The sequence below is a fragment of the Triticum urartu genome, chromosome 4 (genome assembly GCF_003073215.2).
Source record: "Triticum urartu cultivar G1812 chromosome 4, Tu2.1, whole genome shotgun sequence".
Lineage (NCBI taxonomy): Eukaryota > Viridiplantae > Streptophyta > Magnoliopsida > Poales > Poaceae > Triticum > Triticum urartu.
The window spans coordinates 604,713,741-604,785,829 of NC_053025.1; the positions used below are offsets into that span (position 1 = coordinate 604,713,741).

Consider the following 72,089-nt stretch of genomic DNA (forward strand, 5'->3'; position numbering starts at 1 on the left):
GAGGAGGTCGACAGTGGATGAACAGTAGCTCATGGAGGCTAGAGGGGGAAGACGGTGGATATGAACAGTATCCCGTGGAGTCCCGTTTTGCGGTACGCCACACCCCTCCCGATGAACAGGACCCCCGTTTCGACTGTAGCACTCCAACACAAGTCCGTTTCATCCGTTTTGCGGTACGCCACACCCCTCCCGATCAACAGGACCCCCGTTTCGACCGTAGGAGGTCTGTTTCCTCCGTTTTGCGGTACGCCAGACCCCTCCCGATGAACAGGATCCCGTTTCGAACGTGGCCGGTCGAACAAAAGGCTGTTTCCTCTGTTCTGCGGTATGCTAGGCCTCGTTTCCATCATCTGTTCCGTCCAAGCCCTCCCGATGAACACGACGCATTTCGTTGCCTCCCCATGAACATGACGCATTCCGTTGCCTCCCCATGAAAACGACGACGACGCCGTTTCTCCGTTCCGACCCAGCCATGTACACGAGCCCTGGCCGTATGTATGCGCGAGTAGGCATTCGAGACCCCACCCGTATGTACACATACGTGGCCGTATTTTCTTTCTTGCACCCTGACCACCTCTACTACGACACGTGCGCGCCTCTACATCCACCAGTATATATGTACATACACGTTCGTGACCAGAATGACAACGCTATGTACCCTTCGACCAGGTGGGTCCCGACTGTCAGGCACTTCCTTGCGTGCGAAGATGTAGCTGGTGGGTCCCAGCAGTCAGGGGCAAACGTTTTTTTTGCGAAATACGGTGACCCGTCCGGTGGGTCCCCGCTGTCAGGTGGAGGAATAATTATTTTGTGCATAATAAGGAGGCACTTCCTTGCTGCGACCGTGGACCCAGCTGTCAGCGTCTCCACGCACAGTACTCTTCCGATGGAAGTCGGTCGTTGACCACATTGACCACGCCGCGCCGAGAGCACCACGGCGGTGGACGACGGCGAGGCCTATGATAACCCACAAGTATAGGGGATCGCAACAGCTTTCAAGGGTAGATATTCAATCCAAATTTATTGATTCGACACAAGGGGAGCCAAAGAATATTCTCAAGTATTAGCAGTTGAGTTGTCAATTCAACCACACCAGGAAACTTAGTATCTGCAGCAAAGTGTTTAGTAGCAAAGTAATATGATAGTGGTGGAAGTGGCAACAAAAGTAAAGACAGCAAAAGTAATATATTTTGTATTTTGTAGTGATTGTCACAGTAGCAACGGAAAAGTAAATAAGCGTAAACCAGTATATGGAAAATTCGTAGGCACCGGATCAGTGATGGATAATTATGCCGGATGCGGTTCATCATGTAATAGTCATAACATAGGGTGACACAGAACTAGCTCCAGTTCGTCAATGTAATGTAGGCATGTATTCCGTATATAGTCATACGTGCTTATGGAAAAGAACTTGCATGACATCTTTTGTCCTACCCTCCCGTGGCAGCGGGGTCCTATTGGAAACTAAGGGATATTAAGGCCTCCTTTTAATAGAGAACTGGAACAAAGCATTATCACATAGTGAATACATGAACTCCTCAAACTACAGTCATCACCGGTAAGTATCCTGATTATTGTCACTTCGGGGTTAACGGATCATAACACATAATAGGTGACTATAGACTTGCAAGATAGGATCTAGAACTCTCATATATTCATGAAAACATAATAGGTTCAGATATGAAATCATGGCACTCTGGCCCTAGTGACAAGCATTAAGCATTTCAAAATCATAGCAACATCAATCTCAGAACATAGTGGATACTAGGGATCAAACCCTAACAAAACTAACTCGATTACATGATAAATCTCATCCAACCCATCACCGTCCAGCAAGCCTACGATGGAATTAGTCACACACGGCGGTGAGCATCATGAAATTGGTGATGGAGGATCGTTGATGATGACGACGGCGACGAATCCCCCTCTCCGGAGCCCCGAACGAACTCCAGATCATCCCTCCGGAGAGGTTTTAGGGCTTGGCCGTGGCTCCGTATCGTAAAACGCGATGATTTCTTCTCTCTGATTTTTTCTCTCTGAAAGCAAATATATAGAGTTGGAGTTGGCGTCAGAGGGTCTCCAGGGGGCCCATGAGGTAGGGGCGCGCCCTAGGGGGGGCGCGCCCCCCACCCTCATGAGAAGGGTCTAGACCCCCTGGTCTTCATATTTGGCGAGGATTTTTTATTATTTTTTCTAAGACCTCCCGTGGAGTTTCAGGTCATTCCAAGAATATTTGTTTTCTGCACATAAAACAACATCATGGTAATTCTGCTGAAAACAGCGTCAGTCCGGGTTAGTTCCATTCAAATCATACAAGATAGAGTCCAAAACAAGGGCAAAAGTGTTTGTAAAAGTAGATACGACGGAGACGTATCAACTCCCCCAAGCTTAAACCCTTACTTGTCCTCAAGCAATTCAGTTGACAAACTAAAAGAAAGAAAAACTTTTACAAACTCTGTTTGCTCTTTCTGTTGTAACTATGTCAAGACAGCATTCAAGTTTTCAGCATAGATCATAACTAACTACATTTGCAATAATTCTCAGGTCTCACAATTACTTGATTCAATAGCATAATCAACTAGCAAGTCATAATAATAAATCTCGGATGACAACACTTTCTCAAAATCATCATAATATGATATAACAAGATGGTATCTCGCTAGCCCTTTCTGAGACCGCAAAACATAAATGCAGAGCACCTTTAAGGATCAAGGACTGACTAGACATTGTAATTCATGGTAAAAGAGATCCAATCATAGTCATACCCAATATAAATTAACAGTGATGAATGCAAATGACGGATGTGCTCTCCAGCTAGTGCTTTTTAATAAGAAGGTGATTACTCAACATAAAAGTAAATGGATAGGCCCTTCACAGAGGGAAGTAGGGATTTGTAGAGGTGCCAGAGCTCGTTTTGAAATAGAGATAAATTGTATTTTGAGCTATATACTTCCATTTTCAACGTAACAACTAAGAGATGGCGATATCTTCACTGCTAAACACATTATAGGCGGTTCCCAAACAGAATGGTAAAGTTTATACTCCCCCTCCACCAACAAGCATCAATCCATGGCTTGCTCGAAACAAAGAGTGCCTCCAACATATATTAGGTCCCAGGGGGAGTTTTGTTTGCGATTAATTTTGATTTAATTTGCATAAAGCATGGGACTGGGCATCCCGGTGACCAGCCATTTTCTCGTGAGTGAGGAGCGGAGTCCACTCCTCTTGAGAATAACCCGCCTAACATGGAAGATAAGGACAGCCTTTGTTGATACATGAGCTATTCGAGCATACAAAACAGAAGGTTTATTTGAAGGTTTAGAGTTTGGCACATACAAATTTACTTGGAACGGCAGGTAGATACAGCATATAGGAAGGTATGGTGGACTCATCTAGAATAACATTGGGGTTTAAGGGTTTGGATGCACAAGCAGTATTCTCGCTTAGTACAAGTGAAGGCTAGCAAAAGACTGGGAAGCGACCAACTAGAGAGCGACAACAGCCATGTACATGCACTAAAATTAACAAACATTGGATGCAAGCATGAGTAGGATATAATCCACCATGAACATAAATATCGTGAAGGCTATGTTGATTTTGTTTCAACTACATGCGTGAACATGCGCCAAGTTAAGTCACTTAAATCACTCAGAGGAGGATACCACCCCATCATACCACATCATAACCATCTCAATAGCATGTTGGCACACGAGGTAAATCATTATAACTCTAGCTAATCAAGCATGGCACAAGCAACTATGATCTCTAATTGTCATTACAAACATGTTTATTCATAATAAGCTGAATCAAGAACGAGGGACTCATCATATTTACAAAAACAAAAGAGGTCGAGTTCATACCAGCTTTTCTCATCTCAGTCATATATCATCATAATTGCCTTTCACTTGCACGACCGAACGGTGTGAATAATAATAAGAGTGCACGTGCATTGGACTAAGCTGGAATCTGCGAGCATTCAATAAACAGGAGAAGACAAGGCAATATGGGCTCTGGGTTAAATCAACAATAATGCATATAATAGCCACTTCAACAATTTAATTATGGTCTTCTCCTGTTGACCCCCAAATAAAAGAAATAAAACTATTTACACGGGAAAGCTCCCAACAAGCAGAAGAAGAACGGGAAATATTTTTGGGTTTTCTTTTTAATTATTACTACTGCAGCAGAAAAATAAACTACTACTATTTTTTTTGGTTTTTCTTAAGGTTTACTAAACACACAAGGAGAAAGCAGGAAAAAGAAAATAAACTAGCATGGATATTACAGTGAAAAAGTATGAGCACCGGCATCTAACAATAAGTGTGTGTGAACATAAATGTAATGTCGGTGAGAAATACGTACTCCCCCAAGCTTAGGATTTTGGCCTAAGTTGGTCTATGGCCACGGCTGGCCTGGCGGATATCCATAATAATAGTTGTTGGGGTCATACTGTGATGAGGAAGGATAGTTGGGATCATACTGATGTGCAGCGGTTATCGCCTGCTGAGCTGCAGCATGGAGTCAAGCTGCCTCCGCTCTCCTCTCGTACTCTTCTGCCTCCTCTCTGGTAATAACATATCTTCCTTTTGTCTGTGAATCAAAGAAGGCAGGAGCAGGGAGAGTAATACAGAAAACATGTCGTTTATCAAAAATTAAGCGATATAAGAGAGGTGATTCAGGCCTCTCGACAAACTGGTGCGATGCCATAGAGTTATAATCTAAATATGCAGGAGGCAACTCCATATCACCCTCACGAATGTCTATTTCAAGAAAATGAGCCAAGTGGGTTGTGTAAATTCCTCCAAATAAATCTCCATTATGTCTATTATGATGCAACCTACGAGCTACAATGGCTCCCATATGAGAAGATTGGTCTCCTAACACAGCACTCCTAAGAATGCTAAGATCAGGGACACACATGTGACATGCTTCATCCTTAGCATTTATGCATCTACCAATGAAAGGAGCAAAATAATGTATAGCAGGAAAGTGAATGCTCCCTATGGTAGCCTGCGTTATATCTCTAGATTCTCCCACAGTTATAGTAGCAAGAAAGTTTCTAAATTCAGATTTAGGGGGATCCCTAACACTACCCCATGATGGAAGTTCGCAAGCAGAAGTGAAATCCTCTAAGTCCATGGTATAAGATTTGTCATAAAGATCAAACATGACTGAAGGAGAATTACGCGAAGATGAATACTCAAACCTCCTCACAAATGAACTTGTGAGATCATGATACTGGGGGCATTTGTTAGCCTCAAAATCCTCAAGACCGGCATTGCGCAAATATGATTTGAATTCTTCTTTAATTCCCGCACGGTCCATAAAATTTTCCGACGGCCATTCACAGGGCCGTACCGGAGCGTCTCTTGGTGGATCCTCGTCAGCATCGCGCATAACAATCCTGGGTCCTTAATTCTTCGAGGAACCACCTTGGAACATCTTCCTAAACATATTGTTTTTCTCTGAAAAATTCTGAAATTTTTAGTAACTTCAACATAAAAGTAAACCAAACTTAATAAAACTGATAGTAACTACTCCTACAAGTGCCTAGAGCCTATATCAAGCATTAGAACTACTTAGAACCATAAAAATTTGACATGCAAACTCAAGAACATGGTCACCTATGCAGCACAAATTTGCAAAGAATAAAGCACTAGAATAAAAACTAATTGGACCAACGGAGGAGTCACATACCAAGGAGCAATCTCCCCAAGCAGTTTGCGAGGGGTGCTTTGAGCAAGGAGATCGAAAATCACAGCAAAAGTGGCTGGAACTCGTGCTTTAGTTGGTTTTTCGGGTTTGTGTGAGATAGAGGAAGAAGATGGGTGCTGGGATAAGTGGAGGAGGGCCACTGTGGGCCCACGAGGCAGGGGGGCGCGCCCTATAGGGGGGGGGTGCCCACCACCCTCGTGGCCAGGTGGCAGCTCCTCCCGCGGTAATTTTTGCACAGTAAATCCTCAAATATTCCCGAAAAAATCATATTAAATTGGCATGTCATTCTGAGGACTTTTATTTTCGGGATATTTTTATATTGCATAGATAAGTCAGGAAACAGACAGAAGAATACTATTTTTACTTTATTTAATATAAATAACAGAAAGTAAAAGTGGGGTACAGAAGTTTGTGCTTCTAGTTTCATCCATCTCATGCTCATCAAAAAGAATCCACTAACAAGGTTGATCAAGTCTTGTTAACAAACTCATTCTGATAATCATGAAACCGGAGAAATTTTGAATAACACTAAGTTACCTCAACGGGGATATGCACATCCTCAATAATAAGAATATCATATTTCTTCTTGACAGTAGGAAGAGGAAATTCAAAACCTCCAAATATAATTGATGGAAATTTTCCAATAGAGTTGATACTATGAACTTGAGGTTGTTTCCTCAGAAAGTGTACCGTATGCTCATTACCATTAACATGAAAAGTGACATTGCCTTTGTTGCAATCAATAACAGCCCCTGCAGTATTAATAAAAGGTCTTCCAAGAATAATAGACATACTATCATCCTCGGGAAATATCAAGAATAACAAAGTTCGTTAAAATAGTAACCTTTGCAACCACAACAGGCACATCCTCACAAATACCGACAGGTATAGCAGTTGATTTATCATCCATTTGCATAGATATTTCGGTAGGTGTCAGCTTATTCAAGTCAAGTCTACGATCTAAAGAGAGAGGCATAACACTAACACCGGCTCCAAGATCACATAAAGCAGTTTTAATATAATTTCTTTTAATGGAGCAAGGTATAGTAGGTACTCCGGGGTCTCCAAGTTTCTTTGGTATTCCACCCTTAAAAGTATAATTAGCAAGCATGGTGGAAATCTCAGCTTCTGGTATCTTTCTTTTATTAGTAATGATATCTTTCATATATTTAGCATAAGGGTTCGTTTTGAGCACATCAGTTAATCTCATACGCAAAAAGATAGGCCTAATCATTTCAGCAAAGCGCTCAAAATCCTCATCATCCTTTTTCTTGGATGGTTTTGGAGGAAAAGGCATGGGTTTCTGAACCCAAGGTTCTCCTTCTTTACCATGTTTCCTAGCAACAAAGTCTCTTTTATCATAACGTTGATTCTTTGATTATGGGTTATCAAGATCAACATCAGGTTCAATTTCTACATCATTGTCATTACTAGGTTGAGCATCATCATGAACATTATCATTAATATTTTTACTAGGTTCATGTTCATTACCAGATTGTGTTTCAGCATCAGACATAGAGATATCATTTGGATTATCAGGTGGTTCAGCAATAGGCTCACTAGAAGTTTGCACAGTTCTATCATTTTTCTTTTTCTTCTTTTTAGAAGAACTAGGAACATCAATATTAATTCTCTGAGAATCTTGCTCGATTCTCTTAGGGTGGCCTTCAGGATACAAAGGTTCCTGAGTCATTCTACCAATTCTAGTAGACACTCTAACAGCATAATCATTTTTCTTACTATTCATTTCATTAAGCACTTCTTTTTGAGCCTTAAGTACTTGTTCTACTTGAGTGGTAACCACAGAAGCATGTTTGCTAATAAGTTTAAGTTCACCTTTAATATCAGCCATATAATCACCCAAGCATCTAATCATATAAGCATTTTCTTTTAATTGTCAACCTAAATAAGCATTGAAGTCGTCTTGCTTAAACATAAAGTTATCAAACTCATCCGAGCATTGACTAGCAATTTTAGTAGGAGGGACTTCAGCTTTATCATATCTATACAGAGAATTTACCTTTACTACCTGTGTCGAGATATCGGGATTAGGAGGTTCTTCAGTAAATAAATAATTGAGATCATATTTTTCTTCAACATGTGGTGAATTAAGACCATGTATTTCTTCAATAGGAGGTAAATTCTTAACGTCTTCAGCTTTAATACCTTTTTCTTTCATAGATTTCTTTGCCTCTTGCATATCTTCGGGACTGAGAAATAGAATACCTCTCTTCTTCTGTAGCGACCAGACCTCAAACGGTCCAATCTTTGTGCTCCGGTGTCATCCCTGGATCAGTAATGCTGACACCACACAGTACTTTGAAGGATTTATAATAGAGTAGCAATCACACACTTATTACATCGAGTGTCTCAAAAGAGAACTTATTACAATAAGTATGGCTTAAGGCCATCTAATAACGATAACATCGGAAGGCTTGGAAGATAAGTGAGTCTGTGACCTAAAACTCCTTAATCGTGTATAGAACCACGACCTAAAACTCCTTAATCGTAGTCTGAAAAGTCTGCAACATTAACGTTGCAGCCCGAAAACGGGTCAGCACATGGAATATGCTAGCAATGTAACACATAGAGAGTAATGGAATGAAACAGCTATTCTATATGCATATTTGGCTGGTGGAAAGCTCTATGGTTACAGTTTTGCGAAAAGCCAATTTTTCCCTACTGCAAAGGAAATAAATTTATTTAACTATCATGGTGGTTGTTAAACATTGAGAATGGTTGACAGCATTCTCAATCCCAATTAAACATCATTAAACAAAACCCAACCGAATTAAATTAGGGTAACAGGTTGAGATTCACATGATAATCCAGGTACTAGATACTCAAGATGTCCATAACCGGGGACACGACTAACCATGATTAGTTTATACACTCTGCAGAGGTTTGCGCACTTTTCCCCACAAGACTCGATCGCCTCCGTTTGGTTTCTCGCACTACATGGTGTTTGAGAAGACGGATGACCGAGACATAGTCTTTCAGAAGCGCTAGCACCTTACGAATGGGTAGACCGTACCAACCTACATCCCCTACATCTGCTAGTCTACCACAGTAAGAGTTTGCACGACTTAGTCAACTATGCTAGAGCCCATAATAGCTTGTGGCTGCACACGGAAGTTTCTAGCATGAATAATCTCATGATCCCTTTGAGCCTGGGTGGCGGTCCAAAAGAAAACAGGCAATCCTGGAATACCCAGGTACCTCAATCCACCCAGATGTGTGTTTAAGTTGCCACCTTAGATAAACCATTAATTAACAATACTCACATCTGTCATGGATATCACTCACCCAATCCGCGTCTACTATTATAGCATTTTAGTATGTATAAAGTCACATTTTAGTATTAGATACATCCGTATCTAGACAAATCTAAGACAAGAAATTTGGGACAGAGGGAGTAGTTGAAAGTAATCTATAAGAGATCAGTGTCAACCTCTCGCATGTTTTGGTCAAAAGAGGAATTTAGAACCGTCATTTGGCACACAAAAATCACATGCAAGATCACCCAGAAAGTTGTACTACTAGTACTAGTACTACGTGTTAGATGAAAAAACACGATTAAGATCAAAGAAAAAGATTGTCAAGAAGAGATATTACCTGGACTTGCTTAATGAGGTATCCCGGAGTGGGGTGCTTGGATAGGGCAATGGCTTTGAGCTTGTCTGCGGTAGTCTCGGTGGGGTGCTTGCCCTTCTTCGTACCATGAGCCTCGACAGTTTTGGCCGGAGCCATAGACATCACTTCGGCCGGCGCTCCAGCGTCCATCAAGAAACTGTCAAATAGAAATAAAAGAAAAGAAACCATAATCACAAACCCAAAAGAAGAAAAGAGAGGGAGTTATAGGATCAGTCTCGGGGTTGCAAGACCGGGCCTTGGCCAGAATCAACACCATTGATGCGCTCACCTTTCCTTCTTTGGGAGAGAAGAACAATGGCAGAAGAAGGTCGGGGTTTTCTTGAAGAAATGAGGAACAAGATGAGGCAGAAACGAGGGTTGGGTAGAGAGGAAGCTGAGAGAGAAGAGTGAAATGATGGTTGCTTCGTTCGTCCAACTTACTGCTGGAAAGGAGGGAGTTTTGTGATTTGACGGCTCATTGGGCATTACTGCAGCGGTTCGATCGAGGTAGTCTACCGTCACTCTACTACGGAGTAATTTAGTGCATGGCTGGTGGACCCCGATGCTGGCTGTCCCACACGTCGGCGAAAGTGAGTAATTTAGTGCATGGCTGGAGGAGGATCTGCATGGTAGAGCGTGTCAACTGTTTTTCAGAACAAAAAAATGATTACAGCAAGCATTTCCACTCTTACGATGGAGGAGTGCGAAACACGGCAGCCACTTGAACATACAAAGTGCTCCTACTACTAAGCATGTGCAGTGGTTCATACGCCAGTACTACACAATCTTGTGCGCATGTCAACTACTCCTATATGTAACATAGTACCGCTTTTTCGACTGTCCGGTCGAGAATGGATGGTGAGATCAATGTTAACAGAACTAGGTCCACAACGCACGGAGAGTACGGTGCTACAGTACTCCACGAAACATGAACCATATGAAGCACGAATAGTGTTAGGCAGGGTGTATGAAGGGTGCATGGGATGGGAGCAAAAGTTTCCTTCTCGACCCACTTTTGGGTGTTTGGCAGAGTGCATGAAGGGTGCATGAGTCCACACTAGTAGGTTGACAAAAATACACGAAGAGGAAACAACTATATTGAGATGAGAATGCAACCAAACACACCCACACACTTTGTGCTACAGTGACTGATCTGCGCCGTCTGAGTTTGATCCAACGGTCATGTTGCACCGAGACATGGACATGCCCATGCAGAGGGCGCCTAAACACCACCGAAGTCCCTATGCTTCTCGAGGCGCACGACGTTGGTGATGCAGGGTGCAACCGCCCGCAGAGCCCGCTCCCGATCAACGGGAGCTAGCTCGTCAAAGACGGCGTCCAATGGCACGAATGGATTCCGGTGACGGAGCACTGAAAGGATTCGCCCGACAACGGCGACGGCAGCCCGCAGCCCTTCCTTGTCCAGCTCAGCCCCCACCATCGCGCGGAGACGGCCCAGCTCCTTGGAGATATAGGTGAAGAAGGAGACCAGGTCAGGAAGCCGCAGCTCATTGAAGTTGACCGGGTGGTCGAACGGGTTTAGCCCGACGGCCAGCATAGTCACGCTGGCACAACGGTAGGCATTGCACAGCCACAACACGTGCATGGCAACTTGGTTCACCAAGTGGCTGAGGCGATCCTGGACCTCATCACGATCGGCCCGCTCGCGCTCCAGTCGGCTCCCCTGACGGCCTATCGTATCTCCCGCTTTCTGCAAAAACGCCGCCTACGCCTCGAGCATCTTTGTGGTGGACGCCTGCTGCTTTTGAAGCTCCGTGAACTCCTGCACATAACGGAGGAGGATGGCACTCCTCTCCTCCTTGAGCCCACGGAGCTCCACGTCCTTGACCCTGAGCTCCGCATCCTTGGCATGGAGCTCCTGTGTCAGGAGCGTCACCTCGGACTCCGTGATCCGCTGGGCCGCCATGGCACCAGGTAGAAGCAATGGGGAGAGGAAGCAAAGGGGGCGAAACGGCTGAAAGGCAATGCAATCTACGGGAAGGCGGAGGGAGCGGGAAATCTTTTGGTTTTCACCACGGTAAAACATCAGTCGACGACTTCTCACATCAGGGAGCAGTGGGTACAGGCGGAGTCATGATGACTAATTGCTGCCGTGCCTACTCCCGTCAATCAAAAAATTAAAAATCTAGCCGCGCCTTCTCCCATCAATCAAAAAATTAAAAATCATGTCGCACCCAAACACCAAAGCAACACCACGGTGGATATTTAAATTTACCTGCCGGCAAGTAGATAAAAAAGGGGTGAAAAAACAAATGTGGCGGCGGCCTAGCTAATCGGTCGAACAAGCCCAACTAGCTAGCCACCGTGCTTCACTGATGTACTCGGCGGGAAAGGCGGTCTTTCGTGATTTGACGACTCATTTACTTGCTTCGGCGCTACGACCGAGGAGGACCCAAAAAACGTGCGATAGGGCGTCCCACGTCAGGAAGAATATACGCGTGCACCACCCGGGAGGACCCCAAAACCGCGCGGTAGGGTGTGCCATGTCTCGGCACGGAGAAAAAATGTGCGTGTAAAAATATACTATATCAGACGTAGTACCTATGGTTCGACCTCGGGACCCAGCCAGTCGGTTGAAAACAACCCACTAGCCACACAGCTTCATCATGCAAACGTGGCACGGAGGATAGATGTGGTTAGCTCCGTCTCGACTAGCCACAACGTCTCTTGTTCTAGGCGATTATTCTATTTTCCAATTTTTTTAGTTGTAATAACACTATGGCAAGCTAGCGCTGCTCTTCGTGTGTGCCCGTGCAAAGGTTAGACGATGGAGAGAAGAGAGATTGAGATCGCAGACCTGGGACCCACCAGTAAGTGAGATAACGGTCATGCACGAGTTGACGAGGCACTCCCTCTACTCTACTCAACGCAAGTACTGTATAAATCAAGTTATGGGACAAAGAAAACAACCGTTCGTTTTTCAGGCTATCGACTTACGCTTTGTAGTCCAGGTTGCCAGTTCGAATCTCGTCTTTCAGATTTGTTAGTTTTAGGTCCAAATTTGATTAATGACAAGTGGGACCCCCGTGTGTTGTTCTGATATTTCAGTGTAGGATGGATTTTTTGAACAAACACTTTGCGCGGTTAGACAAGTAACGACACAAGTTACACGTTTTTTTCAAGTTTACGAACAAAAATGACAGCGGCATAGAATATCACATCCACCCCGCAGCTTAGATACTATGCTGATACGAGTTTTTATACCGTTGGGAGTGAGATCCAATGGCTTGGGAGTAGTCTTTGTAATTATGCGCAATTTCCAAACTCTCCAAAGGTCTTTTTTGCAAGTAAACATTTAGGCCTCGTGTGTGCCGCTGCATCTTCGATCCAACGGCTCCCCGGTGCTCATATTAGGTGCTCCCCGTAGCTTAATTACCCGCTACGGTGATTGGAGTAGTTGTGGGCCGAATGCTATGAAAATATAACCTAAACCGACCGGAATAAATGCCTACACAAATTAATCCAAGGTTGGAGTGCCCCTCGCAATGTAAATAGCTCCGGCTTTGCGAGGGATGGAGAGGTAGTAGCTTCAACGCGTGGAAGATACAGTGTGAGAAAGCGAGGTCAATCGAGAGACATATAGATAGAGAGACAAAGTGAGTGTGGTCAGACATTCATTGAACAAATATATGTGCTCTGGAGAGATATTGTCCGATTGAGCTTTTTGGCAAGGGTGAGGGCTGTAAGATAGAGCTTGAGAGATGATCCAGTCAGATATGTGTAGATATATTTTGTGCGTGGGAGGAAGCAAGGTCAACCGATCACATAGGGTCGCCGTGCGATCGAAAGAGTGAGACGGGTTGGAGAGAGTGACCTAGATAGACAATGTGCGTGAGAGAGTATACAATGTGAATAGGTCGAATTGGGCTCAAACATGGTGATATATCGTTTTTGTCCGAGAAAGAGCGAGGTCAATCGAGACATACAGAGAGAGAGATTGAGTGAGTGTGGCCCACCATGAGGTCGAAAGAATGGTGGAGGCTTGGATGGACTGACCTAGATAGACAATCTGCGTGAGAGAGTATAGAGTGTGTCGATCGAGGCCCGAATAGGGAGATATATCATTTGTGTGTGCAAGAAAACGAGGTTAAATAAGACTCAGATAAAGAGAGCGAGATTGAGCGAGTGTGGCCCGCCGTGCGGAAGAAAGAGTGAGACAATCTCGAGGGAGTGACCTAGATATACAACGTGCGTGCGTGCGCATGCACGAGAGGTTGGGGGGCTAGATAGGCAATGCATGTATTTAGTGCGAGAGGGTTAGATGGAGAGGGGGGAGAGAGAGAGACCTCGGCATGGGGTGCAATGGCGGGTGTGTGAGGTAAATACATTTGGTAACAGAGTGGAAAAAGCGGTTGTGTAGTTGAGAGACTTAGAGATCGAAACATGGAGAGAAAGAATGAATGTGTGTTGGAAACCGATAGCTTCCTAAGGTGGTTAGGAGAGGAAGATTGACCGATACAGGAAGTATGTAGTGTTTGTGCGGGGGGGGGGGGGGGGGGCTAAAAACAACATTTGAATGTACATAGTACGAGACTTAATATAGATGTTTCAATTCGGTGTACATTGTAAGATTTGAATCAAGGACCAGGCATACGGGTAATTATTTTGAATTTGTGCCATACTAAGTTTCGAAAAGTTGACATTGACTCAGGTTGTTGTGCTATTTTGTAGGTCATATGTTTGAATCCATCCAAAAGTTTTCTCACTACCATGGTGTTCATCATATACATATGAATTTGTATTAAAAAAGTAGCGTGGATACAGTGAAATGCGAAATCCACGTTAGAATTGGAGATCGCTACATGACACACACTCTAATTCAAATAACTAACTACGTGGCACACACTCTAATTCAAATAACTAATTATGTGACACACACTCTAATCCACGTTGGTGTGGGTACCGTTTCGATTTTTTTTCAAATAACTCCTCATTAATTAATTTATAGTACTCCCTCTGTTCACTTTTATAAGACCATGAAGACATTTCAGACAATGTGTAAAACAGTTCATTTTAAGTTGTCTGAAACGACTTACAAAAGTGAATGGATGGAGTATCTCGTTTCGAATGACTAATTATTTCAAGGAAAACACGGGCATGGTAATACATACAGATTCGTTTGCAATTGAAAGAAGATTCGTTTGCATTCTCAAATGTAGGTGCACCAGGCAAACCAGGGTCATGTCTGGGTGGACGCTGCTTCGGTGCCTTAAAGGCAACTGCCTTTGGGTCACTGACATGTGGGCCAGCCACCTGTCGGGGTGGTCGCGTGTGTCGTACGGACGCGTAGCACCCAGCCACCGACCCCTCCCCCCCAAAGGACGACGACAATATAAGTTCGCGCTTCCACGTTTCGGATTGAAATATCTGGCGGCCCCAATTCCAGCCCTGCAAAATCTCTCTTCTCCACCGTCCCCTTCCGCGCCCAGATTGCTCAAATCCCTAATTCGCCGCCAACCCTCGAATCGCCCCTCGTCTCGTCTCTTTCCCCACCGTTCCCCACCTCTGTGCCGGACGACGATGACGAAGACGACGGTCGCGCTTCACCACCGCACCGGAGCTACCTCATCTACGCCCTCGTCCACCGCACCGGGTGGTCCACCAACAACGTTTGCCGCCGCAACCGACGTGCCTCACAGACACCGAGTTCCACCGCATCAGGTGCGCTTCACCAACGCCGTCTCCCAGCGCACCGGGGCTACTTCACCAAGCACATCATCACACCTCCGCCCCCCAAGGCCGTTGGGGCTTCACCAACGGTCTCGTCCACCGCATCGTAACGCTCCGCTGCCACTCAAGATCTGCATCCGTGCGCGGCCAGCCAACGCCAGCACATCACCCTTAACGGCTCTGAAGTGACCCGCACTCTAGCTAGGCGAGCATGCCCAAACGCCGGCCCAAACTAGGTATCCACACATCACTCCCTTGTGCCCTGTTCCGATGATGTTTGGATATCCTTTAACTGCTCTCTTAGCTTACACGCCTATGCAACTCTGACCTTAACTCTTATTTCTTCTGGAGATATCATCTGAAATAAGCAAATCCATATTTTAGCGAAGCATGACGGCGCTACGGGATCTGGTACACATCCTGCACACCCGTATAACCTTGTAAGTATATGTCCTCCGGAACAACATCAAGGTTGATTCCTCTTATTTGATCAACCATTCGCCGTGTCCAAAATGCAGAGGGGGATGCAAGGAGCACAAGGCCTGCACATCCAAGCAAGTGGTAACATGGACATGTACATGGAACATCCCAAGCGCAAGCAGAGCTGCAGTGAGCCTCTACAACAAGCTAGCGTAAGTCCCTGCATTTCATTTAATTCATACTGGCATTCGTGTATGATTTGTGTGAAGTGGCTGATCCACGAATTCAAGTTACCAGGGGCGAACATTTAACTTAAAAAATACGAAGGCACATGCACTCCGAAAATCATCTTAACTTGAGAAATGTGAAGCTACACGCACTTTGAAAACTAGCTAATGATCCAAAGTAGTTCAGATTATAAACACTAAATGATGCAAGCACCAAAAAATACAAAATGCAACATGGTTTACAAGGACTACAAACATGGTTTGTACCTGCTTGAATTGTTTGTTCTCTGGCTGAAAATATCGAAGTGTAAATGCACGTATAACCAGTGCGCAAACTGCATATCAATATATCTATCCTGCACAAGTATGCCAATAGTTTCAAACAACAGATTAGAAAAGTATTTATGCTATGTTGTCATGATACGGGGACTTCCTGGTAGATGGCCTCGACGTTTCCTCAAGCTATGAAAATGCACTATAGTTTGCTTGTCATCAATGCCTGCAAATCTCTGTCTCTCTCAACATAGTAGATCATCATTAGACACTAAATCCTTCAATGAGCTTGCAAAATGCTTGCATTAGATCCCTCATTAGACACTATATGTTCATCACCAGGAGCATGTAAAATGTTTGCATCAAATCCTTCATTAGCATTCTGTTCATTAGACACTTGAGGCTCAAGAACAACATGAGCTTGTATGTTTGCACTGGAAACTTGATTAGATACATCAGATTCGGTCAGTTCAGTATTGATTGGGGGAGTTATAAAATAAGTAGAAATTGGTTTCATTTTCTCATAGATTCCCTACATACAAGCAGTTTTACAACACCGTCAGGTTTAACTATTACTAGAAATTGAAGAGTTGCATTAGATATAATCAGGGATGTGATATACCTGCTCGTTGCGCATGCTACTCTTGCAAGCTGTGACTGTCCATTTGCGCAAGCTCGATGCCATGCCCGTGTTGCCACCGCTGCCTCCCACGCAGGCTACACCCAGGGTTGGATCTTCATCTTCTTGTCCTTCCGTTCGCTTGAAGCCCGGCTACCGCCCTCCAACGAGGGCGCGAGGAAGTGCTGTGTCGGTCTGTCCAGCGGCGGCTAGGTTAGGAGCGAACCAGACTGGAGGCTGGAGCGAATAAATTGGGATTTTTACCGGTGTGGATCGATATGGGAGGCGCTCGTTTGGGCCGCGAGCCTGCTATAGGGCCTGCCTTGCACTTATGTTATTGGCCCATCCAAATTGAAACACTTTTCTTCATTTTTTACATTGCCTGCTCGTGCGTTAGGACGAACAAAACTAGCGTGGGCCAACCTGGATGACTCAAACTAGGTGCACACTTTCTAGCCACCTGAGGTGGCCGCAAATACCAGCCCCTATGGTGGCGTCGCCCCTTTTTGCATGTATGATTGGATAGTGAAAGATATTCCAGTGGCGCTTTTGATTTACCCATAGAATGGTTGAATTGCTTGTTTCTATGAATGAGTTCGCCAGTAATGTGAAGGATGCCAGTCTTTTCATCCTATTGTAGATTGCTTAGATCTCGATATGCCAAAAGTAATCGCATGAAATATACAGTAAAAGCCAGTGTGATGTGTTTGGCTACAACTAGTCTGACTACACGTCCTCATATAACATATCAAGGACGCACCATCTTACCAGATTAACCATTCGACTTACCCATGCAGTGTGGGAAGAAAGAAGTATTGGGACTGCGTATCCAAGCAATTTATGCCATGGACTCCTTCGTACAACCTTGTAAACGAAAAAGAAGTTGCAGTGTGCCTGTACAAAGAACTAGCGTAAGTTCAGTTACCTGCTTCTCGGAATTTTAGTTAGCCACTTATTGCAAAATTGTTCAATTACGTTGCTTGGCTTAATTTAGTTTGCTACTGATTACATAATGGCACAGTCTGTTAATCATATTGTAGACTGCGCCTATCTATGTGTTTGATACTTACTGTTAAGAATTACCTGTTTGCCTTAACTTAAATATCTACTTGTTTGTTTAACTAGTTTGTTGCTACAACAGCGGGTTACAATGATGTTAATAACTACTTTTCAGCATCCAATTGAAACTCTTTAATTCCTTGTTTGTTTAACTGGTTTGCTGTTATAACTCCCAGTTGAGATGTTTTGCTAACTTCAACTTTTCTGAATCCAATCGAAACTTTAATGGAAAAACAGGTTAGCCCAAGATCAAAGAGCGAGGTCCCCATGGACGTTGCATCATCCCACAATAGTGGCACCGGCCCAATCGTGCATTATGAATTGCCAACTGCTAATGCTCTAGAGGCTAAACTAGTGGTAGAAAGAGATTCTGCTTCTGCACTTAGAGATGAAGTTGACATGTTGAGGAAGCAAACAACACAATCACAAGCAGTACTCAAGACAACCATTAAATATTTGGTGGATTTCGAAACGAAGCAAGCTGAGACTGACCAGATTGTTAAGGTGCTGAAGGAAAAAAGAAAATTAAATTCCTACTTGGTAAATCATAGGTGAAATGTTCTTTCCATAGTTGAATAACCTTTGTGTTGTCCGTTCATGTAATCAATCAAACCATTTGTTTTAGAGATCATGTAATAATTGTTTTTTTTTGTTTTTTTGTTTGTAATTTTATTTGAGCACAAGTCTGTATTAATTGATAAGACTCGCAGACATTTCATTTGGGTTGCTGTGCCAGACCTACAAATATGCCAATCGGGCTGAATGTGCATTCAGCAATAGTAGTATAGATGGACCATAAGTGGCACGCATCGGAAAGGGCCAAGTTGCTGGCTAAAAAAAGGATGCTGTTGTAGCCAAAAAAAAGTACAGCGGCCTGGCTTATGTATGTTAGTTGATATTATTGATCCATATACTCTATAAGTGTTTATATGTCTGTTAGTTCCGTACATTCTTGGTTGATTGACTCGGTATTTGAATCTTGATACATCGCTTGTGTACATATCTAAATGGGAGTACACATTATGCTGCGTGTGACATTTGAGTTGGACATGAAGTGTTCCAAATATTCGAATTCTCCTTAAACTGGATTCTAGTTTCTGAATTTGAGTATCGGCATTTGTAAACCATATTCATATATGACAGTGGAATACATCTTTGTTGTCCTTTTGAAGATATATAAAAACACATAGAATGATTTATAAAGATTCATATAGGAATACAAAATGGATTCAAATTTAGTTGCCAGGGTAAATGTGGATGCTTATTGTCCCAAAATTCGAAAGAAACAACAAAATGCCCACTCCCACATCGGCTGCCCGAAGCCAAGTGTTTGGGAGATGGAAATTACTGTCTACCCATTACACGGACAATCCATCGGCCCAATTTCCACTGTCTAAATAGGGGTAGGTTAGTAACTTCAATTAGACATGACACGACTGCCTCTGAGCCCATTCCGACACGGTGGGCGTCAAACATGGGCGGCAAAACTCATTTGATTCAAGCTCGTCCGAAAGACCTCTGTTTCTCCCTCCATTCCCCATTCATACACGGTGGGAGGCAAAACACCCTCTCCTCGTCCGAAATAGATGTAGGCTAATATTTTAAATAGGGGCAGATGTGTAACTTCCATCAGACGTGACACAACCACCCTACCTGTCAGCCCTGTTCATACACCGTGGGCGCCAACCGTGGGTGGCAAAACACCCTCTCCTCGCCCGAAATAGTTACCGGCAAATATTTGGGAGATGCGAGATTACCGTCCTATCCCCAACCGACGAGACGTCCAAATTTGAAACGGGGGATAAGTTCTTAACTTTCCCATATTTCAGACAGGCACGTCCCAAAAACATGGGTCCCCGTACCTCTCCCTCCATTTTCCCATTCATACACCGTCCCCGCTAGAACACCCCATTCCCACACCAGCCTCCGTCCGCCACCCCATCCATCGCCGCCGTCCTCCACCACATCCATCGTCACCGTCCTCCACCATGCCGGAGCGCCTACCAAGCCCGCGTCGTCCACTGCTAGAGATGGACGTTTCTCATCCACGACGACGGACCAATAGCCTTGCATCGCGTCCTCTCGCTTCATCGGCGCCGTCGTCCTCTTTGCCGGGGCCGCTCACACGACCTTCTCTTCCACCGCTACGGGACTTATCCCCCGATGCACCCATCTATCGTCGCAGATCTGCTTCAACGCCACCGACAGCCATCGCACCCCGATGCCTACACGGCACCGCAAGAGAGGTGGTACTTCATATCTCCTCAACTTTTTGATCTCAACCAGAAAATAGATCTTAACTTGGTTACTCTACTTTCTTTTCAGCTCTTAGAATTTAGTTCTTAGTTCGAAGCAAACAATGGATGCTAAATATCAATTCTCCGGTTTGCAGCTTCAAATCTGCCATGGCACAGCCATAATACAGTTTAATTGATCATGCTTAGGGTTTAATTGATCATGTTGGTTCTGTGGTGGTTTCTTTAATAGAAATCAGAGGGGAAACCCTCTTTTGCTAAAAATATATGCTTAGAGTTTCCCCCTTTTATGATCACTATACGATCAGAATACATGCTTCGTGTCATAATAACACTGCTCCACCCATCAAGCTAAACAAGCTTAGTTGTTCAAATATGAATCTGATATTATTAAAACAGAGTTGTTTAATTTGTCAGCTAAATGATCCTAAATTAGTTTCGAAAATGCATGTTCGCCGCTCGGGTGTGTATCTCTATGTGTGGTCTGGTTAACACGGTTGGGGAGGTGAACTTTGCATATGCAGGGGTTTATAGGGAGACACTCTCCGAGTTGAAATCGCAATGCATTTCATAGATAATCTGACTACTTTTTATGTTTTCATGAATCTTAGATTCTGAACAGCATCATAATGATTATGAGCTTGCGCGCATGAAAATAATAAAGCAGAACAATGCCATGGCTGTCAAACTTGGCATTAAGGGACTGAAATCAAGTCTGGATGCAATGCAATGCAAACACTCTCCACCTACAGATTCATGCTCAGAATATGATCCTAACAGTGATTCTGAGCTAGAGGGAGACCTAAGTCAATGTAGCTCCCTAGTGGAGGAGTCAGAGGAAGATGCCCTATCTTATTCACCCATCAAGGTACTTGCTCTAACTTTCCAAGGTTACATTTCTCGCACATATCTTGCAACTGATGCTTTGCCTTGCTTCTCCTTTGTTGAACTGCCATTAGCTTAGTTTACACATCGTGTCTGTGAATACGCCCTGCCTATCCATTTTCAGTACATATTCCATCTGTCATCATACCATATTTATCCATTCAAATGTTGTTCTTGTGTATCAGACGTTCAAAAGGAAGAGGGCGATTGCTGATCGTGGAGGAGCATAAGCAAAGTATTTGGAAAATGTAGTGGCCTCTAATAAATCAAATAGCCCATTAGGTGTAGTTGCAATATCACCTGACCCACAAAATACCCCAACTCTAGCAGACTCTAGCCCTACTACACTGGTCATTTCTGATGCCTCAACTCAGCAGACCCCAACTGCAGCAAACAGTATGATTATGCCAGTTGACATAGCACCAGCTGTACGATGCAAAACCCCCATTCCAGCAAAGAGTACACCAAATCCAGTTGCCAAATCCCATTTCGAACCAGAGAGAGCCCCAATTGCAGCAAATAGGACCCCTGTTCCATTTCTTCCCGGTTTAGAAGATGAAGCTTATGTTGTTGTCAAGAGCTTTGTGCGCATCTTTCCTTCATGGAAAGATTATACCACAGACACAGAACAATTTCCAGTCTTCCTCCGCAACTTACACGTAAGTAATGTAGTAATGTTATTCATGGTCATTACTGCATATGTTTCTGCTGACAGAAGACACAAGATTTCATTCTTTTAAATAGGCGAGGCGCAAACTGGATTGTGATGATGAGCAAGGGTTGGTTGCGCTTTTCAACCACTTGTTGATGAAGTATCGTTCCTACCTGAGGCAAGCGCACTTCAATGGCAAGCCTCTGAACGAAATTTCTGTAAAGTCTCCGGTGCTACATTTATCCGACGGTGACTGGAATAATCTTGTTACACATTGGTCTCGGCTGCAGCGTAAGGTACTGTCTATGATAGCACATCACAATTTGAACTACATTTGTGCATTGGCCTTAATGTCTCACTTGTACGAAAACTGTTAGCAGAAGAACATTCATCCTCAAGGGACCACATAATCTCGCAACTATACTGCACACTGCATTGCTCTTGTGAGTACCTCAATGTTTTGTATAGTACACCAATGTTCAAAACACTCTTGTATTATGGGAAGAGGGATTGGTTCATTTTGTAGCATTCTGCATCTTATCTCCCTTGCCCACCATTTACTAAAAAGATCAGATCTATATTTAATCTTACCAACAAGTAGAATACACAGACAATGCCAGTGCAGAAGTGTAGCCCATTGCTCTTGTCAGTACATTTTGTCCTGTAACGCTTGTACTTCCAGGGATTGGTAGTTGATTATGTAGCATCAATCTGCATCTTATCTTCATTATCCTCTGTCCTTTCCAGTATTATCATATCTATAATTACTCTCTACAAAATGTAGAGTACAGGCAATGCTTATGAAGAAGATTCTGTGCTGAAATTCTTGAGTTATGCTTCCCTTGCCACGGAGAAGGGCATTATAAAGCCGGTGTTAACTGTTAATGTAAGTCAGTCCTTCTAAAGCCTTTATCCTCAACCGCTGTTTAATTTGCTCATACTCCCTATCGTTTATTGCTGTTTAGTTTGCTGTTTCTACCAAAATGCATGTTCGTAAGAACCGTAAGTTCTAAGTTTTACTTGTAAAACCAAATTCCTTATTCATACCATGCACATTACTTAATACTCCCTATATGTATGATTGTTTTTGTGGCTCTATAATCCAGTGTGTGGTGTAGCAGCCCACATTTGCACCTTGTCATCTCCTGTTTTATCTTACTGATGTGGCTGATGATATGAACAACATGCCATGCACATTATCCAAAATAGATACAATGATTTTCTTTGCTCTTCATCTATGCTTGTTATGTTGACATGGTAATACAGTAGTGTGGTGAAGCTCCCCGCATTATGAACAATGCCAAATTATGCTATTGATATTTTGAACATACTCTTTATTTCTAATTTGAAATTGGATAGAATTGACAAAACAGTTATCATCTTTGTTTATACACGTGCAAAACCTGTAATCTCTCTGCTTTGTTTCAGGGTGATATGCCTGATGGCATGCACAAGTCTGCTGAAGGCTGTGAGACAAACCCAACATATATTGCGGCAAAGAAGGCAAAACATCATGAAGATAGCAAGACACCCCAAAGTCTTGTCTTGATGAAGTGTTCAAGTTACTTGAGACTAACAGTCAGACAAGCTCACAGAATTCGTTGTCTGAATCAGTTCGACTTCTTCAGTCCCAAGTTATAGCAGAAAGGCATTCTACAACTCAACTTTGACTTGAAGTCCTATCTCTAAGAAAGATTGCGGAGAACACCAATGAGAACCTCATCGCTAAACAGCTACACCTGGAAGCTATGACCGACATGCTAGGCCGGTTTCACAGCCTTGCACAGCAGCTTGCGCAGCAGTTCCCCCGCAAGGCTAACCTTTCTTGAACTGTCTTGGAAGTGGTCTTGGTTCAATATTATTTTGTAACGCTGCAATGGTGCCCAGTTTTTGTAATCTGCTTCTTCGTTGCGCTCTATGATCACTGGTGGCGAACTTTGATGCCCAGTGGATGTAATATACCTTAAATCCTTTATTGTGTAGTGTAGGTTTATTCTTAGTTACTATGCCGTAATTTCTTTATTGTATAGAGTAGGTTTGTTCTTAATTCCTACTAGTTACGCAGTAGCCCGAAATGAACCCCGGCCCATGATTGTGCGAATCAAATCACGGGCTTTTAACAGGCCAAAATTGTCTGGGTCCTTGTTTGGCCCAATCACATATCGCCTGCGAGCAGGCCGGATGCAAACCGGACCATATTTAGGCCCAACTATATGATGGGCTTTTAACAGGCCGAAATTAATATAGGGCCGAATATTAAATGGGCCCTTAACAGGCCAAAACTAATATCAGGCCGAATTACTAAGTGGGCCTTTAGCAATTGGGCCCAAAAGCATAGTGTCTAGTTGACGGGCTGAATCTGATATGGGCCATAATTGAGCCCAAAGCCTCTTAAAGGGCCGGACCTGACCTGGGCCATAATTTGGCCCAGAACGTGGTAGGCTTTTAACGGGCCGGATCTCATATGGGCCACTATTAGGGCCGGAGCGTGGCAGGCCATTAATGGACCGGATCAAATATGGGCCGGCATTTGGCCCAAAACATGGCAGCCAGTTAATGGGCCGGCCTACTAGGGTCCTCAAAATCATGTGGGCCTACAGCTGGACCGGCCCATTAAAGTCGGTGAAATCTCGTGGGCCTTTAGCTGGGCTGGCCCATTATGACCCGCAAGAATCTTGTGGTCCTTTACCTGGGCTGGCCCATTATGGCACACAAAAATCTTGTGGGCCTTTACCTGGGCCGGCCCATTATGGCCCGCAAAATCTTGTGGGCCTTTAGCTGAGCCAGCCCATTATGGCCGCAAAATCTCGTGGGCCTTTAGCTGGGCCGGCCCATTATGGTCCGCAAAATCTTGTGGGCCTTTAGTTGGGTCGTCCCATTTAAACTAGTTGGGCCGTGCCACGTGTCGACGTATCATAGGCGCCTTCTATCCAGTGAGTGGATGACATCTGTCCCGACGATGAGCCGACACGTGTTTCCTCTAGCCAATGATGATTTTACACGTGGAAAATCCCCATTGGTCGGGGCTGTTAATGGGTTATCAGATCCAAAACCCGACCCGATAGCTTAACGGCGTTCCGTTACGGTGGATGCCACGTGTCGGTCACCCTTGACGAAAGCACTTCTGTGACGCGCGATTTATCGTCATGGAAGTGGACACTTCTGTGATGATAATTTTGGTAATTTCATGGAACACTTCTACGACAGCACAGGTATGACTATCTTGATTCTGTCAAAAATTTGTCATGGATGTACATGCATGACAAAAAAGCGAACTACTGTGACAAACACGTATCATCGTGGAAGTGTATATTTTTTGTAGTGACATCGGCCAGCCGGGGAGAGTCAGACTGGTTTATAAGGCAGAGCACGGCAGCTAGCATCGTCCCTTCGGGGACATCTGATAAAATTGGAAAGATACAGAGAAGATTAGCATGGCCCTTGCGCAAGGATGACACACACAAATCGAGAAATGGTCCAATTTTTTGAGATTTTCCACGCAAGTCCCTAGAGCCTACTTTCTTGCACTTGCGTGTGTAGCTATTCATACAGAAAGGCCCTCAATATTGCCTTTCAAATTTAGATCCACACGCTTTCTCTTCTTTGTTATAGAAGATATAACCTTTCTGTAGTAACTTTTTAGCTTTTTAATCTATTATCACATGTTTCTGGATTACTCTTCAGTTTCAGTCCTCCTACATGTAGTGTATTCCATCAATTTTTTATTGTCTTTGTTCCTTACCCTTAACTATGATTCGGTCAAAACGCAAAAAAAACATGTTTCATTAGTCTAATTTGATTATCTTACCGCCAAACAAACTCATCTAAGACTTGTGAGAAAACTCCCTCGGACACTAGTGATGGTTTCTGGCAAACTCGAAAGAATCTCTTCTTCAAACCTTTCTATCCTTAGCGTACAATAACTTGTGGTCGATGAATTACGTAGGTCACAACTGGTGGCAATAACTTGATCGTCTAAGCTCCTTCACGCACAAGTTTGCTTTTTAAACAGTTTTGATTTGCATAATCCACCATTCATAAATTGTGAACAAACCAAAAGGATTTGTTGATCCCTCCTTTCCTAAACGTGCATGTGCCCTCCCCCCACGTGCGGCAACAACTATAATATTTTTTGTGTCCAAGCATCGATCGTTATCCCCTAACAAAAAACATGAGGGCCCGTTATGCTCTTCCATTAATTTGGGCCACATCAAGAGAGATCCAGTTTGCAATTGGCGGCCCGCCGCGCACCCAATGGCGTCTTGATTTGACAGGACAACACCAAGGGAAAAACAAACTCTTGTTTGTTTAGTCCCACATCATCCAGCCGGGGAGAGTCGGACTGGTTTATAAGGTAGAGTGCCGCAGCTAGCATCGTCCCTTCGCGGACATCCGATAAAATTGGAATGATACAGAGAAGATTAGCATGGCCCCTGCGCAAGGATGACACGCACAAATCGAGAAATGGTCCAATTTTTTTTAAGATTTCTGCGCAAGTCCCTGGAGCCTTCTTTCTTGCACTTGCGTGTGCAACTATTCGTACAGAAATGCCCTTTAGTTTCCTTTCTCCATCTGAAGGGTCCTCAATATTGCCTGTTTAAATTTAGATCCACACGCTTTCTCTTCTTTTTTATAGCAGATATAACCTTTCTGTAGTAACTTTTAGATTTTTAATCTATTATCACACGTTTATGGATTAGTCTTCCATTTCAGTCCTCCCACGTGTAGTGCATTCCTTCAACTTTTTATTGTCTTTGTTCCTTACCATCAAATGTGATTCGGTCATAACGCAAAAAAACATGTTTCATTAGTCTAATTTGTTTTTGTTACCACCTAACAAACTCATCTAAGACTTGTGAGAAAACTCTCTCGGACACTAGTGCTGGATTCTGGTACACTCGAAAGAATCTCTTCTTCAAACCTTTCTATCCTTAGTGTACAATAACTAGTGGTCGATGAATTACGTAGGTCACAACTGGTGAACTCTAAATCTTCGTGTAGAAAAGTATATATGTTGCATACCATTTTATATATCTAGTCACACCAAATACACGGTAAGCTATCTAAGCATGAACCTTTTGGCACTATGTTCTTTGCAATGTGTACTTGTGGCAACAACTTGATCGTCTAATCTCCTTCTCGCACAAGTTTGCCTTTAAAAAAGGTTTGTCATTTTGCGTAATCCACCTTTCATAAATTGTGAGCAACCAAAAGGATTTGTTTGTCCATCCTTTCATAAATGTGCATGTGCCCTCCCCCCACGTGCATCAACAACTATAGTTTTCCTTTTAGTGTCCAAGCATGGCTCGTTATTCCCTCACCAAAAAACATGAGGGCCCGTTATGCTCTGCCATTAATTTGGGCCACATGAAGAGAGATCAGGCTTGCAACTGGCGGCCTGCCACGCGCCCGATGGAATCTAGGTATGGCTGGACACCGCCGTGGGCAACACAAACGCTCGTTTGTTTAGTCCCACATCAGCCAGCTAGGGAGAGTCGGACTGGTTTATAAGGCAGAGAGCGGAAGCTAGCATCATCCCTTCGGGGGCATCCGATAAAATTGGAACGATACAGAGAAGATTAGCATGGCCCCTTCGCAAGGATGACATGCACAAATCGAGAAATGGTCCAATTTTTTTGACATTTACCGAGCAAGTCACTGGAGCCTTCTTTCTTGCACTTGCATGTGCAGCTATACGTACCCAAAGGCCCTTTAGTTTCCTTTCTCTATCAGAGAGTTCCTCAATACTGCATTTTTGAATTTCGATCCACACGCTTTCTCTTCTTTGTTATTGCAGATATAACCTTTCTGTAGTAACTTTTAGATTTTTAATCTATTATCACACGTTTATGGATTAGTCTTCCATTTCAGTCCTCCCACGTGTAGTGTATTCCTTCAATTTTTTATTGTCTTTGTTCCTTACCATCAAATGTGATTCGGTCATAACACAAAAAAACATGTTTCATTAGTCTAATTTGTTTCTGTTACCACCTAACAAACTCATCTAAGACTTGTGAGAAAACTCTCTTGGACACTAGGCTGGATTCTGGTACACCCGAAAGAATCTCTTCTTCAAACCTTTCTGTGTTTAGTGTACAATAACCAGTGGTCGATGAATTACATAGTTTACAACTGGTGAAATATCAAGCTTCATGTAGAAAATTATATATGTTGCATACCATTTTATATATCTACTCACACCAAAGACATGGTAAGCTAGCTTAGCATGAACCTTTTGGCACTATGGTCTTTGCAATATGTACTTGTGGCAATAACTTGATCGTCTAAGCTCCTTCACGCACAAGTTTGCTTTTTAAATAGTTTTGATTTGCATAACCCAGCATTCATATATTGTGAACAACCAAAAGGATTTGTTGATCCCTCCTTTCCTAAACGTGCATGTGCCCTCCGCCCACGTGCGGCCACAACTATAGTATTTTTTTGTCCAAGCATCGTTCGTTATTCCCTAACAAAAAACATGAGGGCCCGTTATGCTCCCCCATTAATTTGGGCCAAATCAAGAGATATTCGTCTTGCAACTGGCGGCCCGCCACGCGCCCGATGACGTCTAGATTTGGCAGGACAACGCCATGGGCAAAACAAACGCTCATCTGTTTAGCCCCACATCAGCCAGCCAGGGAGGGTCAGACTGATTTATAAGGCAAAGCACGACAGCTAGCATCGTCCCTTCGGGGGCATCCGATAAAATTGGAACGATACAGAGAAGATTAGCATGGCCCCTGCGCAAGGATGACACGCACAAATCGAGAAATGGTCTAGTTTTTTTTTGAGATTTTCCGCGCAAGTCACTGGAGCCTTCTGTTTTTGCACTTGCGTGTGCAGCTATTCATACCGAAAGGCCCTTTAGTTTCCTTTCTCTATCAGAGAGGTCCTCAATACTGCCTTTTTAAATTTAGATCCACACGCTTTCTCTTCTTTGTTATTGCAGATATAACCTTTCTGGAGTAACTTTTAGCTTTTTATCTATTATCACACGTTTATGCATTAGTCTTCCGTTTCAGTCCTCCCACATGTAGTGTATACCTTCAATTTTTTATTGTCTTGGTTCCTTACCATCAACTGTGATTCGGTCATAACGCAAAAAAACATGTTTCATTAGTCTAATTTGTTTATGTTACCACCTAACAAACTCATCTAAGACTTGTGAGAAAACTCTCTCGGACACTAGACTGGATTGTGGTACACTTGAAAGAATCTCGTCTTCAAACCTTTCGGTCTTTAGTGTACAATAACCAGTGGTCGATGAATTACATAGGTCAACCGGTGAAATCTCAATCTTTATGTAGAAAATTATATATGTTGCATACCATTTTATATATTTAGTCACACCAAAGACACGGTAAGCTAGCTTAGCATGAACCTTTTGGCACTATAGTATTTGCAATATGTACTTGTGGCAATAGCTTGATCGTCTAAGCTCCTTCATGCACAAGTTTGCTTTTTAAAAAGTTTTGATTTGCATAATCCATCATTCATAAATTGTGAACAACCAAAAGGATTTGTTGATCCCTCCTTTCCTAAATGTGCATGTGTCGTCCCCCCACGTGCGGCAACAACTATAGTATTTTTTTGTGCAAGCATCGTTCGTTATTCCCTAACAAAAAACACCAGGGTATGTTATGCTCTTTCATTAATTTAGGCCACATCAAGAGAGAACCGGCTTGCAACTGGCGGCCCGACGCGCGCCCGACGGCGTCTTGATTTGGCAGGACAACGCCATGGGCAAAAAAACCGCTAGTTTGCTTAGTCCCACATCGGCCAGCCGGGGAGAGTCGGACTGGTTTATAAGGCAGATCGCCGCAGCTAGCATCATCCCTTCGGGGACATCCAACAAAATTGGAACGATACAGAGAAGATTAGCATGGCCCCTGCGCAAGGATACCTTGCACAAATCGAGAAATGGTCCAATTTTTTTTAGATTTCCCTGCAACTCCCTAGAGCCTTCTTTCTTGCACTTGCGTGTACAGCTATTCGTACAGAAAGGTCCTTTGTTTCCTTTCTCTATCAGAAGGGTCCTCAATATTGCCTTTTTTAAATTTAGATCCACACGCTTTCTCTTCTTTGTTATAGCAGATATAACCTTTCTGTAGTAACTTTTTAACTTTTTAATCTATTATCACATGTTTCTGGATTAGTCTTTAGTTTCAGTCCTCCTACATGTAGTGTATTCCTTCAATTTTTTATTGCCTTTGTTCCTTACCATTAACTGTGATCCGGTCATAATGCAAAAAAACATGTTTCATTAGTCTAATTTGATTATCTTACCACCTAAGAAACTCATCTAAGACTTGTGAGAAAACTCTCTCGGACACCAGTGCTGGATTCTGGTATAAATTGAAAACTCTCATGTAGAAAAGTATATATGTTGCATACCATTTTATATATATCTAGTCACACCAAAGACATGGTAAGCTAGCTTAGCATGAACCTTTTGGCACTATGGTCTTTGAATATGTACTTGTGGTAATAACTTGATCGTCTAAGCTCCTTCACGCACAAGTTTGCTTTTTAAAAAATTTTGATTTGCATAATCCAGCATTCATATATTGTGAACAACCAAAAGGATTTGTTGATCCCTCCTTTCCTAAACGTGCATGTGCCCTCCCTCCACGTGCGGCAACAACTATAGTATTTTTTGTGTCGAAGCATCATTCGTTATTCCTTAACAAAAAACACGAGGGCTCGTTATGCTCTGCCATTACTTTGGGCCACATCAAGAGAGATCCGGTTTGCAACTGGCGGCTCGCCGCGCGCCCGATGGGGTCTTGATTTGGCAGGACAATGCCATGGGCAAAACAAACGCTCGTTTGTTTAGTCCCACATCGTCCAGCGAGGGAGTGTCGGACTGGTTTATAAGGAAGAGCGCCGCAACTAGCATCGTCCCTTCAGGGACATTCGATAAAATTGGAATGATACAGAGAAGATTAGCATGGCCCCTGCACAAGGATGACACGCACAAATCGAGAAATGGTCCAAATTTTTTTGAGATTTCCGCGCAAGTCCCTGGAGCCTTCATTCTTGCACTTGCGTGTGCAGCTTTTCGTACAGAAAGGCCCTTTAGTTTCCTTTCTATATCAGAAGGGTCCTCAATATTGCCTTTTTAAATTTAGATCCACATGCTTTCTCTTCTTTGTTATAGCAGATATAACCTTTCAGTAGTAACTTTTGAGCTTTTTAATCTATTATCACATGTTTCTGGAGTAGCCTTCAGTTTCAGTCCTCCTACATCTAGTGTATTCCTTCAATTTTTTATTGTCTTTGTTTCTTACCCTTAACTGTGATTCGGTCATAACGCAAAAAACATGTTTAATTAGTCTAATTTGATTATCTTACCACCTAACAAACTCATCTAAGACTTGTGAGAAAACTCTCTTGGACACTAGTGCTGGATTCTGGTACACTTGAAAGAATCTCTTCTTCAAACCTTTCTATCTTTAGTGTACAATAACTAGTGGTCGATGAATTGCGTAGGTCACAACTGGTGAACTCTCAATCTTCGTGTAGAAAAGTATATATGTTGCATACCATTTTATATATCTAGTCACACCAAATACACGGTAAGCTAGCTTAGCATGAACCTTTTGGCACTATGTTCTTTGCAATGTGTACTTGTGGCAACAACTTGATCGTCTAATCTCCTTCCTGCACAAGTTTGCCTTTCAAAAAGGTTTGTCGTTTCGCATAATCCACCTTTCATAAATTGTGAACAAGCAAAAGGATTTGTTTATCCATCCTTTCCTAAACGTGCATGTGCCCTCCCCCCACGTGGGGCAAAAACTATAGTTTTCTTTTTAGTGTCCAAGCATCGCCCGTTATTCCCTCATGAAAAAACACGAGGGCCCGTTATGCTCTTCCATTAATTTGGGCCACATCAAGAGAGATCAGGCTTGCAACTGGCGGCCTGCCACACGCCCGATGGAATCTAGGTATGGCTAGACACTGCAGTGGGCAACACAAACGCTCATTTATTTAGTCCCACATCGTTCAGCCGGGGAGAGTCGGATTGGTTTATAAGGCAAAGCGCGGCAGCTAGCATCGTCCCTTCGGGGGCATCCAATAAAATTGGAACGATACAGAGAAGATTAGCATGGCCCCTGCGCAAGGATGACACACACAAATCGAGAAATGGTCCAATTTTTTTGAGATTTTCCGCGCAAGTCACTGGAGCCTTCTTTTTTTGCACTTGCGTGTGCAACTATTCGTACCGAAAGGCCCTTTAGTTTCCTTTCTCTACCAGAGAGGTCCTCAATACAGCCTTTTTAAATTTCGATCCACACACTTTCTCTTCTTTGTTATTGCAGATATAACCTTTCTGGAGTAACTTTTAGCTTTTTAATTTATTATCACACGTTTATGGATTAGTCTTCCGTTTCAGTCCTCCCACATGTAGTGTATTCCTTCAATTTTTTTATTGTCTTTGTTCCTTACCATCAACTATGATTCGGTCATAACGCAAAAAAATATGTTTCATTAGTCTAATTTGTTTATGTTACCACCTAACAAACTCATCTAAGACTTGTGAGAAAACTCTCTCGGACACTAGGCTGGATTGTGGTACACTCGAAAGAATCTCATCTTCAAACCTTTTTGTCTTTAGTGTACGATAACCAGTGGTCGATGAATTACATAGGTCAACCGGTGAAATCTCAATCTTTATGTAGAAAATTATATATGTTGCATACCATTTTATATATCTAGTCACAGCAAAGACACGGTAAGCTAGCTTAGCATGAACCTTTTGGCACTATGGTCTTTGCAATATGTACTTGTGGCAATAACTTGATATCGTCTAAGCTCCTTCACGCACAAGTATGCTTTTTGAAAAGTTTTGATTTGCATAATCCACCATTCATAAATTTTGAACAACCAAAAGGATTTGTTGATCCCTGCTTTCCTAAACGTGCATGTGCCCTCCCCCCACGTGCGGCAACAACTATTGTATTTTTTTGTGTCCAAGCATCGTTCGTTATTCCCTAACAAAAAACACGAGGGCATGTTATGCTCTTTCATTAATTTGGGCCACATCAAGAGAGATCTGGCTTGCAATTAGCGGCCTGCCACACGCCCGATGGAATCTAGGTATGGCTAGACACCGCCATGGGCAACACAAACGCTCGTTTGTTTAGTCCCACATCGGCCAGCCGAGGAGAGACGGTCTGGTTTATAAGGAAGAGCACTGCAGCTAGCATCGTCCCTTCGGGGACATCCGATAAAATTGGAATGATACAGAGAAGATTAGTATGGCCCCTGCGCAAGGATGACACGCACAAATCGAGAAATGGTCCAAATTTTTTTGAGATTTCCACGCAAGTCCCTGGAGCCTTTTTTCTTGCACTTGCATGTGCAGCTATTCGTAGAGAAAGGCCCTTTAGTTTCCTTTCTCTATCAGAAGAGCACAATGAGGTTATTCCTAAACGTGCATGTGCCCTCCCCCCACGTGCGGCAACAACTATAGTATTTTTTTGTGTCAAGCATCGTTTGTTATTCCCTAACAGAAAACACGAGGGCCCATTATGCTCTTCCATTAAATTTGGCCACATCAAGAGAGATCCGGCCTGCAACTGGCGGCCTGCCACGCGCCCTATGGAAAGGCCCTGGGCAAAACAAACGCTCGTTTGTTTAGTCCCACATCGGCCAGCCGGGGACAGTCGGACTGGTTTATAAGGCAGAGCGCCGCAGCTAGCATCATCCCAGGAACGATACAAAGAAGATTAGCATGGCCCCTGCGCAAGGATGACACGCACAAATCGAGAAATGGTCCAAATTTTATTTGAGATTTTCCGCGCAAATCACTGGAGCCTTGTTTCTTGCACTTGCGTGTGCAGCTATTCGTACCGAAAGGCCCTTTAGTTGTTGGGGAACGTTGCAGAAAACAAAAATTTTCCTACGGTTTCACCAAGATCACTGTTGGGGAACGTTGCAGAAAACAAAAAATTTCCTACGGTTTCACCAAGATCCATCTATGAGTTCATCTAGCAACGAGTGATGGATTGCATCTACATACCTTTGTAGATCACGCGCGGAAGCGTTCAAAGAACGGGGATGAGGAAGTCGTACTCGACGTGATCCAAATCACCGGAGATCCTAGCGCCGAACGGATGGCACCTCCGCGTTCAACACACGTACGGTCAGCATGACGTCTCCTTCTTCTTGATCCAGCAAGGGGGAAGGAGAGGTTGAGGAAGATGGCTCCAACAGCAGCACGACGGCGTGGTGGTGATGGAGCTGCAGTACTCCGGCAGGGCTTCGCCAAGCTCTATGGAGGAGGAGGATGTGTTGGAGAGGGAGAGGGAGGCACCAAAGGCAAAGGTAAGAGGTCCTCCATCCCCCCCACTATATATAGGGGGGCCTAGGGGGGCGGAGGCCCTAGGAGATGCAATCTCCTAGGGGGGCGGCGGCCAAGGGGTGGGGGGCTTGCCCCCCAAGCAAGGGGGCGCCCCCCTTTAGGGTTTCCCCACCCTAGGCGCATGGGCCCTAGGGGAAGTGGCGCCCCAGCCCACTTTGGGCTGGATCCCTTCCCACTTCAGCCCATGGGGCCCTCCGGGATAGGTGGCCCCACCCGGTGGACCCCCGGGACCCCTTCCGGTGGTCCCGGTACAATACCGGTGACCCCGAAACTTGTCCCGATGGCCGAAATAGCACTTCCTATATATAATTCTTTACCTCCGGACCATTCCGGAACTCCTCGTGACGTCCGGGATCTCATCCGGGACTCCGAACAACATTCGGGTTACTGCATATACATATCCCTACAACCCTAGCGTCACCGAACCTTAAGTGTGTAGACCCTACGGGTTCGGGAGACATGTAGACATGACCGAGATTGCTCTCCGGTCAATAACCAACAGCGGGATCTGGATACCCATGTTGGCTCCCACATGCTCCTCGATGATCTCATCGGATGAACCACGATGTCGAGGATTCAAGCAACCCCGTATACAATTCCCTTTGTCAATTCGGTATGTTACTTGCCCGAGATTCGATCGTCGGTATCCCAATACCTCGTTCAATCTCGTTACCGGCAAGTCACTTTACTCGTACCGTAATGCATGATCCCGTGACCAGACACTTGGTCACTTTGAGCTCATATTATGATGATGCATTACCGAGTGGGCCCAGTGATACCTCTCCGTCATATGGAGTGACAAATCCCAGTCTTGATCCGTGTCAACCCAACAGACACTTTCGGAGATACCCGTAGTATACCTTTATAGTCACCCAGTTACGTTGTGACGTTTGGTATACCCAAAGCACTCCTACGGTATCCGGGAGTTACACGATCTCATGGTCTAAGGAAAGGATACTTGACATTGGAAAACTCTAGCAAACGAACTATACGATCTTGTGCTATGTTTAGGATTGGGTCTTGTCCATCACATCATTCTCCTAATGATGTGATCTCGTTATCAATGACATCCAATGTCCATAGTCAGGAAACCATGACTATCTGTTGATCAACGAGCTAGTCAACTAGAGGCTTACTAGGGACATGTTGGTGTCTATTATTCACACATGTATTACGATTTCCGGATAACACAATTATAGCATGAATAAAGACAATTATCATGAACAAGGAAATATAATAATAATGCTTTTATTATTGCCTCTAGGGCATATTTCAACAGTCTCCCACTTGCACTAGAGTCAATAATCTAGTTACATTGTGAATGAATCGAACACCCATGGAATCTGGTGTGATCATGTTTTGGCTCCTAAGGGAGGAGGTTTTAGTCACGGATCTTGCTACATTCAGGTCCGTATGTAACTTTACAATAATCTATTGTCTCCATCTGAACATTTTCACGAATGGAGTTGAAAGCGACGCTTGATGTGCCTTGTCTTCTTGTGAAACCTGGGCTCCTTGGCAAGTGCAATAGCTCCAGTGTTGTCACAGAAAGAGTTTGATTGCCCCGACGCATTGGGTATGACTCCTAGGTCGGTGATGAACTCCTTCACCCATATTGCTTCATGTGCTGCCTCGGAGGCTGCCATGTATTCCTGCTTCACATGTAGATCTCCCGCCACGACGCTCTGCTTGCACTGCACAGCTTACTGCCCCACCATTCAAAATATACACGTATCCGGTTTGTGACTTAGAGTCATCCAGATCTGTGTCGAAGCTAGCGTCGACGTAACCCTTTACGATGAGCTCTTCGTCACCTCCATAAACGAGAAGACATTTCCTTAGTCCTTTTCGGTACTTCAGGATATTCTTGACCGCTGTCCAGTGTTCCTTGCCGGGATTACTTTGGTACCTTCCTACCAAACTTACGGCAAGGTTTACATCAGGTCTGGTACACAGCATGGCATACATAATAGAACCTATGGCTGAGGCATAGGGGATGGCACTCATCTCTTCTATATCTTCTGCCGTGGTCGGACATTGAGCCGAGCTCAATTTTACACCTTGTAACACAGGCAAGAACCCCTTCTTAAGACTGATCCATATTGAACTTCTTCAATATCTTATCAAGGTATGTGCTTTGTGAAAGACCTATGAGGCGTCTTGATCTATCTCTATAGATCTTGATGCCTAATATATAAGCAGCTTCTCCAAGGTCCTTCATTGAAAAACTCTTATTCAAGTAGGCCTTAATGCTGTCCAAGAGTTCTATATCATTTCCCATCAAAAGTATGTCATCTACATATAATATGAGAAATGCTACAGAGCTCCCACTCACTTTCTTGTAAACGCAGGCTTATCCATAAGTCTGTGTAAACCCAAACGCTTTGATCATCTCATCAAAGTGAATGTTCCAACTCCGAGATGCTTGCACCAGCCCATAAATCGAGCGTTGGAGCTTGCACACCTTGTCAGCATTCTTAGGATCGACAAAACCTTCGGCTGCATCATATACAATTCTTCCTTAAGGAAACCATTAAGGAATGCCGTTTTGACGTCCATTTGCCATATCTCATAATCATAGAATGCGGCAATTGCTAACATGATTCGGACGGACTTCAGCTTCGCTACCGTGAGAAAGTCTCATCGTAGTCAACCCCTTGAACTTGTCGATAACCCTTAGCGACAAGCCGAGCTTTATAGATGGTCACATTACCATCCGCGTCTGTCTTCTTCTTAAAGATCCATTTATTTTCTATGGCTCGCCGCTCAACGGGCAAGTCAGTCAAAGTCCATACTTCGTTTTCATACATGGATCCTATCTCGGATTTCATGGCTTAGCCATTTGTCGGAATCCGGGCCCGCCATCGCTTCTTCATAGTTCGAAGGTTCACCGTTGTCTAACAACATGATTTCCAAGACAGGGTTGCCGTACCACTCTGGTGCGGAACGTGTCCTTGTGGACCTACGAAGTTCAGTAGCAACTTGATCTGAAGTTTCATGATCATCATCATTAACTTCCTCTCTAGTCGGTGCAGGCACCTCAGGAACATTTTCTTGAGTTGCGCCATTTTCCGGTTCAAGAGGTAATACTTCATCAAGTTCTACTTTCCTCCCACTTACTTCTTTCGAGAGAAACTCTTTCTCTAGAAAGGATCCATTCTTGGCAACAAAGATCTTGCCTTCGGATCTGAGGTAGAAGGTATACCCAATAGTTTCTTTAGGGTATCCTATGAAGACGCATTTTTCCGACTTGGGTTCGAGCTTTTCAGGTTGAAGTTTCTTGACATAAGCATCGCATCCCCAAACTTTTAGAAACAACAGCTTAGGTTTCTTCCCAAACCATAATTCATACGGTGTCGTCTCAACGGATTTCGACGGAGCCCTATTTAAAGTGAATGCGGCAGTCTCTAAAGCATAGCCCAAATGAAAGCGGTAAATCGGTAAGAGACATCATAGATCGCACCATATCTAATAGAGTGCGATTACGACGTTCGGACACACCATTACGCTGAGGTGTTCCAGGCGGCGTGAGTTGTGAAACTATTCCACATTTTCTTAAGTGTGTGCCAAATTCGTGACTCAAGTATTCTCCTCCACGATCTGATCGCAAACTTGATTTTCCTGTCACGTTGATTCTCAACCTCACTCTGAAATTCCTTGAACTTTTCAAAGGTCTCAGACTTGTGTTTCATTAAGTAGACATACCCATATCTACTCAAGTCATCAGTGAGGGTGAGAACATAACGATAGCCACCGCGAGCCTCAACACTCATTGGACCGCACACATCAGTATGTATGATTTCCAATAAGTTGGTTGCTCGCTCCATTGTTCCTGAGAACGGAGTCTTGGTCATTTTACCCATGAGGCATGGTTCGCACGTGTCAAATGATTCATAATCAAGAGACTCTAAAAGTCCATCTGCATGGAGCTTCTTCATGCGTTTGACACCTATGTGACCAAGGCGGCAGTGCCACAAGTATGTGGGACTATCATTATCAACCTTACATCTTTTGGTATTCACACTATGAACATGTGTAGCATTACGCTCGAGATTCATTAAGAATAAACCATTCACCATCGGAGCATGACCATAAAACATATCTCTCATATAAATAGAACAACCATTATTCTCGGATTTAAATGAGTAGCCATCTCGAATTAAACGAGATCCGATACAATGTTCATGCTCAAAGCTGGCACTAAATAACAATTATTAAGGTTTAAAACTAATCCCGTAGGTAAATGTAGAGGTAGCGTGCCGACGGCGATCACATCAACCTTGGAACCATTCCCGACACGCATCGTCACCTTGTCCTTCGCCAGTCTCCGCTTATTCCGCAGCTCCTGTTTTGAGTTACAAATATGAGCAACAACACCGGTATCAAATATCCAGGAGCTACTACGAGTACTGGTAAGGTACACATCAATTACATGTATATCACATATACCTTTCGTTTGTCGGCCTTCTTGTCCGCTAAGTACTTTGGGGCAGTTCCGCTTCCAGTGACCACTTTCCTTGCAATAAAAGCACTCAGTCTCGGGCTTGGGTCCATTCTTTGGCTTCTTCCCCGGCAGCTTGCTTGCCGGGCGCGGCAACTCCCTTGCCGTCCTTCTTGAAGTTTTTTGCCCTTGCCTCTTCTTGAACTTAGTGGTTTTATTCACCATCAACACTTGATGTTCCTTTTTGACTTCTACCTCTGCTGATTTCAGCATTGCAAATACTTCAGGAATGGTCTTTTCCATCCCCTGCATATTGAAGTTCATCACAAAGCTCTTGTAGCTCGATGGAAGCGACTGAAGGATTCTGTCAATGACCGCGTCATCCGGGAGATTAACTCCCAGCTGAGTCAAGCGGTTATGTAACCCTGACATAGTGAGTATGTCTCACTGACAGAAATATTTTCCTCCATCTTACAGCTAAAGAACTTGTCGGAGACTTCATATCTCTCGACCCGGGCATGAGCTTGAAAAACCATTTTCAGCTCTTCGAACATCTCATATGCTCCGTGTCTCTCAAAATGCTTTTGGAGCCCCGGTTCTAAGCTGTAAAGCATGCCGCACTGAACGAGGGAGTAATCATCGGTACGTGTCTGCCAAGCATTCATAACGTCTTGTTCTGCAGGGAGAACAGGTGCGTCACCTAGCGGTGCTTGTAGGACATAATATTTCTTGGCAGCTATGAGGATGATCCTCAGGGTCCGGTCCCAGTCCGTATAGTTGCTGCCATCGTCTTTCAGCTTGGTTTTCTCTAGGAACGCGTTGAAGTTGAGGACAACGTTGGCCATTTGATCTAAAATACATGTTGTAAGGATTTTAGACTAAGTTCATGATAATTAAGTTCATCTAATCAAATTATTCAATGAACTCCCACTTAGATAGACATCCCTCCAGTCATCTAAGTATAACCTGATCCAAGTTAACTAGGCCGTGTCCGGTCATCACGTGAGACGGACTAGCCAACATCGGTGAACATCTTCATGTTGATCGTATCTTCTATACGACTCATGCTCGACCTTTCGGTCTTCTGTGTTCCTAGGCCATGTCTCTACATGCTAGGCTCGTCAAGTCAACCTAAGTGTTTGCAAGTGTAAATTTGTCTTACACCCGTTGTATGTGAACGTTGGAATCTATCACACCCGATCATCACGTGGTGCTTCGAAACAACGAACTGTCGTAACGGTGCACAGTTAGGGGGAACACTTTCTTGAAATTATTATGAGGGATCATCTTATTTACTACCCGGTCGTTCTAAGTAAACAAGATGCAAAAACATGATAAACATCACATGCAATCAAATAATAATAGTGACATGATATGGCCAATATCACATAGCTCCTTTGATCTCCATCTTGGGGCTCCATGATCATCTTGTCACCGGCATGACACCATGATCTCCATCATCATGATCTCCATCATCGTGTCTCCATGAAGTTGCTCGCCAACTATTACTTCTACTACTATGGCTAACGCGTTTAGCAATAAAGTAAAGTAATTTACATGGCGTTTCTCAATGACACGCAGGTCATACAAAAAATAAAGACAACTCCTATGGCTCCTGCCGGTTGTCATACTCATCGACATGCAAGTCGTGATTCCTATTACAATAGCATGAACATCTCATACATCACATATATATCATTCATCATTCATCACAACTTTGGCCATATCACATCACAAAACACTTGCTGCAAAAACAAGTTAGACGTCCTCTAATTGTTGTTGCAAGTTTTACGTGGCTGCAATAGGGTTCTAGCAAGAACGTTTTCTTACCTACGTGAAAGCCACAACGTGATTTGTCAACTTCTATTTACCCTTCATAAGGACCCTTTTCATCGAATCCGCTCCAACTAAAGTGGGAGAGACAGACACCCGCCAGCCACCTTATGCAACTAGTGCATGTTAGTCGGTGGAACCGGTCTCACGTAAGCGTACGTGTAAGGTTGGTCCGGGCCGCTTCATCCCACAATACCGTTGAAGCAAGATAAGACTAGTAGCGGCAAGAAAGTTGACAACATCTACGCCCACAACAAATTGTGTTCTACTCGCGCAAGAAGAACTACGCATAGACCTAGCTCATGATGCCACTGTTGGGGAACGTTGCAGAAAACAAAATTTTTCCTACGGTTTCACCAAGATCCATCTATGAGTTCATCTAGCAACGAGTGATTGGATTGCATCTACATACCTTTGTAGATCACGCGCGGAAGCATTCAAAGAACGGGGATGAGGAAGTCGTACTCGACGTGATCCAAATCACCGGAGATCCTAGCGCCGAACGGACGGCACCTCCGCGTTCAACACACGTACGGTCAGCGTGACGTCTCCTTCTTCTTGATCCAGCAAGGGGAAGGAGAGGTTGAGGAAGATGGCTCCAGCAGCAGCACGACGGCGTGGTGGTGATGGAGCTGCAGTACTCCGGCAGGGCTTCGCCAAGCTCTATGGAGGAGGAGGAGGTGTTGGAGAGGGAGAGGGAGGCACCAAAGGCAAAGGTAGAGAGGTCCTCCCCTCCCCCCACTATATATAGGGGGCCTAGGGGGGCGCCGGCCCTAGGAGATGCAATCTCCTAGGGGGCGGCGGCCAAGGGGTGGGGGGCTTGCCCCCCAAGCAAGGGGGCGCCCCCCTTAGGGTTTCCCCACCCTAGGCGCATGGGCCCTAGGGGGAAGTGGCGCCCCAGCCCACTTTGGGCTGGATCCCTTCCCACTTCAGCCCATGGGGCCCTCCGGGATAGGTGGCCCCACCCGGTGGACCCCCGGGACCCTTCCGGTGGTCCCGGTACAATACCGGTGACCCCGAAACTTGTCCCGATGGCCGAAATAGCACTTCCTATATATAATTCTTTACCTCCGGACCATTCCGAAACTCCTCGTGACGTCCGGGATCTCATCCGGGACTCCGAACAACATTCGGGTTACTGCATATACATATCCCTACAACCCTAGTGTCACCGAACCTTAAGTGTGTAGACCCTACGGGTTCGGGAGACATGTAGACATGACCGAGATGACGCTCTCCGGTCAATAACCAACAGCGGGATCTGGATACCCATGTTGGCTCCCACATGCTGATGATCTCATCGGATGAACCACGATGTCGAGGATTCAAGCAACCCCGTATACAATTCCCTTTGTCAATCGGTATGTTACTTGCCCGAGATTCGATCGTCGGTATCCCAATACCTCGTTCAATCTCGTTACCGGCAAGGTCACTTTACTCGTACCATAATGCATGATCCCGTGACCAGACACTTGGTCACTTTGAGCTCATAATGATGATGCATTACCGAGTGGGCCCAGTGATACCTCTCCGTCATACGGAGTGACAAATCCCAGTCTTGATCCGTGTCAACCCAACAGACACTTTCGGAGATACCCGTATTATACCTTTATGGTCACCCAGTTATGTTGTGACGTTTGGTACATCCAAAGCACTCCTACGGTATCCGGAAGTTACACGATCTCATGGTCTAAGGAAAGGATACTTGACATTGGAAAACTATAGCAAACGAACTATACGATCTTGTGCTATGTTTAGGATTGGGTCTTGTCCATCACATCATTCTCCTAATGATGTGATCTCGTTATCAGCGACATCCAATGTCCATAGTCAGGAAACCATGACTATCTGTTGATCAACGAGCTAGTCAACTAGAGGCTTACTAGGGACATGTTGGTGTCTATTTATTCACACATGTATTACGATTTCCGGATAACACAATTATAGCATGAATAAAGACAATTATCATGAACAAGGAAATATAATAATAATGCTTTTATTATTGCCTCTAGGGCATATTTCCAACATGCACTAGAGTCAATAATCTAGTTACATTGTGATGAATCGAACACCCATGGAATTCTGGTGTTGATCATGTTTTGCTCTAGGGATAGGTTTCGTCAACAGATCTTCTACGTTCAGGTCTGTATGTACTTTACAAATATCTATGTCTCCATCTTGAACATTTTCACGAATGGAGTTGAAGCGACGCTTGATGTGCCTGGTCTTCTTGTGAAACCTGGGCTCCTTGGCAAGTGCAATAGCTCCAGTGTTGTCACAGAAGAGCTTGATCGGCCCCGACGCATTGGGTATGACTCCTAGGTCGGTGATGAACTCCTTCACCCAAATTGCTTCATGTGCTGCCTTCGAGGCTGCCATGTACTCTGCTTCACATGTAGATCCCGCCACGACGCTCTGCTTGCAACTGCACCAGCTTACTGCCCCACCATTCAAAATATACACGTATCCGGTTTGTGACTTAGAGTCATCCAGATCTGTGTCGAAGCTAGCGTCGACGTAACCTTTTATGACGAGCTCTTTGTCACCTCCATAAACGAGAAACATTTCCTTAGTCCTTTTCAGGTACTTCAGGATATTCTTGACCGCTGTCCAGTGTTCCTTGCCGGGATTACTTTGGTACCTTCCTACCAAACTTACGGCAAGGTTTACATCAGGTCTGGTACACAGCATGGCATACATAATAGAACCTATGGCTGAGGCATAGGGGATGACACTCATCTCTTCTATATCTTCTTCCGTGGTCGGACATTGAGCTGAGCTCAATTTCACACCTTGTAACACAGGCAAGAACCCCTTCTTAGACTGATCCATATTGAATTTCTTCAATATCTTATCAAGGTATGTGCTTTGTGAAAGACCTATGAGGCGTCTTGATCTATCTCTATAGATCTTGATGCCTAATATATATGCAGCTTCTCCAAGGTCCTTCATTGAAAAACTCTTATTCAAGTAGGCCTTAATGCTGTCCAAGAGTTCTATATCATTTCCCATCAAAAGTATGTCATCTACATATAATATGAGAAATGCTACAGAGCTCCCACTCACTTTCTTGTAAACGCAGGCTTCTCCATAAGTCTGCGTAAACCCAAACGCTTTGATCATCTCGTCAAAGCGAATGTTCCAACTCCGAGATGCTTGCACCAGCCCATAAATCGAGAATTGGAGCTTGCATACCTTGTCAGCATTCTTAGGATCGACAAAACCTTCTGGCTGCATCATATACAATTCTTCCTTAAGGAAACCATTAAGGAATGCCGTTTTGATGTCCATTTGCCATATCTCATAATCATAGAATGCGGTAATTGCTAACATGATTCGGACGGACTTTAGCTTCGCTACCAGTGAGAAAGTCTCATCGTAGTCAACCCCTTGAACTTGTCGATAACCCTTAGCGACAAGCCGAGCTTTATAGATGGTCACATTACCATCCGCGTCTGTCTTCTTCTTAAAGATCCATTTATTTTCTATGGCTCGCCGCTCAACGGGCAAGTCAGTCAAAGTCCATACTTCGTTTTCATACATGGATCCTATCTCGGATTTCATGGCTTCTAGGCATTTGTCGGAATCCAGGCCCGCCATCGCTTCTTCATAGTTCGAAGGTTCACCGTTGTCTAACAACATGATTTCCAAGACAGGGTTGCCGTACCACTCTGGTGCGGAACGTGTCCTTGTGGACCTTCGAATTTCAGTAGGAGCTTGATTAGAAGTATCTTGATCATCATCATTAACTTCCTCTCTAGTCGGTGCAGGCACCTCAGGAACATTTTCTTGAGTTGCGCCATTTTCCGGTTCAAGAGGTAATACTTCATCAAGTTCTACTTTCCTCCCACTTACTTCTTTCGAGAGAAACTCTTTCTCTAGAAAGGATCCATTCTTGGCAACAAAGATCTTGCCTTCGGATCTGAGGTAGAAGGTATACCCAATAGTTTCTTTAGGGTATCCTATGAAGACGCATTTTTCCGACTTGGGTTCGAGCTTTTTCAGGTTGAAGTTTCTTGACATAAGCATCGCATCCCTAAACTTTTAGAAATGATAGATTTGGTTTCTTCCCAAACCATAATTCATACGGTGTTGTCTCAACGGATTTCGATGGAGCCCTATTTAAAGTGAATGCGGCAGTCTCTAAAGCATAGCCCCAAAAAGATAGCGGTAAATCGGCAAGAGACATCATAGATCACACCATATCTAATAGAGTGCGATTACGATGTTCGGACACACCATTACGCTGAGGTGTTCCAGGCGGCGTGAGTTGTGAAACTATTCCACATTTTCTTAAGTGTGTGCCAAACTCGTGACTCAAGTATTCTCCTCCAGGATCTGATCGCAGGAACTTGATTTTCCTGTCACGTTGATTCTCAACCTCACTCTGAAATTCTTTGAACTTTTCAAAGGTCTCAGACTTGTGTTTCATTAAGTAGACATACCCATATCTACTCAAGTCATCAGTGAGGGTGAGAACATAACGATAGCCACCGCGAGCCTCAACACTCATTGGACCGCACACATCAGTATGTATGATTTCCAATAAGTTGGTTGCTCGCTCCATTGTTCCTGAGAATGGAGTCTTGGTCATTTTACCCATGAGGCATGGTTCGCACGTGTCAAATGATTCGTAATCAAGAGACTCTAAAAGTCCATCAGCATGGAGCTTCTTCATGCGTTTGACACCTATGTGACCAAGGCGGCAGTGCCACAAGTATGTGGGACTATCATTATCAATCTTACATCTTTTGGTATTCACACTATGAATATGTGTAGCATTACGCTCGAGATTCATTAAGAATAAACCATTCACCATCGGAGCATGACCATAAAACATATCTCTCATATAAATAGAACAACCATTATTCTCGGATTTAAATGAGTAGCCATCTCGAATTAAACGAGATGTTGATACAATGTTCATGCTCAAACTTGGCACCAAATAACAATTATTGAGGTTCAAAACTAATCCCGTAGGTAAATGTAGAGGTAGCGCGCCGACGGCGATCACATCGACCCTGGAACCATTACCGATGCGCATCGTCACCTGGTCCTTCGCCAGTCTCCGCTTATTCCGCACTTCCTGCTTTGAGTTACAAATGTGAGCAACTGCACCGGTATCAAATACCCAGGAGCTACTACGAGTACTGGTAAGGTACACATCAATTACATGTATATCACATATACCTTTTGTTTTGCCGGCCTTCTTGTCCACTAAGTATTTGGGGCAGTTCCGCTTCCAGTGACCACTTTCCTTGCAATAAAAGCACTCACTCTCGGGCTTGGGTCCATTCTTTGGCTTCTTCCCGGCAGCTTGCTTGCCGGGCGCGGCAACTCCCTTGCCGTCCTTCTTGAAGGTTTTCTTACCCTTGCCTTTCTTGAACTTAGTGGTTTTATTCACCATCAACACTTGATGTTCCTTTTTAACTTCTACCTCTGCTGATATCAACATTGCAAATACTCCAGGAATGGTGTTTTCCATCCCCTGCATATTGAAGTTCATCACAAAGCTCTTGTAGCTCGGTGGAAGCAACTGAAGGATTCTGTCAATGACCACGTCATCCGGGAGATTAACTCCCAGCTGAGTCAAGCGGTTATGTAACCCAGACATAGTGAGTATGTGCTCACTGACAGAACTGTTTTCCTCCATCTTACAGCTGAAGAACTTGTCGGAGACTTGATATCTCTCGACCCGGGCATGAGCTTGGAAAACCATTTTCAGCTCTTCGAACATCTCATATGCTCCGTGTCTCTCAAAACGCTTTTGGAGCCCCGGCTCTAAGCTGTAAAGCATGCCGCACTGAATGAGGGAGTAGTCATCGGTACGTGCCTGCCAAGCGTTCATAACGTCTTGTTTTGCAGGGAGAACAGGTGCGTCACCTAGCGGTGCTTGTAGGACATAATCTTTCTTGGCAGCTATGAGGATGATCCTCAGGTTCCGGACCCAGTCCGTGTAGTTGCTGCCATCGTCTTTCAGCTTGGTTTTCTCTAGGAACGCGTTGAAGTTGAGGACTACGTTGGCCATTTGATCTAAAAGGCATATTGTAAAATATTTAGACTAAGTTCATGATAATTAAGTTCATCTAATCAAATTATTCAATGAACTCCCACTTAGATAGACATCCCTCCTGTAATCTAAGTATAACATGATCCGAGTTAACTAGGCCGTGTCCGATCATCACGTGAGACGGACTAGTCAACATCGGTGAACATCTTCATGTTGATCGTATCTTCTATACGACTCATGCTCGAACTTTCGGTCTTATGTGTTCTGAGGCCATGTCTGTACATGCTAGGCTCGTCAAGTCAACCTAAGTGTTTGCATGTGTAAATCTGTCTTACACCCATTGTATGTGAACGTTAGAATCTATCACACCCGATCATCACGTGGTGCTTCGAAACAACAAACTGTCGCAACGGTGCACAGTTAGGGGGAACACTTTCTTGAAATTATTATGAGGGATCATCTTATTTACTACCGTCATTCTAAGTAAACAAGATGCAAAAACATGATAAACATCACATGCAATCAAATAATAATAGTGACATGATATGGCCAATATCACATAGCTCCTTTGATATCCATCTTGGGGCTCCATGATCATCTTGTCACCGTCATGACACCATGATCTCCATCATCATGATCTCCATCATCGTGTCTCCATGAAGTTGCTCGCCAACTATTACTTCTACTACTATGGCTAACGCGTTTAGCAATAAAGTAAAGTAATTTACATGGCGTTTCTCAATGACACGCAGGTCATACAAAAAATAAAGACAACTCCTATGGCTCCTGCCGGTTGTCATACTCATCGACATGCAAGTCATGATTCCTATTACAATAGCATGAACATCTCATACATCACATATATATCATTCATCATTCATCACAACTTTGGCCATATCATCACAAAGCACTTGCTGCAAAAACAAGTTAGACGTCCTCTAATTGTTGTTGCATGTTTTACGTGGCTGAAGTAGGGTTCTAGCAAGAACATTTTCTTACCTACGTGAAAGCCACAACGTGATTTGTCAACTTCTATTTACCCTTCATAAGGACCCTTTTCATCGAATCCGCTCCAACTAAAGTGGGAGAGACAGACACCCGCCAGCCACCTTATGCAACTAGTGCATGTTAGTCGGTGGAACCGGTCTCACGTAAGCACCTTATGCAACTAGTGCATGTTAGTCGGTGGAACCGGTCTCACGTAAGCGTACGTGTAAGGTTGGTCCGGGCCGCTTCATCCCACAATACCGTTGAAGCAAAATAAGACTAGTAGCGGCAAGAAAGTTGACAACATCTACGCCCACAACAAATTGTGTTCTACTCGTGCAAAAAGAACTACGCATAGACCTAGCTCATGATGCCACTGTTGGGGAACGTTGCAGAAAACAGAAATTTTCCTACGGTTTCACCAAGATCCATCTAGGAGTTCATCTAGCAACGAGTGATCGGATTGCATCTACATACCTTTGTAGATCACGCGCGGAAGCGTTCAAAGAACGGGGATGAGGAAGTCGTACTCGACGTGATCCAAATCACCGGAGATCCTAGCGCCGAAAATGCACCCGCGTTCAACACATCTACGGTCAGCGATGACGTCTCCTCTTCTGATCCAGCAAGGGGAGGAGAGGTTGATGAAGATCCAGCAGCACGACGGCGTGGTGGTGGATGCAGCAGTCACCGCCAGCAGGGCTTCGCCGTTCTCTACGAGAGGAGGAGAGTGTTGGAGGGAGAGGGAGGCCCAGGGCATGGGTGCGGCTGCCTCCCGCCCCCCTCTATATATAGGGTCCCTAGGGGGGGCGCCGGCCCTGGAGATCCAATCTCCCAAGGGGGCGGCAGCCAAGGGGGTGGAGTGCCCCCCAAGGCAAGTGGGGCGCCCCCATCCTAGGGTTCCCAACCCTAGGCGCAGGGGGAAGGCCCAAGGGGGGGTGCACCAGCCCACTAGGGGCTGGTTCCCCTCCCACTTCAGCCCATGGGGCCCTCCGGGATAGGTGGCCCCACCCGGTGGACCCCCGGGACCCTTTCAGTGGTCCCGGTACAATACTGGTGACCCCGAAACTTGTCCCGATGGCCGAAATAGCACTTCTTATATATAATTCTTTACCTCCGGACCATTCCGGAACTCCTCGTAACGTCCGGGATCTCATCCGGGACTCCGAACAACTTTCGGGTTACTGTATATACATATCTCTACAACCCTAGCGTCATCGATCCTTAAGTGGTAGACCCTACGGGTTCGGGAGACATGTAGACATGACCGAGATGGCTCTCCGGTCAATAACCAACAGCGGGATCTGGATACCCATGTTGGCTCCCACATGCTCCTCGATGATCTCATCGGATGAACCACGATGTCGAGGATTCAAGCAACCCCGTATACAATTCCCTTTGTCAATCGGTACGTTACTTGCCCGAGATTCGATCGTCGGTATCCCAATACCTCGTTCAATCTCGTTACCGGCAAATAACTTTACTCGTACCGTAATGCATGATCCCGTGACCAGACACTTGGTCACTTTGAGCTCATTATGATGATGCATTACCGAGTGGGCCCAGAGATACCTCTCCGTCATACGGAGTGACAAATCCCAGTCTTGATCCGTGTCAACCCAACAGACACTTTCGGAGATACCCGTAGTATACCTTTATAGTCACCCAGTTACGTTGTGACGTTTGGTACACCCAAAGCACTCCTATGGTATCCGGGAGTTACACGATCCCATGGTCTAAGGAAAAGATACTTGACATTGGAAAACTCTAGCAAAAGAACTATACGATCTTGTGCTATGTTTAAGATTGGGTCTTATCCATCACATCATTCTCCTAATGATGTGATCTCGTCATCAATGACATCCAATGTCCATAGCCAGGAAACTATTACTATCTGTTGATCAACGAGCTAGTCAACTAGAGGCTTACTAGGGACATGTTGGTGTCTATGTATTCACACATGTATTACGATTTTCGGATAACACAATCATAGCATGAATAAAAGACAATTATCATGAACAAGGAAATATAATAATAATCCTTTTATTATTGCCTCTAGGGCATATTTCCAACATAGGGCATATTTCCAACAAGCACTAGATACAGCTACGGTTGAATGACTTGCCGGTTGTTGAGAAACCTGTACCGGGTGTCCTTATGAACTGCGACAATCAAACTGTGATCACGAAAGTGAGCAGCTCAAAGGATAACATGAAGTCATCAAGACACGTTCAGAGAAGGTTAAAGTCTGTCAGGAAAATGAAAAACTCCGGAGTTATTGCGTTGGATTATATCCAAACATCTAAAAATCTGGCAGATCCTTTTACCAAGGGTCTATCACGTAATGTGATAGATAATGCATCGAGGGAGATGCGTATGAGACCCACAATATGAGTTGTTCACAGTGGTAACCTATTCTTTGTGATCAGAGATCCCGTGAATTAGATGTGGAAGACAAGCTGTTGGTCAACTGAGAGGAGAGTATGCTTACTATTCACAATACCACTCCATGAAGATGCAATACTCTCCTAATCTGCTTGGCAGGTTGATGTATATCTTAATGTGTTCTAAGTGGCTTATTTAAGCAGAGATGTTATCCTGCAGAACATCTTTTGAAAAACACACCTATATGAGTCTGATTGTCAAACGTCGCAATCTGTGAGAGTAGGGTTCTCTCTAGTAACTCATGAAAGGTCACGGAGTATGACGCATAAGCTCCACCCGCGGGGAAGACCCACGGTAGCCACGTATCGGTCAAGGCTTTATGTGAAGCTAGATTCGCAGAAAACTTGCAGTTCAAGGCCCAGTCCACTGTTCAAGTTGCTTACTAGTGTAGCATAGAGTTCTAGGTGGAAGTTTAACTTAACAGTCTCCACTGCAGTACCGGTATATAAAACAGTGTTTTGGAACCAAAGGCAAATTTCTGTATGCCTCTGGGATCTGGTGGTGGATTGCTGGAATTTAGTCTATTTTGGGCAGCCCAATAACTATTTCAGAAATTCCTAATAAATCCTAGTGGCCCACTTAGCCCATTTGTGCAAGGCAAGCGATACTACTAAAGTTTAGTCCCACATTGCTAGTTTAGTGGGAGTTGGACCTCCTTATAAGGGAGGTTCTTTTCCCACTTGTACGAGCATGAGAACAAGAGGGATATCCACGCGTGGTCCTCCTCCGCCGCCCGCCTCGCCAGACGCGCCGCGGGTTGCGGGAATGAGTCGAGCCAATATCTAAATTTTTGCCACGCACTACGGGTATACGAAAGGTCACACGGAAACTGAAAAGATTTTTGCGAAAGTGGAGTTCAAATGCGAACCGTGCAGCCCTTCGGCTGCTGGCTGTTCGCTTCGTCTCTGTCTCTTCGTTTCGCCTCCTGTCATTGCCCTCTCGCCTCCTTCTCTTGCGCATATAAAAGAGAGGTCGCTCCTCCCAGAGAGACGCACCAGAAGCTCTTCCTCCTCTCGCCACAAGTTCCTGAGCACTGCGCTGCTGCTACGATCTTCCCCATCCCGGCTTGCGGCGTGCACCGCAGGTCGGAACAGTAGGCCTCCGAAGCCGCACCTTTTGAGTCCTGTGCGGGAGAAGGGTGATAAGGTTTTTGGGGAGCGCTCAGCGCGACTACTGGCTGCTTCATCACGGACGATCCAGTCGCCGACGACTACTTCTCCGACGACGACTTCTTCCCCGACGTCCACGACCTCCTCGACGACATGGCAAGCGAGGACACCGACCCCAAGTCCAGCACTTCTACCGCTGTTTGTCCCGTACGTGTTCTTTCTCTTTCTGTTAGATGTCATGACACAGTTCTTTGCTCTACTTTCCGTCCTACATGTGTTAGGTTCTACTTCATATATGCAAGTTCATCTAGTGTCTGTTCTAGATGTGTTTAGTTCAAGTTTATATATGCAGATACTCTTTACCTTCTCTCTGTCCGAACGCATGACTTATTTTATCTCTACTATATTAGTCATGCTTTATCTAGTATTTCTGTTAATAAAATCATTCGGTAAATTGCTCATATTTCCAACACATGTATTATTCTACTTTGAATCCGTTGCAACGCACGGGCTCATTGCTAGTATATATATGAAACAGAAAACACGAACTGTCGCGTGCTGCGAGCACTTGAATTACCCCGTGTGATGCGTGCATGCTCAAGTATGTGTGTGTGTGACTGATGTGCTCCCACGGGTTCTGAATAAATTGGTGTGGTCATATTCAACTCATCCTCTGGCATCACATGCTGCAAGACGTTGCATCCTCAAGATGTCCTGTTATGATCACGTCCCTATTTTCACAGCAATTTTTTCAACTGGTGCTATATCGACATAATTGGCTTCATCAACCTCGGGCAACATCATTTACAGCCTCTCCAACCACACTACCTCGCCATCGCTCTTTTTTCCTTTTCTTTTCCGGGGAACCTCTCCATCGCTCTTGGCTCCATCGATATCTAGAAAAAGTTCTATCGTCTCTCGTGATGAGAAACTTGATGGACTTGGTTTCTTGAGAGCACAGTAACAAAGTTAAGGGTTCAGAGATGTTCGGAGGACCTCATGCCTAATCCTGCCTCTCCCGATGGCGGTTGTGGCTCCACCTCCCGGAGGAGAGGGACGTCGAGGCCATGTACCGTGACACGTATGCCAAGACTTGTACGCCCGCTACCATTTCGCTTGGTTTAGATTCGATTGGGCTTTTGTTTTTCAGTTCGTAAATTTTACTATAGTCATTCCAGCCGTTGTCCACTACCTCCCTCAAATCTCGTTACCCAGCCCCAAGCCTTACAAAGCTCTCTTGGATTTATTTTTTTGAGGCAGCCTCGCAAAGCTTTATTACGTCGTCACAATGTTTACAGGGACGAATAAAATGCCTTCGCATTGGCCTAACCAAACATGGCGGTCAACGTTCAGAGTTAAAGCATGCTTTGCTAAGTTATGAGCATCATAATTTGAACTCCTAGACTGATGAACTACGTTACAAGAAATGAAAGAAGATGCTTGCAACTCAATCTCTCTAATCACCGACCCGTAAGCCGCAGTGCTCCTCCTGCCAATCTCACTTGCCACAACCTTGCAATCTGTACCCACATGTAGCTTTGTGACGTTCATATGTGCTCCAAGATCAAGGCCCTCTCTTACTGCAAAAGCTTCTAGAGTAGCAGGAAATTGCCTTCTCGGTCTTTGCATATCGCCGCCACAGGTCCAAAACGGCTCCCACGACCCACAGATGCATCTACATCCAGCTTCGTAAAGCCATCAGGAGGAGCGATCCAAGCTTGGTGTTGCATGGCTCCACCCCCTGATCCTTCTCTCGTAGGGGCTAAGACCTGGAAATCGGAAATATAGGAGTTTATGAAACAGTGCGTCGTCTGGGGTGACTTGAAAGGGCCTTCATATAATGCTTTCTACCTTGCTCCCCACATGGCCCAAAGTGAGACTGAAAACCTAACAAAATCTTCAGGTTTTAGCGCTTTCATCATTGCAAATAACCACGTCTTTGGGCAATCTTGTTGTTGAGAGCTCAAGTCATCCAAAATGGCCTCCGAAGAAAGCGCCCAAGTGCAGCGTGCTATAGGACAATTCAGCAGCGCATGTCTCCAAGAATCGGGTGACCCACACAACCTGCATGCCCCTGTCATCGCCATATTCCTCCTGTGTAAGATATCACCCGATGGTATCGAGTGTCGAGCAAGTCGCCACAGAAACACCTTTATTTTGCTTGGAACATCAACCTTCCAGATGGCCCTCCATTCGCTGCTTTCCCCCTCGCTAGAAGATGGTGCCTCTCGTTCCTCAAGCCAGCCCTCTCTATCGTACTTAGTCCGAACCAACATGCGGTATGCAGAATGAACAGAAAAGTTTCCACGAGGTTCTTCGCCCCAGGACCAGAAGTCACCAATCCGTCGTGTACAGAGAGGTATCTTCAATATTGCTTCCGCATCAAAATCCATGAAAACTGCTCGGATCAGATCCTCTCTCCATGAAGCCGTGGTCGTCTCAATAAGATCAGACACCATTAGTGGTGGCGCTGTAACCAATAATGCAATCGATCTCTTGTAACTTGCTCGTGGGATCCAGTTATGGTCCCATATCCTGGTAGAGGCTCCATCTCTAATTCTTCTAACCATACCTTGAGCCATCACATCTCTTCCATCTAAGACCGCTCTCCAAATCTGAGACGGGTGCGACCCCAACTCGGCCTGAAGCAGTGATACATCCGGATAATAAACAACCTTTAGCAACCTTGCACTCAGTGATTCGGTTTCATTCGGTAACTTCCAAGCCTGTCTCGAGAGCAAAGCTAAGTTGAACAGCTACATGTCCCTAAAGCGCAATCCTCCCATATGCTTTGGTTTGGTCATTATGTCCACGCTACCCAAGCTGGTTTGTGTTTCCCCCTACCGCTTCCCCACCAAAACTGACGAATAATGGATGTGATATTGTCACAGAGTCCCCTTGGCAACCTGAAACACGCCATTGAAAAGACTGGTATAGCTTGCGCTACTGACTTAATGAGGATTTCCTTCCCTGCCGCCGATAACAACTTCTGCATCCAGCCCTTCACTTTCTACCAAACCCTATCACGCAAGTATTTAAACGTGCCATTCTTTGACTCACCCACATCTGTCGGCATTCCAAGGTATCGTTCATTGAGGGACTCATTATGAACGTTCAAAATATTTTTCACTCCATCTCTGCGTTCTTGTGGGCATCCCTTACTAAATTTTTTTTGATGATTTTCCAGTATTTATTCTCTGACCCGAAGCATTGCAATATATGTTCAGTAGGTTTGAAACTCTTTCCGCATCCTCAACACTAGACTTGAAAAGCTACAGGCTGTCATCTGCAAATAGAAGGTGGTTCACGGCTGAGGCCGTTGCACTACTAGGAAAAGGGCTAAAGATGAAATTGACACTAATGGCGCACCAGAGAAGTGGTGCGCCACTACTATATACTAATGGCGCACCATGTGGAGATGCACCGTTAGTGTGGAAGACACTAATGGCGCACTAGGCACGAGGTGCGCCACTAGTAACAAAATGTTTTTTTTCATTTTTTCAAACATAGTAATGGCACATCCAGGCAAAGTGCGCCATTAGTAGTTAGAACTACTAATGGCGCACCAGCCATAGAGTGCGCCACTACTGTAATTTTTTTTACTTTTTTTGCAAAACTACTAATGGCGCACCGTTGCATAGTGCATCATTACTAGTTTAAACTAGTAATGGCGCACTGTACCACGCTGCGCTATTAGTATAAAAATTTATACTAATAATGAACATTTTTTAAACTAGTAATGGACATTTTATAAAAATCATGAACATTGTTGAATTCGTGGAGAAAAATCAAATTCATGAACAATGTTTGTATATGCGAACATTGTTCAAAATCGTGAACATTTTTTAATATACGAACATTATTTCAAAATCACAAATAGTTTTTAAATGCCCAAACATTCTATGATTTCTCAAAAAGAAAACGTGAACATTTTTTTGGAATAAATGAGTATTTTATGATTTCCTGAATGCATTTTCCAAAATTCGCAAATATTTAGAAATTTGGAACTTTTTTTAAATCATCAATTATTTAAAAAAGAAAAACAGAAAAAAGCGAAAAAAATAAAAAATTAGGGGGCACCCGCACCGAGCATGTCGTCATCAATGACCCGGGAACAATATGAAAATGCATAACGGGTTGTGATCAACGATCGTTACAGACTCCGAGAGTGCAGCGGAAGTAGACGAGTCGGCATAGACACTTCATATGCCAGGGACACGACTAGTCATACCACCGCCCGATGGTTTTAGCCGCGCACGTCGTTGGAGAACACGGTTGCCCCATCTCGCCAGACTATACGTCGCCCAGGGACATGGCTACCTTATTGCTGAGGACACTCGATCTCGATCCCCCTCCATCTCGATCTCGATTCGCGCTCCATCTCGATCTCGATGCCCCTTCATCTCGATCGCTATCCCCCTCCATCTCGATCTCGATCCCACCCGCACCCTCCCCCGCTAGCTCCACCGCCGCCGACGACCCACCGCACCCTCCCCCGCTCCACCGCCGCCGACGAGCACCCCCCGCACCCTCCCCCGCTCCACCACCGCCGACGAGCACCCCCCGCACCCTCCCCCGCTCCACCACCGCCGACGAGCACCCCCCGCACCCTCCCCCGCTCCACCGCCGCCGACGAGCACCCCCCGTTTCATATTCATATTCATTTTTTAAAAAATAAAAAAAAGTGTAGACTACAATTGTTGTTAAACAACAATTATTACTGTTTTTATAAAAAAATATTACTGTTTCATATTCATATTCATTTTCTAAAAAATTATTAGATGCAACAAAAAATAATAACAAAAAATAATAATAAAAAAAATTACTAATGGCGCACCGCTCGGGGGTGCGCCATTGCTATCTAAAAAAGAAACATACTAATGGCGCACCACTAGGTGGTGCGCCATTGCTAAGCCTCCCCCACACTAAAATCCCCAATCTCTCACATTTCTCTCTAATCCCTCCCCTGCCTCATCTCACCCGCGCCCGACTACCACCGACCACCACCGCCCCTGTGCTCGCCATCCCCGGTCGTGCTTGCTTCCCCCGCCGCACCCGACCACCACCGGCCCCAACGCCCCCTCCCTGAGCTGAGCGCCGCCTCCCTCGCCGTCCCCACTCTGCCCGCGCCCGCACCCTCGACGTCCTCCCGCCCAAGCGCCCCCTCCCCCCGCGGCCCCGCCTGCGTCAACCTCGTGCTCGCCGTCCAACACCGCGCGGCCTACCCAGGAGGACCGCTGCCGTCTTCCTCTTCTACTACGAGGACCCGGACGAGCTCGGACGCCCTCGAGCCATCCCTTCGATGCCCGCCGATTTCCTCCGCCTCGGCCACCATCGCCACCGCTCGACGCCGAATTCGCGCCGCCTCGAGTAGCTCCGGCTACCCCGAGTCGCCCTCGACCTCCCTAGTGAGCACCCGAGCCGCTTCCCCCTCTTCCCCCTCTTGATTTCCTTCTGATTTGTTCTAGGGTTGGGGGTTGGAGAATTTTGGACAAGGAAAGGGGGTTGGAGAATTAAGTAGCTAGGGTTGGGGGTTTGCAAGAGAAGAATCTTCCGGCTTACTCACTGTTCAATTTGTTGCTGTGAGTTTGAATTTGTTGTTCTCGGTACAGTAGTTTACACTGGTTGTCAAGCTGTAGAGGAACTATAGTGCCAATACTGAAAATGTTCAGTGTTCCAATATTGTAGAGAAACTATAGTGCCTGTTGTTCAGTTATGACTCCTTCACTGAAACTGTAGTGTTTGCTAAAACTGAGATGTAAACTAAAGGAGTTTGTGATTTGCAGAAGTTGTAGCATACTCCAACAAGTGATAAATGCACTCAAAAGTTCACTAAGAAAATGCAGATGCTTCTCACTTGTTACTGATAGTTTTCTGGAGTGATAAATGCATGCAAAAGAAGTTCAGTTAACTGTTACTGTTGCTGTATGAATTCCAACCAGGTCAATTTGCTGTCAATTGCTTTGTAATACTCAACTAGGTTTATGCGAAATGAAGATCAACCATGTTTATGTAATAGATCAAATTGCAACAGATTATTTGCAGTAGATCAAACTACAGTAGATTACTCAATATTCTTGCCATTTGTTGATAGGTTATAAATATTGACCATAAATAAGAATGAATATTGACCATTTGTTGCTGCTAGCACATGTTGAAGTGTACCTGATGATGCTTCTGTAGAAAATTCAGTCTTCCTCCTCAGGCATGTGTTGTGTGACCTGACAAAATATAAATGTGTTGTGTGCCATGTGTTGGTAATTCAGTAAAGTCAAACAAGCACTGGATTTAGGCATGTTGCTTGCTGAACTTGTAGCAGCAACAACAACTATGGATGAATGATGAACAGGTTATAGTGGTCAGATTAGTTCAGCAACAACAACTATTTTCAGTTTGTCTTATGGGTCATTTATAGTGGTTAGATTAGTTCTGCATTTATAGAGATAAATACTAGTAAGTCAATGGCACCAGAATTTGATCATGCCTCTTTTGAGAAGTATGTCTATTGATTCAAAATTGACATGGCAAAAATATGTTTCAGAAAATGACATGGACTAAAATGTTCTATAGATCATGATCCATAGACAAAAAAATGCCATGATCCATACAGTATAAATTCCATGATGCATAGGCTATATTTGCCATGGGAGATGGCAATTTTGTTGGATCATGATCGAGAGATTAAAAAATGCATAGACTATAATTTCCTGGCATGATCCATAGAATAAAAATGTAGAATAAAAAATGCCATGATCCATACACTATAATTTTCATGATGCATAGACTATAATTTTCTATTCTTTCTGTGTTTGTACAGACTTGCTAGACCGTTGTGTCGTGATGAATTTGCAGGTACCCCGAGAGGCCCTTGAGTTTGCCGGAATGTCGATTAACTTCCGTTCCGGCAAATTCGGGTACTCCATATGTCCTATTTTTAGCAAATGTCATGCTGAAATTTTCCATGAATTTTAGCATGACTTTGCTAAAAATAGGACATATGGGGTGCTTGCGACTAATGTTGATTATCTTCTGCTCAAAATTTATGCTGCTATAATGTTGTAAGGGTACTAATTGGTCTTTTCTGCTGCTTATCAGAGATGGGGGGAAGCAGCCACCGCCGCTCTGCCTCACGGAGTACGAGTTGGATGCTTTCGAGTTCTTCACTATCATACTTTCTTCTTCAGTATCAGCCACGAGGCAGGTATATAAAACGAGAGACCTCCCCTTCACCCATCTCATTATGATAACTCTATTGTTTGCTACATCACTCCTTGTCCCAAATTGCAGAGGCTGCCTGACGCTTTTATGAAGATGCTGGGTGAAGATCCGCCAGATAATGTGAAGCTCCGACAGGCCGGCAGCGGGGTTCGCAGGCTGTGGGACGTGGAGTTGGTGATCGAGGAGGGCCACATGTACCTATGCCGTGGCTGGGAGAAGTTCTACAGTGCCTATGACCTGCGGACCGGGTACTTTCTTCTCTTGAGGTACGACGATGACGCCACAATGCTCATCGTGAAGGTTTTCAACACGACTATGTGTCGCATGCGCTACACTGAAGACAAAGATGCCAGTGCGTTCTGCCTCTTCTTATTCCTCTACATTTGGCTTTGTCTCACATCAATTGTTAATGGTCATTGTTGCATTTGGACGGGCAATGGGAGCAGTAGCAGCGACACTGGCTACAGCCAAAGCAGCAGCGATTATGGCTGTAGCAAAAGCAACAGCGATTCTGGCCTTAGCGAAAGTAGCAGCGATTCTGGCAGCAGCGAAGACAACAAGAAGGATGATCCAGACTGGAGTGGGGGAGAAGAGGAGCAGAGTGGGGATGAGGAGCTGCAGGATGACGATGGGCATCAGGCTGAGGATGACCTAGCGCTGGTGGTGGCTGACCAAGGGCAAGAGATGGTGGTGGCTGACCAGGTGCAAGAGATGGTGGTGGCTGACCATGGGCAAGAGATGGTGGTGGCTGACCATGGGCAAGAGATGGTGGTGGCTGAGGGTGGCCTCGCGATGGTGGTGGTGCCTGACAATTACCACGCACCGGTGGTGGCGCCGGCGATCCCACAGCTGGGCGACATGACCACGCCAATTGTGGTAGAAGACTACATCCCACAGCTGCCTCCACCGCCTCGCCGCTCTTAGCGCATCAGGCTGAGGAAGGAGAAGGAGAAGAACAATGAGAACTGAACTATGTCAGGTATATCAGATCTCCAAAATGATATATATATATATATACTTAGTTACCTATTTATCTCTAATATGCTTAGTTGCCTATAGGTTAGCTCCAAAATTACTTATGTTAGCACAAAATGATCAAGTTTACATAATAAGCTTATAGTCTTCTTCTTATTGTTCTTCTTATGCAAAATGACATATGTTAGCTTCATTTTACCTAAGTTGGCTCTAATATGCTAACTTAGAGCTTATATGCTTAGTTTCCTATAGGTTAGCTCCAAAATTACTTATGTTAGCACAAAATGATCAAGTTTACATAATAAGCTTATAGTCTTCTTCTTATACTTCTTCTTATCCAAAATGACATAGGTTAGCTCCATTTTACCTAAGTTGGCTCTAATATGCTAACTTAGAGCTTATATGCTTAGTTTCCTATAGGTTAGCTCCAAAATTACTTATGTTAGCACAAAATGATCAAGTTTACATAATAAGCTTATAGTCTTCTTCTTATTCTTCTTCTTATCCAAAATGACATAGGTTAGCTTCATTTTACCTAAGTTGGCTCTAATATGCTAACTTAGAGCTTATATGCTTAGTTTCCTATAGGTTAGCTCCAAAATTACTTATGTTAGCACAAAATGATCAAGTTTACATAATAAACTTATAGTCTTCTTCTTATTCTTCTTATTCTTCTTCTTATTCTTCTTCTAGTCTTCTTCTTCTTCTTCTTCTTCTTCTCTTCTTCTTCTTCTTCTTCTTCTTCTAACTTCTTGTTTATCATTTTGCAGATTTGATCTAATTCACGGAAGCTTGCATGGATGGAGTGCTTCTTTTCCATTTGTGTTTTTATTTTGTATCAATGTGAAACTTTGTGAATTGATGGATAACGGTGTTGAATGAACATTGTGAAACTTTTGTAATATGTAACGATGGAACTATGTGTTGGCTATGTATGTATATATGATGAAACTTGTGTGTTGGATATGATCTGGTGGACGCAGGTAACATCGTTACATATGGCCCCCTGTATGTAAGCTAAGCAGATCTGTGTTGTATATTATCTCTCATATTTTTTAACCTGTGAAAATATCAGAAATGAAAAAAAATATCCCTAATATTCATACTAGTGGCGCACCACACAAGACACTAATGGCGCACTGTGATAATCACACTAATGGCGCATCACCCAACATTGCGCCATTAGTATGCCAAAGCACATGGTTAAATATGGCCCCCTGGGAGGCATACTAATGGCGCATGGTGTTCTATACTAATGGCGCACTGCTTGGTGCGCGCCATTAGTAGGCAAAACTGGTGCGCCATTAGTAGGCCTTTTCCTAGTAGTGTTGGTGCCACTCTAATACCTGTGAGTGAAGATGACTGTGAACTGGATTTCAAGAGGCACGAAAGGCCCTCTGCTACAATCAAAAATAGGTAAGGTGAGATAGGATCTCCCTGCCGAACTCCTCTTGATTGGTAAAAACGCTCAAGTCTTTCTCCATTGAAGAAAACTTAAAATGAGACTGAAGAAACCATCGCCATAACTGTGTCAATCCAACTTGCTGCAAACCCCAACTTCTCCATCATGTCCCTCAAATAAGCCCACTCCAGCCTAACATAGGTTTTCATCATATCTAGCTTCAGAGCACAGTAGCTATTATTTCTTGACCTTCTTTTCTTCATAAAATGTAAGCATTCACAAGCACATATTATATAGTCTGTGATCATCGTACCTGGTACAAACGCAGATTGCTCCACTGAAATAATATCTGGTAATACAAGCTTCAGTCTATTGGCAACTACCTTCGAAGCAATCTTATATAGCACATTGCATAAACTGATCGGTCAGAACTGTGAGAGGAGGTTGGGATTAGTCACCTTGGGGATCAGTACTAACACTGTATCATTGATAGCCTCCAGACATTCCTCTCCTTTAACTATTCTGATAACTGTATTCGTCACATCCTCACCACACACATCCCAATGCTTCTGATAAAACAATGCCGGGAAACCATCTAGGCCAGGTGCTTTAGTGGGAAACATTTGGAAAAGCGTTGTCTTTACCTCCTCATTAGTGTAAGGTGCACACATGTCTGCATTCATAGCATCCGTCACCTTTCTAGGCACATGATCAATGACCTGCCGTATTCCTTGCACTCCTTCTGACATATACAGACTCTGGTAAAAAGTTTTCGCCATTGCCCTCAAATCAATCGGGTCATCTACCAAAACACCCAATGAATTTTCCATTAGTCTTTAGTTCAATAAGTCTTTCATTAGTCTTTAGTTCAACATGTGTGGGCGCAATTCTAAGCAGATCGCCCTGGAGTTCATCCAGCCTCTTCTTCAGATCTTTGGTCTCCTTCCGCACGCTCCCGAATGACTGCTTACTCCACTTTGTCAGGCCCGCCGAAACTCGCTGTAGATTATGATGCAGCTCCTGAACGTTATTGCATGCCCACTCTGCCTGAACAAAACCTTTCAGCTCTTCATGTTTTTCCCACAATGCTTCATAACAGAAAGTGTGTTCATGTAGTTGTCTCTGTCCTCGACCAAGGTCCAGAAGGAGCGGACTGTGATCTGACGTTGCTGCCGTTAGGTGCTCAAGACTAGCAGTAGCAAAACGAGCCATCCATGGTGCATTTGCCAACGCGCGGTCTAGTCTGCATCTGGTGTATGTTCCTCCAACCACCGTCTTTTAAAAACGTCCACGACCTGCCTTTATATCCAATGTCAAGAAGCATGCAGATATCCACTGTGTCTCTGAAAGCTTGTATTTGGGTATTACTTCTCATCCCAATTCCAGCATGTTCGCTTGAACGCAAAACCTCATTGAAATCCCCTATACACAACCATGGTAGTGAGCTAGAGGTGGTTATATTTTTTAAAACATCCCACGTATGATATCTCAGGTGTGTTTGAGCCTCACCATATACACACGTAATTCTTCAAGCATCTTGACCTTCTTCCTCTACAGACACATCTAGATGATAACGGGAGTAACCTAAAATATCAATATTTATTTCATTATTCCAAAAGAGGCCAATTCCACCACTTCTACCTTCACTATCAACTGCATACGCATGGTCATATCCCAATGTGCCAGCTAAATTCTCTACCCTAGATCCTTCTATCTGAGTTTCAACAATACATAAAAGGGTAGGGGCAAGCTTCCTCGCGAAATCATGAAGTTCTTGGACTGTCGCGGCGTTGCCCGCAGCACAACAGTTTCAACAGAAAGCACTCATTGGGCCCGGCGGCGCTCCTCGAAGGAGCCCGCCAAATTCTTCACTGGGATGCTTGAGCTTTCCCTTTCCTCCTCTTCCGTCCTCGAGCGTTTCGGGTCTCTGATCAAAAGTGGGCTCACCATGCCAGCACCCACAGGGACAATGGCGAGTGCCGACGCACTTGGTTCTCCCTTCTGCTTTTCCTTCACCTCGATGCTTTTTCCTGATTCCTCCCTTACAACCCTCTTTCGGCTTGGGTCATCGACGGACATATTATCCATACTTGGTTGCAGCCCTCCCTCATGATCATCATCTCCCCAAAATTCTTCCTCATCGTCTCTTTGTGGCCCTTTGTTTCATCTACCTTGTCCGCCTCGACGACCTCCACATCGTCCCCTTTCCCCTCCAGGGCCTCCGCCCGCCTCATAGACCAAGAGGCGCGAAGATCCTTAAAGATCAGTGCAGATTTCGGGTGAATCCCGTCACCGTGTTCCCTAAACGTATGGCCCAGATGACCACATACCGCACACCAATCCGGCAGCCGCTCATACTTGACCTTGTAAATATGCCGCTTAGAATCCCTCGCTAGAGACACCACATTCTTCCAGGGCTTGTAGACGTTGATCTTCACCCAAACAAGATAAAAATTGCCGGAAAAATCATGCAAGGAAGGCTCAGCGAACAGAACTTCTCCAACCTTTGACGCCAGCGTCGGCACCAGATGTGCATACAGACTAGGAACATCATGTATCTGGATCCATATGTCCAACGTGTCCAGCTTAACTTGAGTTGGTTGAGTCACCCCATCATACGGAGCAATGATCACAGCATGTCCTCGGAAGTTCCACGGGCCCTCCTGCATGACACTTTCCCAATCGCCGAGGCATCAGAATTGCAACGTGTAGAGATTCGCCTCCATAGGCTTGAAATTCACCACCTGAGCCAGATCCCAGGCTGCTCGCATGTTTCTGAAAAACCATCCTTGGCTATAGGGTTTATCGATATGAACCCTAGCTGCCGCCATCCATCTGGCTACGTCTTGGAGAATAGATCCCTCATCGACCACCACATCATCCATGTCATCTTCACACAGGCCCAGCTCTGCCATCATCCTCTCAACCTCCGATGCAGATGATGAGGCATCGGTCGCCGCATGTGCAGACCCCATCTTCTCTGCCATAAGCCAAACCCTAGCCCGTTGTTGTGGAACGTCGGGCTTCTCGAAAACTTTGTTGCCCTACACCGAGCTGCCGTCCAGGAAAAGCTCCCTTGGATGGACTGTGCATCTTCACTTGAGTTGATGTAAGAGTCAGTGGTGGATCTAGGCCCCAGGCCATGGGGCCCGGGCCCGGGGCATGAGGGCCAACTCCTTTTATATTGTAGCACAATACTGTAGCAATTGCTACAATATACAAAGGGGGCCCGCTGGGCTGGATCCGCCCCAGTAATAGTGAATGGGAGTATTTACCCATTGGGGGGGTATTATTGCCTAAGGGTCCTTGAGAAAAGACCAATGGTGCACTTTAAATGGTACTAGGTGCGATGGCTATGTATGATTATTCGTGTTCTACGAGTCTATTTTGGACTAGGAGGACGAGTGGGGGTGATCCATGATCTTTGGTGGATTGGTTCGCTTATCTCTCCACCTGTTGGATTTCTTTCACTTGGGTCTCATCTCTTGGCTTTCTCTTGTTTCTCCTTCCATTTGACATGCTAAAAATGACTAGCTGATTGGCCTTTCCCTGATTTGCCTTGATTTTGACTACGTCCACAATATAATCTCCTTGAGCCATAGTCACAAAATCCATCACTGTGACTGCATGTCAATTTTTTTAGTCTTGATGTCCTTCACTTCATCCTCATCTTCTCGAGGTGGCTTCTTGGCAGTAGTATTTTGGATTCTTCTCCCATTCCTTGTGCTTGTGCGCAAGCCAAGGTGGCCTTTTATCATCGTCCCTTTTGTATTCGGCTATGGGCTATCCATCCAGTTGTCTCCGAGAGCTGCTCCCCTCCTTGGCCGCGAATACTGGGTCGAGCACCAGGTGATCTGATCCAGTTGAATAACGGAGTTCAGCTCCCAACACAGGCCCGCTTCTCCCGGTGCCATCCCAAGAAACATCCGCCGATATGCGTCGCTCAGGCAGTGATGAAGATGAGCAGCTCCAGCACAATGAGCGGAGGATGATGGTGCCTTTGAAATCCAGGAGATGAAGGTCGCGCGTGGTCTAGGAATGGGGTTTTAGCTTACTGTTTTTTGTGCAAATGCCTTTTCGGTTTCAACATGTATTCTTGGTGTCATTGTAAATGCATTTGTTTTGCGAAAGGTGTCATTGTATATGTTGGATTGAATGAAAACTTGTAGCTCTCCTATATGTTCGTTCTTGTCTTGTGTTGATCTATGTTGGTTTTGGTTTTGGTTGATAGTGATTCTATCCGCTGAATATAGTGGCGTGGTTCCCATTTATATGTTCCTTCTTTAACCGCATGGCTTCGAGTATAACCTTTTAACTAATAACTACTCATGTATGTGTATGCCGCTAGTAATCTAAGAATTGAACTATGTGTGTGTGTGTGTGTGTGTGTGTGTGTGCAAAACCCCAAGAATTTGTGTCTTGTGTAGCTGACATCTTAAATCATTTTCATAATGAATATTTATACACATGTAGAATGCATCCCGAGCTCCAAAATGATTTTTTCTTCAGAATTTGTGTCTTGTGTAACTCACATCTTTAATCGTTTCCACCATGAATATGCTTGTACGTGTGGATGTTTTTCAGAATTTTTTGAAACTTGAAAAGTGGGATTTCCGAAGTTTTAGTTGGTTTTTGTCTCCTTTTTATGTCCCCTGGTCTGTTCATAGTTGCTTTTAACGCTAAGTCAGTGTACTGTATTAGTTTCTTTTACTTCATGTTGCTTCACGTGGCATTTAAAACTACCATATCTATCTATCTATCTATCTATCTATCTATCTGTCTATCTATCTATCTATCTATTTATCAATCAATCAATCAATCATGAGCACCTCAGGAGTAGAACAAACTTGTCACAACCTGAAGCATCACCCAATGGCCACACTTACAGCGCGACTTTTGGCCGCACTCATCGGTTGTCTCCACCCAAGAAACAGGTACAATGGGCTCAATGTTTGATGAAAAAAATCATAACAGGATCTTGTTTGGAAAAATATTAGTTGCATTCATTGGTCCAATTTTTCTTTGGAAGTAACCTATATTTTATAACATCCATTTTAATGTAGCAGTGGAAGGAGAATGTGATCTATCAGTAGACTTGCCTAAGAATGACAAGTGGCTTCCACATTTAGCTGGAAATATTCAATATGATGCATTTTTTTTGCAAGGCAATATATGTGTTACTTGTTAGGTCACTTAGTCATTGACTGTGAATTCTCCATGCCGACTGATATTGTATAAACTTAAGCACTGCCAAGATGATGTGCCAATTGATGGTGACACGATTGTTAACGTTGTTGCGGCAAGATGTGCCACCTCCTTGTTTGGACTTTGGATATGGGTTACTGATGGTTTTCCAATTCAAGCACATGAAATGTGAGGAACTTCTTATTGATGGCCCACTAGGAGGTGTGCTAGGGATCGACTACTTAGCTGATGCATGTTACTCCACGGAGGGGTTTGCACATGGGGTTTTAGCGGCATTGTTGCCTCTTCTGAACTGGAGAAGCTATAGCGTTTGTGGACTCAATCGCTTTTGTGGTTTAGGTTTGTAATGCCGCCGCCGAGGCGTGCGAGCTGGCAGGCAGCGTAGCGGCGCGACATGCAGGAGCGGGCTGCATCGATGAGGAGTGGCTGGTGGCATCCGCAGAGGAGGCGAGGAGTGGCTGGGTCAGGTTTTTCGTAGAGTGGCAGCAGCAGCGTTCAAGTTTTGTTCAATACATATGCAATTGCGAAGAACAAATTTGTGCGGCTGGTCTATTTTTACACACCTGTTGAAGCGGCATCGCGCGGTTGCTGTTTTTACATGATCTGTTGGAGTTGAGTTTTTTTATGATGTAAAAATCACTTTTTGGTGATGTAAATTTTACATCTAGCACTTTTTTGATGATGTATTTTACACCATCTATTGAAGATGCTCTAAGGTTCCATTCAGAAGACGAACGTCATCGGTGAGAACTGCTCGGTTTATTAGAGAAAAATCGGGTGAAAACCTGTACAAAGGCAATAACACCTAGCTATACAGTTCAACAACACCACAAGACATATAAAGATGCCGGAAAAACTAAACATGACAGAGCAGGGCACAACGCCGCCCTAGGGCTGTGTCATCATACATCACCAATCGCAGTCGCGGCCCGGTGAATCCAACTTCACTGCAACAACAATTACACTGCAAGAGAGAAAGACATATCCAAAGGGAGGCAGACATGTGTCGCTCTAATCCCGAGAGAAGGACAAACAAGACTTGCCCGACGCTCCGTGGCCCCTGCATGTCGGTAGATTTACCTATGCATATCAAGGGGCTTCAACATTTAGTTGTAAACATTAAGTATTGTATAAATTGAAGCTTCCACTTAGTCATAGACCATGAGTTCTCAATTCCGACTGATATTGTATAAACTGAAGCACGACCAACATGATGCGTCAACTGATGAGGACACGATTGTCAAGATTGTTGTGGCGAAACGTGCCACCTTCCTTGTTTGGATATGGGTTGCTGCCGGTTTAAATGTTGCCGTTGGCGCACTAGTGAGGTGTGCTAGGAATGTCCCCGATGCTTGATGATTAGCTGATGCGTCTTCCATCACTAAGGTTTTGTGCATGGGGTTTAACAGTGTGTGGTCTCTTCCGAGTCGTGGAAGGCTAGCGTCCGTGGATTCAATCGTTTTTATGCTTCATGTATGTAATGGGGAAAACAAGGTAATTAAGTTAAATCATGGAACTGTATGGTATGCAGAATGATTGCATAAATACTAGTGGTATGACGGATCACATATAATTTTGATTTTGCATTAACTGCCAATATATAGGATATTCATTATGTACTGATTCCAGTGAAATGTCATATATCTTGGGAACCAACGATGCTATGATCCTCTAGCTGGACAGCAGTTTCTTCCTACTTTGGGAACCAAGAGAACGCGATGGCTGAAAGATGGCGGCACGGAATCTCAGGTAAGCGTCGGGGCGGCAGGACTCGCGGCTCACTGCTACTGCCCACGTCGATGCCGATGAGGTGGCATCCACTTTCGGACTTCGCATCGGCGAGCGGCAGCAGTAAGTACCAGAATCGTACCCTATGGCGACGGCCGTTGGCATAGCCTTGATTCCTGTTGGGACAGGCCCATGCTGACGGTCCCCGTCGGCATAGGGCCGTCGGCAACATATCCGTCGGCGTAGCCCGGGGGCCTTCGGCATAGGTCCTATCCCGACGGTGTCTGTACATCTATGCCGATGGCCCGGGCCATCGACAACGTTCCCGCCTAACGACGGCCGCAGTCAAGTGCTAACCAACGGCTGCTCGCCACATGGCACATCCAAACTAAGTCGGCATAGATTCAAACTAAGTCGACGGCTAGCCGGTCGGCATAGATGTGCCACGTGGCGAGCAGTCGTCACTCCTGGGGCAGGGCTATGCCGACGGCCTGGCCGTCGGCGTAGTTTCAAGCTAAGCCGGCAGCCAGACCGTCGGCATAGCCCTGCCACGTGTCAGCAACTGGGCACTCCTGGGGCAGAGCTATGCCGACGGCCTAGCCGTCGGCAAAGTTTGAATCTACGCCGACGGCTAGGCCATCGTCATAGCCTGCCCCAGGAGTGCCCAGTTGCTGACACGTGGCAGTTATGCCAACGGCCTAGCTGTCGGCTTAGCTTCAAACTATGCCGACAGCTAGGCCGTCGGCATAACTGCCACGTGTCAGCAACTGGGTGCTCACGTCAGCACTATGCCGACGGCTATTGTATTTGATTTTTTTTCTTTTTTCTGTTTGTTTTCAAATCCATTCAATTCAAATATACAGCAGATATATATGATGGAAATAGACATATGGAACACATCTAAGTATCATCTGACACCGTCACAACAATATATGCATAAGCATCATCACAATCAAAATAAACATAAGCATAAGTATATAAAGAAGCACACAAGTGATCTAAAGGACCATCAAAGACCACAAGTTTATCATCATCATCACCACACACAAGTCATCTAAAGAAACATAAGCATAAGCACACAAGTAACCGAAAGGCTTAAGCGCTAGGACGTCGAGCACCGTGGAGGTCGTCACCTCCAAGTCCGCCGAAGCCCAGGTAGTCACTGCTAGTGGTAGCGCTACCGCCAAGACCGCCTCTGCCTCCGCCTCCGTGGATCGGAGTGGTCGGGCTCCGTGATTCGGGAGTGCTGCGAAGACCACCGCCAACGGTTGATCCACCGGTTCCCTGCATGTTGAAAAGACATATTAACAGGATATATGACTGTGTTGAAGGCATGATATGCTTTGGGTGAATAGATTGGGGATGAACTAACCGGCGAGGGGCCAGCGTTCTGTGCCACAAACTCCTCAAAGGTAAGCAGCCTTGGTTGTGGTGGAGGACATTGTGCTGGTTGCAATTGAGGAAACCTGCCGGCCGCCATTTCCTGAAAGGCGTGCTGCATCTGGCGATCCCTCTGCTCATGGTATGCATAAAGGCTTTCGTGCCACGCCATGGTCTCCTGGCATGTGTACTCCATGTAGGCCTACGGTATGACATGATGGAACTCATAAAACTAGTAATGCGGAAAATAATGTGAGCAATGAAGATTAGAGGGAAAATACTTACAGATTGCTGCTCCTGAAAGAGGGATTTTGACTATACACTGGTCATGGGCGTGCTCGCCGCTGGCTCAGACTCGGGTCGATCCGACAGAGCTGTGTGTAGGAGATAGTAGGAGTGATCACAACATCAAGAACCGCATCCCGACCGTGCTCCTTGGGCCCCATGCCCACCACCACCCTCCCGTCCAGATCCGCCGCAATGGTGTCAGGTGTGTCAGGGTGTAACCTCAGATACCCATTGGAGTAGGTCTTCTTCCTCTGCGTGGTCTTCTTGCCGTAGTACTTGGGCTCGCCAGGCTTGGAGTCCTTCCGCGTATGGGCGATCTCCCACGCCTCCATGTGTGAGAGCAGCCGCTTCAGTTGCTCCTCCTGTACCACCAAACAGAGGTTAGTCATACATAAGAAAGTGACGGTAAATAGAAGAAGAAGAATGTTTAAGGGGGTTAGTCATACATTAAGTGTCTTGTGGAGAAAGTGGTTTCGGTTTCCCTGAGCATGTACTCCCTCCTTACCTCGGTTAGCCTTGTTTTTGATGCTCGTAGCCGCCCAGGCTCCATCCGTATCACACCAAACATCCACCAATGCCGCCCAAGACTTGTCTTTTCCATAACACCAATTTGGACACACCTACATAATGAAAGCATAATGGCATGTCAACACGAAACGGTGAAATGTACCGCAAACATCGGAATGAAAAATCTTTTATACTTACCGCCAAGTACTCGTGCCTCTCCAAGGTAATGCCCATCCTCCGCGCTTCTTCCTTGGTCATCTTCACACCAAGAGCGTCGTGATAGTATGTCGAGATGGCCACATAGCGCACCTCATACAACATCTGGCGGGCCTTCTTCTTGCATTGGCACAACACGATCTGGTCGGCTCTGGCGTTGTGCTCCGGAAGAACTCGACAGAATTTCTACAATCATGCATGAAACAAGAATGGAAGAAGCCATGAGTTAAATCATTCACGAAACTAGAATGGACTTGTGCTTCTGAAGTGAACTCACCCAGAAAGTAGTGATCACGGCCTTGGCATGGGTCTCATGGTCCGCGTGGAGGGCCGCTTCCCACTGGTCCCAGCTCATGGCCAAAACCCGACGGTCCGGGTGCCTGACTGGATCCGGACAGTACAACCCCGGCCAGTATAACTTCAGCAAGACGGTGATGAGGCCGTTGGAAATACGGACCCCTTTAGAATATATCCAGTTGCTGCAAAAGAATGAACTATTAGCATGTGACAAGCAAAATAAATAACAACCAGAATGAGTATGTGACAAGCAAAATAATGAAATTATTATAAAGTGGCACTTACTCTTTCCCCGTGGGCTCAATGAGCCACTTCTGCTCCTTAGTAGCAGGAACCTGCTCTGGTAGCTTTACGTTACCATGCAGCCACCCCTTGTTGTCAACCCCCTTCCCGCCACCACCCTCCTCCTTGCCTGCATCCCCCTCCCCAACCTCCTCCTCCTCCTCGTAGTCCTCCTCCTCCTCGCCTGCCTCCTCCTCCTCGCCTGCTTCCTCCTCCACCTCCTCCTTGGCCCCATCCCGAACCTCCTCCTCATCCTTGTCCTCCTCCTCCTCCTCCTCCTCCTCGCCAGAGGGTACCTCACTAGAGGAGGGCCTCGAAGACAACACCCCTAAGTCGGTGAGGGTGCGCTCTTTCTGGCCACGACCCCTTGTAGTGGCTCTCCCCCCACCACCTCGCACTCTAGGGGCTCTCCCCCACCCCCTCCTCCTCTAGGGGCACCTCTCCCTCGACCTCCCTGTGAGGAGTCATCGTCAAGTAGCCGGGGGGGGGAGGATTACGTGCTCGACCACTCCGACTAGGCAGCCGACGACCTTGCGTAGGAAACCCACGCCGTCGGCCTTCCCCTTGCCCATGTTCCACGAACCTGCATTGAAAAGAGAATAAGAAATTAGTAAATTAATGAAATGAAGGAAAAGGCATGATAATAATGAATAATAAACACATTAATAAAAATGCATAAAAAGGCATATTCCTGAACTATATAAAAGCCTTGAAACGAACATCTGCTAGAACCCATACGAATCATCACTGTTGTAACCGCTTTCTCGGTCCGTCTCATCATCACTATCAATCATATCATCTTCATTGTCTGATGGAGGTGGAGGCTCTTCCTCGTCGTCAGCATTTTCGTTTAACTTTTCTAGCATAAGTATGTCATTTTCATTGACAATGGTGTCACCATCATTCCGTGCATCATCATCGTTTGGATCCACATCATCATCACCCAATGGTTGTCATAGCCCTAGATTAATTGTGTGCAATAGTTGCATTTGCATCCATGCATCATGGAAATATTTCCTTAAACCTGAAATGGGGATTAACAAACCCTAGCACTCCTTTGAAAACTAGGATCAACCAAAAGAATATTTTTCAATGAACCCAAAAATGCCTTAATTAATGTTTGATAATATTGGCAAGGGGTTTGACCCAAGCCAAAAATAGTGAACATTTTTAGGGAATTATTTGGGCTTTGAATTAATCCACTAATGTATTTGAGTTGGAGAAAATAAATCCTATAAATATTTTTATTGCTCCAATAATTCTGAAACTTTTTGTGGGGCTTTGGGCTAGTCCATATTGCATCCACAAATAATTTCAGAAGCAACAAAAATGGTTTAGTTTTATTACTAAATCAAAACAGAGCAAAATAAATAGAAAACAGAAACTAAATAGAAGAGGGAGAGAGAGAATGGCCAGAGGCCACTTACCTGGACTGGGCCGGCCCATCTGGCCGTGCCAGTCATCACCTACCTCTACCAGTAGGCAGAGGAGGGAGACAGCGCACGCACGCGCGAGGCGCCACGCCTCCTCCCTGCTCGCCTGCCTCACCGGACGCCTCGAAGCCCCTCCTCGACGCCATGCGACCCTGGACCCTCTCTCACTCTCCCTCGAGCTCTCTCCTCTCCCCTGGTGCTCCCTCTCCCGTTTGCCGAGCGCGCCCACCGCCGCTGCTTGCTGCTGCCGCAGCCACCGCCTTCCCCTCGCTTCTCCAACGTGCCCACGAGCTTCGCCTCGACTCCGTATTCCTCCCCACCGAGCCGCGCCTCGCCGGAAGCCCTGCATCGTCGTCATCTTCATCATCTTCGTCGCCGGCCGCCGGAGATCCCCCTCGCCGCTGCGCTCGCTCCGGTGCATCCCCGAGCCCGCTAACCATCCCTACGGATCCGCCGTGAGCTCGTCTTTGTTTTTCCCCTATCCCCTCACCTCTGCGCATTCTCTAGCCCCGATCCCCAACCGTGATCGAAGCATCT

General features: G+C 44.9%; 8 non-coding genes and 1 pseudogene across 8 annotated transcripts; all 9 read left to right on the top strand.

Annotated features, from left to right (window-relative positions):
* The first annotated feature begins 24,813 nt into the window (after nucleotides 1-24,813).
* On the top strand, nucleotides 24,814-24,916 carry LOC125555225. The gene has a single exon (XR_007304661.1). It is a non-coding gene; the product is annotated as a U6 spliceosomal RNA (small nuclear RNA).
* An 889-nt stretch (nucleotides 24,917-25,805) lies between these two features.
* Nucleotides 25,806-25,908, top strand: LOC125555036. The gene has a single exon (XR_007304493.1). It is a non-coding gene; the product is annotated as a U6 spliceosomal RNA (small nuclear RNA).
* A 1,055-nt stretch (nucleotides 25,909-26,963) lies between these two features.
* LOC125555042 lies at nucleotides 26,964-27,066 on the top strand. Its single transcript, XR_007304500.1, has one exon. It is a non-coding gene; the product is annotated as a U6 spliceosomal RNA (small nuclear RNA).
* A 1,046-nt stretch (nucleotides 27,067-28,112) lies between these two features.
* On the top strand, nucleotides 28,113-28,215 carry LOC125555226. The gene has a single exon (XR_007304662.1). It is a non-coding gene; the product is annotated as a U6 spliceosomal RNA (small nuclear RNA).
* Nucleotides 28,216-29,261: 1,046 nt separating this feature from the next.
* On the top strand, nucleotides 29,262-29,364 carry LOC125555046. The gene has a single exon (XR_007304504.1). It is a non-coding gene; the product is annotated as a U6 spliceosomal RNA (small nuclear RNA).
* A 965-nt stretch (nucleotides 29,365-30,329) lies between these two features.
* LOC125555220 lies at nucleotides 30,330-30,432 on the top strand. Its single transcript, XR_007304655.1, has one exon. It is a non-coding gene; the product is annotated as a U6 spliceosomal RNA (small nuclear RNA).
* Nucleotides 30,433-31,487: 1,055 nt separating this feature from the next.
* On the top strand, nucleotides 31,488-31,590 carry LOC125555222. Its single transcript, XR_007304658.1, has one exon. It is a non-coding gene; the product is annotated as a U6 spliceosomal RNA (small nuclear RNA).
* Nucleotides 31,591-32,640: 1,050 nt separating this feature from the next.
* Nucleotides 32,641-32,743, top strand: LOC125555031. Its single transcript, XR_007304488.1, has one exon. It is a non-coding gene; the product is annotated as a U6 spliceosomal RNA (small nuclear RNA).
* A 397-nt stretch (nucleotides 32,744-33,140) lies between these two features.
* On the top strand, nucleotides 33,141-33,219 carry LOC125555053 (annotated as a pseudogene).
* The last annotated feature ends 38,870 nt before the right edge of the window (nucleotides 33,220-72,089 follow it).